Source organism: Archocentrus centrarchus, chromosome 4 (assembly GCF_007364275.1).
Source record: "Archocentrus centrarchus isolate MPI-CPG fArcCen1 chromosome 4, fArcCen1, whole genome shotgun sequence".
Taxonomy (NCBI): Eukaryota; Metazoa; Chordata; class Actinopteri; order Cichliformes; family Cichlidae; genus Archocentrus; species Archocentrus centrarchus.
In genome coordinates, this window is record NC_044349.1 from 24,240,417 (window position 1) to 24,301,269 (window position 60,853).

Genomic DNA, 60,853 nt, shown 5'->3' on the forward strand with positions numbered 1-60,853 from the left:
AAAATTCTGCTAAGTCATTTTTTGAGCTTTCTGCTAATGTTGTATTTAGACTGAATTTTCTCAGTACGTGTTTCATATGTTATTGTGAAATCTGTGTTGACATTCATATTTCCCAGAGGAAGAACCCTTCAGGCTTTTCTAATCTGACATTCTGGCACCTCAAGGATGAATGTTAAAATCCTTTTGGCGATTGTTTAATCTGTCTATTTATAGAGAATTAGTGGCCTGATCTTCAAAGACCCAACAACTCTGAACTGGTAGGGAACAACAGAACAAGGACAGACCCACTCAGAGCTGACATTGAGCAACACAACAAAGAAGCATCACATAACACTCTTTTGCCAAGTGGCTGATGGATCTAAGAGCAGAGCTCCCACAACACGAACCAGTCATTTAGCACAAACACAGTCATCCAAAAACAAGTCTAAATCATGAGGAGCTGATTGGTTGAACAACAGGCCCTCACCCACGCTGTCCAGCTCATGCAGGTTAGCTCTCTGGCATTACTGTATGTATTCTTTTGAGTAATTTATCTCAAATTCTTTCAAATAATTAATCTCAAATTCTCACTTCGTCGGTACACATATAGACTTGTGTTCATATGGTTCCAGATGTGAAAGTCAGAGTGCAACAGCTTTCAAATCTGTCTGATATCATGCTACTTAATTTTATATACTTAATTTGCACTTAATTTAATTTAAAAATTCTGGGATCTTAAAAGCTAAAACTTCTGCACATTCAAAACATATCACGCGTCTGTGTTTTGGGATGACTGTTAGGAATTTTGTATCTCTCAGCTGTGTTACTGAAGCTCACTGATTAGTTAGCAATCTAGCAACAAAAAACAAACAAACAAACAAACAAAAAAGAACTGCGGCTCACAACTTACACAACTTGATTTTTTGACTTTTAGAAAAAAAAAATGTTGGACCACCTCTATGTTTTCCTTCTGTCTCAGATTATCAACCTACCTGCACACACACAGTGACAGAGGAGAGGCTGTGGAGCTCATGACTCACTGCATGCGTGGCTATATATGTTGCTGAATAAAAAAAAAACAAAAACACTTGCCTATGTTGCAGGCTTTCCTCCCTAAGTAATATGTATTTTTTCTAAATAGGCTTTCTGCTTCTTTCATGTTTTTATTTGGGGCACAAATGCATATATTCAGCATCCACTGCATCTTTACAGATACCACTTTTAAAAAATGATTTTACTAAAAGATATGCTGCAATCTTCACATAGCATATACACCCACCCAAGTAAGGGATTTAAAGACCAGTCACATCACTGTTGGTTTTACTATGTTGGTTGGTAAATGATAATTAAGTACATTCATTTTTATGCACTTGTTAATATGTTTATAAAATTTTATGTGGTGCTTTTTTTTTTAACATTATTTGAAGGAACTACTATGCATTGGAAATGAAACTGGTATTTTTCATCTTTAAACAATATAATGTATGCCAAGGCTATAATGAGTACAACTGTTGAGTGTCATGGATATGCCACATTGCAATTTTATGGATTGTTTGTCTCTACAGGATGAACTGTAGAGACAAACGATTGCCCCGGCCAGGAAAATGCAAAGAGTGATGCATGCAGTCCTCTGAAAACTTTCTTTTTCCCATGACTGTACATGTGACCACTGTTTCTTTTGCAATTAGGCAATGTTTTTTTCTTCATTTGCGACCGTTTGATCCACCAGCAACTAAGAGAAATATCTGTTTGGTCACTATAAGCTCCCATTGTGCGACCAGATAATTAGAAGGAATTACTGTTCACTAGAGCTGACACCTAGATTGAAGTTCAGTTCATTAACTGAACTGATAATATTATACTAACACTGATAAAGGTCTGGGGACAATAAAACATATATAAATAAATAAAATGAGTGTGCCTGATCTAATATGCAGGAATATGCTGTAGATGTCATTTCTTACATCCTTGGTTTTATTTTTCCAAATAATGTGGTGTGAAGTAAAACTAATGAGAGAGTTCCACTACATCAAAACTCTCCTTGGGGACCTTATTTACTGTATATAAATGTAATAAATTGCTGTGCCTGAGTAGCACATTTTGGATCTCAGGAACATGACTGTGATTGTATGACTTTCATTGTAAATGAGCCCCTCACACCTGCACAGAGAAAGTAAGGGCAAACAGTCCTTTCAGTCTGACAAATGAGCATAAAGTCCTAGAGCTGATGTACAGCCATTTCAGCCTGCACAGAAGGCAGGTGCATTGCATTCATGTTTTATGTATAACATATTTATCAACACTTGCCCCCTCAATACTTGTGTACTGCAAAAACTGTCAAAAATATTCAGGCAGAAAAGCCCTTGGTACCCCTAGAGCAGACTTAATTTTACCACTGCCCTGGGGTATGAAGCATGTGGGAGTCAGGTGTGGTGATTATTACTCTGCTACAATTATGGCAAAGCTCTTCCAAGCGATATGGTATCCTCTACCTTGCCTCGATGTATTTACCAAAGCCTCACTAAGATGGAAGAGGGGAAAATGACATTCACGAAGGTCACTGTACTACATGTTACTGCAGCTCATAAGTTTGGACTTAAAAAATGCAATAAACAGTGAATGCATTTGTATGGAGAGTGACGCTACTGCATTCATGGCCCACACATGCAAAGAGATTTCAGCTTGGATGAAAGCAGCACAGGAAAAAGCCCCACTGTGTGCTTCGAAGACAGCAAAGCAGACTGTAGATGGGATAAAACCCAGCACGGCCTCCATTTTCACCTGGATGTGACACTCCTTGATTGCCTCAGGCTCAGATTTATGCTTAGCAAAGCAGCAGTGAAATGTAAAAGATGTGTGAGAATGCCTGAAGGAAGACTGCAAGACTTCCCATTATTTTCAGCATTGGAGCCCATTTGTAAAATGGGAATCCTACTGTAGCATTTCAATTAGGAATGACTATAATGGGATAGCTGCAGTCCAGTCAGAAACCTGTAAATATACAGTCTCTCTGCATCTTCTTAGTTCAGATCCACGCCATTATGTTGTCAAGATTCGAACTGAACTGAATTGAAAGAGTTGCTGTTTTCTTTTACAGATGTTTTTCATTTACATTTATCTTTGAATAATGGGTTGAAAAAAAGAACAAAAATAATTTTGTGTTAACATCATATCAATTCCCCAACACAGAGATGTTCTTTTCAGAGATGTAAAACATCATCTTGTGGCATTAGACCTAAAAAAAAATGAAAGAGCATGAGCTTCATTGTGCACTCAGCATGGACTGAAAAACCACAGTTTCCTTGAATGCTTTGCTGTAGTTTCAGCCACCTGGCACATCATTGCTCTCTCCTCAGTCTCACTGTAGAACAACACTGTAGCAGCTGTTGCTCAGTTAGTAGACTGGGTTGGTGGTTGGCTAGAGTTTATGATTTGATGTGCAGCTCATTTGTTTTCTCTTGAAACAAGACTCTGAACCCCAGACTGTCCCCCTTTGTTCCCACATGGAGACCTCTGTTGTCTGACGGCTGTCATTTTGGGACTACAGAACATAGAACCTGAACTGGATGGTTGAGGCCTACATGGATTCAGCAGTTATTTACCAGGACTATTGATAAACCATTGATAATAGATCATGGATAAAAGAAATGAGCTTCCTCCAAAGGGTGGCTGGCCTCTCCCTTAGAGGTGAGGAGTACAGTCATTCGGGAGAGGCTCAGAGTAGAGCAGCTGCTCCTCCACACTGAAAGGAGCCAGTTGAGGTGGTTCGGGCGTTTGACTAGGATTCCTCCTGGGCACCTCTTGGGTGAGGTGTTATGGGCATGTCCTACCAGGAAAAGGCCCCAGGGCAGACCCAGGACACGCTGGAGAGATTATATCTCTTGGCTGGTCTGGGAACATTTCGGTGTTCCCCCAGATAAGCTCGAGGGGGTGGCTGGGGAGAGGGAAGTCCGGGTTTCTCGGCTCATCCTGCTGTCCCCGTGACCTGGTTTTGGATAAATGGAAGAAAATGGATGGCCGGATGGATAGACAGATAGATGGAATAATACAAATTATACTATATTTTTATTGTTGATTTGGCCACTCCTACAGTTTTTGCTCTCCTTCTGATAGGTTCTCTCTCATATACACTGACATCTCTTTGGGTCTCAAATTCAGAATTACAATGAAAAGCTATGAAATACAAATTCAACACTTTGAATCAATTTAATGTGTCCCCATTTCAAAATGGGGAACTGTGTATAAAATGACTGTAATTCTTAAACAGTTAATGTACAACTGTTGTAAACCCTGCCTCAAATTAAAGCTGAAAATCTGCACTTCAGTCATATTATGTTGATTATTTGATTTAAAGTGGACTGTGAAGGTGTACAGAGGCACAACTACAAAAATGTTGTATTTGTCAAACAAACATAGAACTAGCTATATGTGCAGGTACAGCCTCATAAACAATTATCACTTGACTTTGCAGTTCTCTTCAGCTCTGTGGAGTTTTATTGTCTCTCAGCTCATTATTTTTGCTTTTATGGTCAGAAACATTTTTTGTTTTCATTAAATCTCGCGGCTAGTTTCAAGCAGCAGGCAATTGTCTGCAAAAGGATCTGAAGACTCCACTGCAAACTACCTGCTTACTGTTAAATGAGAGACACACTGAAAAACAGATCACTTGGAACTGGAGGAGAACAAAAACTTTTATTAATTTTAAAAGAGCTATTAAAATTAAAATCTTACCTAATTTTAATAGAGCAATTTAGATTAGCCAGGCAGAAATAGCCTACAATTTCCAATTAATTATGTTTCTGCTGGGTTTTTAAACTGGCAGCTGTTTACTACTTTATAAGATTTCCATTTTCCATACTCCATAAATATTGTAATTGAATATAGCTATTTCAATGTATTTCATTGAAAGCCTATATTTAACTGATGATCTAATAAATATTTCATTCTTCCCTCTTCAATTTCCAAACAATTCTCTGCCAAACGGAGTGTTGTGATTATGTACTTCCACTGAAAGCTGAGGTGGGCTGAATTTCTAAGCAGGTAGCTCCTCTTCCGTTTTCCTACATAGGACGTGAATGCAGCGCAAAACAGCCCGAGTACGAGAGAGAGAGAGAGAGAGAGAGAGCGCAGATGAACAGAAGCCGGGTCTTCTTTCAAACAAACACACACAGACACACCTCGCTCTATATCTCTCACTCACAAATGCCAGGACACTCATACGCATGCAATCCAATAACCACAGCTCCATCAGTCCGACCCGATTACCGCTACTGGTGGCAGTACCGCTCCGAGACATAAAGCTGGGTGCCCGCTGGGAGAGGAGCTCCTGCTGGCTCTTTAGCACAAAGGAGAGGTGAGGGGATATCCGGGGACTCCATTTGGGAGGCGCTAGATAATTCAATAGCATTGCTCTCAGGAGCAGAGACTGGTGAGGGAAGGTGAGTGAATGCACTTCGGTCCAGCTGCTGTTTTTGGTGCTGCTGCTGCTGCGGGAAGAGGAGGAGGAGAAGGAAGCCCAGTGACTGGAGAGGCTGGAGGACCAGCGCTGGTACACCATCCTGCACAGACTCAGCCAGAGTAGACAGCCGGCGGTGACCAGGACACCTCCAGGCTCACATGTGGAGGGAGTGTTGTGCAAGTTGTAGTCCTGGGTGAGCCAACTTCCCATCTTTTCTTGCAACCACGTATTCATCTCTGGTCTGTTGCTTAACACTTTTTCACACTTCACACATAGCGTTTATCCCTCTTCTTTTCTGCATGCCTCTTTCACCCCTTCTTCCAGTTTGCTACATTCAACTCTCACCTTAACGGACAACCTGATGAGCCTGAGGCTGAACCTGTAATCATCCAGACACTTTATCCCCTCAGCCACTTCTCACACTGTCATGGTGCAATCCTGGCTGATCGATTTGCTCTCTAACTCAGATGGACATCGGGTGTCATTATCTTACGCTTTTCTGTTGTCAACCTTGAGATGGTGTGCTTGTGCAAGCAAGCAAGCAGAGCCACTCTGTCTCTCTCTCTCTGTGTGTATGTGTGTGTGTGACATTGGTTACCATTTCTCAATTAGGTTTTGATCATCTAAACGCAGGAAGGGGGAGGCAGCCTTTGATCGATCCCTGCAGTCATCTCAGTGTGAGAAGCTTGGTGCCTGTCCTCCGCATGGCATATCTTAAAACCTCTGTCAGTGTTTGCTCAGCCCTCTCCCAGCTCTGTTTTTAACCCATAAGAGCCCATACCCATTTCTCCTTGAAGGAAAATTTATTCAGGATTTCCAAAAAAAACAAATTGTATTAAAAACTTATTTTAAGAAATTTTCCAGAACATGTGAAACTGTGACACCCGTGTCACACTGGGTTTTTATTGGTTGCCTCTGTTCGGTTCTTGGTGCAGCTTCTGGAAGCCGAATGATTATTTTAGGAAAACTCTGAATCTCTTTCCTCCTCTGTCCCGGCAATGCTTGCATACATACTGTAACTGGCTGCATTGTTGTTATAATTGCACAGATGTGTCTGTTTTTTAAGGCAGTACAGGAGGGGAGTGCGGTTGCCGTGAGTTTGATCATAGCCACAGCCTCCTCGCACTATTTTGGGGGGCATTTGTGCCTAATTTAGAAAATTGACAGAGGAGGATAATGAGATGCAACAAAGGTCCCTGGAAGTACTCGAGCCTAAGCCCGTTGGACTACCCTGTTTTTATACCGTGACATTTACATCGCTCAGCCACAGGCGCACATTTAGTGCATTGATTCATGTGGTCTGAGATTGGCTCTCTCAATGATTTTTACCAATGGTGTCACTGCATGCTTGCCCCAGTTAATTGGTCACCATTAAACCAATAAAGAGCAGTGTAGAGAGCCACAGAGTAATTTCACCATCATTCAAATGAAGATCATTTCAAACCACCATGTTGCCCACTTTTTGTGTGATGTGACTGAAAAATTGGGTTTGCTGTCTTGCAGTGAGGTGCAGTTGTTTTGTTTTGGGGGGTTTTTTTAATCACAGATTTGGGTTTTTTGTTCTGTCACTGGCTGGTTCGGACCTGGTGAAGTGTCCTTGAGCAAGCTAGCTTCAAACTGTTTGTGATTGCTGCCATGGCTGCTTTGTGTTTGTCACTGGGTTGGTACAGTAAGTGGCACATTGCAAAATGCTTAATCTGCTTAAGGTGCTATAGGTGCAGTCCCTTTAGCATTTTACATTTCTCTTAATCCCAGGTATTTTAAGGGATTTATATTGTACATTTCTTGCCTCCATGTGTCACCTTATAGATCTCTGCTGAGAGCAATTAAGTTTTAAAAAACAGTCAAGAAAAAAATAGCAACTAAAGTGAATGCAATTATGCAACTGGCAGCACAAAGGTACCCAAGGTACCACTTAGCCTTGTTACTTGACAGATTTATGTGTCAGTAATGAAATGTCTGCAAAGTCTCTCAGAGTGCATTATTGAAGCAGGCCTGTTATCCTTGTCCATTACTACACCTACACTTACCTTCTCATTTTGAAGCTTTCTGTTGCACATAAAGCTGTCATCCAAGTTCAATAGTGACATTGCCTCAGCTTAACACTGCCTCATTGTTTTCAACTCTGGAGTATTTATGAGGGTAATAAAGCAGAGATGCAGCCACTGTCAGAAAGATGAGGGCATCACTGCTCTTATGTACAGGGAGGAGAGTGCAGAGGGAGGAAAAGGGAGGCGGAGGCATGTGATGCAGGACTGAAAGGAGAGGGTGCTCTTGTGAGTGGCTGTCCGATACCTGCAGGCAGGCTGGCATGTCATCTGTCTGTGTTAAGATGTCCAGCTGGAATGATCGTCAGTCTGTGTTCACTGGCCGTCCTCCCACAGACTACTGTAATGTCATTACAGACATTCAGACGGGGCTGTAACCTTAACGCGGAGCTTAGAGAGCATGTGGGCGTTACGAGTCTTTTTAAAAATGCGATTTCTTCATTTCACATTTGCTGTGACAATAGTGCCTGGTTGACCTCGATACCTTAGAGCAGTAGTCCCTAACCTATTTTGCCAGATGTACTGCAGCAGCCCTGTCAAATCAGTTCAATCACATCCCTGAACTGATTTCAAATGGGATAATATTAAACTAAAAAGAAGGAATAGAGGAGGTTACTTTTTTCTTTTCATGTAGTTATTTTGTTAATATTTAGATTATTTTAGTTTTTCATTTGTTCAGCTTCCATTTTGCGTGGCACATTTATCTCTTACTATTGGCTAATTCTGTGCTCTGGCCGACCGTTAATCCTTTAGCCTTACTGATTTCAGCTGTTTGTTTTGGATGTTAAGCCAAATATTCCAGCTGCCTATCACCAATTTTAGCTATTTCAGTTTTGTGATATTTATGATATTGAACTAATAGCTTACAGTTTAGCTACTTTGAATTTTTTTCTTAGCCCATGGGCTGAAGCATACACGAGCTTACGCGATGGCAAGGTGTTCATTGTCTGTCCCTCCATGGTTTACAAGAATCGCTACTCCTCCTAGAGTACTTGTCAGATTTTAGTGAAACTTGCACACAACGATCAGCTATCGGAGCTTTAATTTGTGCTGAAGATCAAGGTCATACTGGTTGTTTAATGGGCAGTTTTCCATTTTCACAGAACTCGCTCCTCCTCCTAGAGTATTGGCCAGCTTGTAGTGAAACCACATTATATATGACTGCTTGCAAACCTCCTTGACTTCTTAGTGGATTTTAATGCTTATTAGTTTGTGCAGTACAGCCAACCAATGACAGCAAAACCTATAACTCTCATTCTGTACTTCACACATTATAATAACCTGTGAATTGTGATAGATCCTGAGCCTGATGAGCTACTACGTCAGTGACATTCTGGTTTAATTATTTATTCATTACTTATAGAGGGTAAGATTTCCTTTATTCATCCTTGTAGGGAAGCTAGTTCTCTTCATGTAATCCATCCTTAGTATTAGGAGCAGTGGCCAGGCACAGTGCAAAGCCCAGTTGTAAGCCAGTGCCTTGTTCAAGGGCACATGACAGGAGAATAAGTCCAGCGGGCTTTTTTGATGCTGGGGGAAACTGGAGCTCCTGGAGCTATGTGTTATACTATTCCACTGTTTATATATTCCATTCAGCTAACTATTTTAAGAATACTTGAGCAGCTTCACAGTCTTTACATAACCTTGGTTGCTGCAGGAATACACGTGTCCCCTGGTTGACAATTTCTGATCTCAATATATGACCTTATGAACGTGAAGTTATTTTAAAATGGCATTTAGTATAATTTAGTGAAATTAGACTCTTGCGTGCGTGTGTGTGTGTGTGTGTGTGTGTGTGTGTGTGTGTGTGTGTGTGTGTGTGTGTGTGTGTGTGTACCTTTTTCCAGGGCTTAATCAAGGCCAAATGTGAGAGTTTTTATTCTAAATTATGCTCCCTGACCTGCAGAAAATAGGCTGAGGCTTTTGACAAATTAGTAAAGCAGTGCAGGCATGAAGCACTGCAGTTTGTCATTGCAGGGCTGTTTTTTTTAATTTTTTTTATTTTTAGTGACTCTAATGGAGCCACCAGTAACTACAGAGCCTTTTGTTCTCTTTTTTTTGAAACCGATAGAATCAAAGCCAAAAAAACATTAAATCAACCCTGAACAATACAGATGCCATTTTTAAAATTTTTTTTTTTATTTTATAAAGATGCCATTTCTGTCACAGCCCACTCAGGAAATATGTGCCTACAATTTAAAACTACATTAGCTTACGCACTTTCTTTTTACTGCGCTGCCTATTTATAATGCCTCTAGCTTCTTTCTCTTGTTACCCACCAGCTCTATACCTGTACATTATCGGTGTATTTTGTAGAGACCATGCCTTAAGAAAACTTTCCCATTTAAGCTGATGATGGGTGATGTATGAGTTTACTTGACTGACTTTGAAGAACTGGAGCCACAACACAGAGAGGAAGCAAGGGGGTGAGAAAAATGGTGTTTGCACTTTGGATGCTGCATATTTTATGTTTTCCAAAGCCTCTGGGTGAAAGAATGTGGAATGAGATGGTCGTAGCATTACATAAATACTAAGAGGAGACAAAGGAGTCTCATGAATGTAGGAGCTTACACACTTCAGAGGAGTTCAGAGATCACACTTCCATCTTTTGCTTCGTGCATGAAGTCAGTTTGCCCGCCCCGGCACTCCTTAGGATGTGAATACTTTCGACTATGAATGCTTCATATCAGGGCAGCTTTATCTAGAAATGAAATCCTCTGTAAAACAACACAGACCATTTCTAAGTTTAAGACAGCAGAAAGATCAGCTGTTTAAACCTTTAACGTGTCTGAGCCGATACTTGAATGTGTGTGTCAGAAAGCAAAGTGTCTCCATCACTGAGTTGTGCTAAGGCGTAAAGAGTAGGTTTTCTAGAGAGCTTATAGACTTGTCAAGCTCTCTGCCTCATTTCATTTTATGTATTTCTGCTGGTGCTGGCAGCTTAAAGTGGTGCGACTGGATGGCCATAAAACAAAATTCCTCAGTATGGATTGACAATCATGGCTGAGATTGCTGGAGAAAATGGAGTCCAGGACTCCTGCTTGGTCTCTCTTCAAAGATATTGTCCTTGGTAGAATAAGAAATGAGTTAAACAGGAGTCTGAGGACTGCATATGGCAGTTTCTCATAAATAATCCCCTTAAATCAAGAAAAATCAGTCAGTACAATAAAAAAAAAAAAAAAAATACATTATATATTGCTAACAAGTTTTAAACGAATAAAACTAATAAGTGACCGAGATAATTGTTTATTCAGGTTTTAAATTAAATGTCTTTCTCCTACTGAAACAGCTCAAAACCTAAAATATGTGCTCACTGTTGTGCCATCTTTGGGCACTCTGGTTTAAAACCATCCTTTTAAATACCAGATATAGATCCTATATCTGTGCATTGAGTCACTTGTTATGAATTATCAAATGAACAGCATGCTAAAGGAAACAAATAACCAGAGTAAAAAGGATTTATACTATAATCCTGGTTACCTATCCTCTCTAACTCATCAGCCACCACCACAGCACTTAAACCATAATGAAGTTATTCTCAGTCATGGCATTGGAGCTGCATTTGATATAATTCAGTAACATGGGAGCTTACCTCTGTACTTCTAATACGGTAAACATTGATCACTGAAAGGCTCCCAGTTGTTTTCATCTCAGTGTAAAATCCTAAAACATTATTTGTCTCCTTTTTTTCAGGCAGTTTTGAGAAATGTTTTGCTTCTTCAAATGAAAAAGTACCCAGACTCTAAGAGATGTCAACTTTCTGAACGCAGCTTGTTTTAAAACTTGCCTTTTATCTATTCCGCCCATAACTCTCACACCATAAATTTACATTTAGCCCAAAATAGAGTCCATAATTTCAAAAGTATTTCAGAGTGTTTTTCTAAACGCATCAATGGAAAATCACTTTCACATAAAAATGTAAATTTACCTTTTCTACTTTGTATGAACTGAGTGATAGATTCCAGAAATATTATTACTTCATGCTTCGAGGGGCATCAGTCTTTCCAGCTCTGTTATTAAACCGCATTTGCAGCAGCTGAGCCGGGCAGTCATGGCTTACTGTATTTGGAACCACTGTGTCAAGCCAGCTGTGTCCTATGGGTTGACTCAGGTTACACACATCTTTCATACCACGGACCCTGCACATGAGATAGCTTCGTAGTCAGCTCTCTTCAATTATGTAAGTATGAGCAAGATTAGATCGACACGTGAGTGTTTGTGATTGCACAATTTTCCAGTTCTCCTGCCCAAATCCTCACATGCCTTTGTGACGTTTATAAAATTTAAAAAAATACCATGATTAGATTGAAATACCTAATTAAACTCCTCTAGCTTTATCTTCAAACACACCTGCACACACTAAATTATTTTTAAGGGCTTAATCAAAAGTACCTTTTTGCCTTTATAGTGTTCCCTCAGTCCAGGAACTACTGATGACTTTAGCTCTAATGAGACCTTTACATGTAGTGGGGCAGAGGCAATTAAAACTGGAGGAGTATTAAGCAAGGGATTAATTAATCAGTCTTCAAATGGGTCCTGATGATCGCCACAGTTAAGAGTGTGTTCAGTCCAGCTGATCTCTGAAACTCAGCTAGCTGTGGGGTGATGTTTATCTTTATTAATTTAAATAGTGGTGAGAATAGCATAAAAGTATAGTAGCATAGAATAATGGACATAAGCACAAGTCCTAAAGCAAAGACAAATTTTCAGAAAAATTTTTTTTGGACAGTATTTCAGTTATTTTACAAGAAAAGGCTGAATGTACTTCCTCTAAGTGCCATTTGGCAATCTCCTGTAGAAAACTGTTTAGTGGATCTGTTTTAATTTTACTCAGTGACCTCCTTGAATCAAAACAGGGCCAGACCATAAAAAATACTATGCAGGATATCTGCAGATTTGATAATATTTTTCCTATTTGATGAATTATATTTGGTATTTAGAATTATGTTTGAATTATATTTTACAGTGATGATATAATGTGTAGAGCCTTTTTAAAATTTTAATGTGGTCCCACGTTGCTGTTTCCAGCTGATGAGCCCATAGTGCATCATAGCCAATCATATTGTGAAGTCTTAGTAGTTAAACTGTTCCAGATGTGTATAAAAATTTGCCAAAATGAATTTGACTCAGTCGACATCTCATGTTTTTCATGGGAATTGTGAATCTGTTATGTCTAAATAATTATAGTCATGCAGTACTGATAGTTTTCTTCCTGCTACTTAAACATCTGGCTCTGGATCAGCTAATTTTGCCTTTCGATTAAGATCGGTCGTGCGGAATATGAATACTCCCGCGCATTACTTCCATGTCTGCTTTTGTCTGTGGAGCTCTTTTAGGTATTGTCTGTTTCTCTTACTCATCCTCATTAAGCAATTGTTCTTTGAACCCGCTAAACCTATTTTAAATATCCGACTGAACCGTCTGTATAAATGAAGATTAAACACTCACGCCTCTTTGCATCTTCATCTCACTCCACGACCTCCAATTCTCCTCTCTGTCTGCAGTACGGATCACACTGACAGAACTAAAGCCGACTTTTATCTCCTTTTCAGCCGTTGAACATAAATCAGATAATCAGTTGATCAAATCATTTTCCTGAAGTGGAGATCAGTGGAACAGGGAGATGTGATTGAACTGCTCAGTCAGGCTGCTCTTTCCTTTTATCCTTGCTTCAGTTGCCTTATGTGTTATTTTGTTTTATGTGTTACTTCTTTTTGCTAGCTTGCATGTGGTTGGTGGCTGTGGTTTGCTTCCTGCAGAGGCAGGAAATGGGAGAGTATGAACTGTAATTTAAACTTTGTATATGTGTGATTTCAAGTCAGTGAACTTCACTTTTGAAATTGAGTAATTGTTCATTCATGTGTTCCTCAGATGATCCCATTTCCCAAGGGGCGTAATCCGTCTTCAGACTTCCTTGTGTCTGTGTTTTTTTTTTGTGTTTTTTTTTTTTTATTAAAGAATGTGGAAGCAATGTATTGTATATTATTGCTCAGGACGTTTAAACAGCACATTCATAATTTTTTTCCAGTTTATAATAGATAAATAACTTCAGGATTATTGCTAATAAATAGATATGCATGCACTGAGTGTTTAATCTTCGCTCACCTCTTTTCACTTTATTTATACACCACTCTGCAAAGGATTCAATCATTAGTTATTATTTATCTCTGGCTCTCTTCCACAGTGTTTCTTTTGTCCTGTCACCCTTCCCTCACCCCCAAGCAGTTGCCACAGTTGGCCTCCCCTCCCTGAGCCTGGTTCTGTTGGAGGTTTTTACTCTTTAAAGGGAGTTTTTCCGTCCCACTGTCACCAAGTGCTTGCTCATAGGGGGTCGTCTGATTCTTGGGATTTTCTCTGTATTGTTGTTGGATCTTTACCTTCTAATACAAAGTAGAGGCAGCTTATTTTGTGATAATTGAATTGAATTGAAAATAACTTCATTCTGACACATCTAAATCACTGTATGTGACAGCAATTTGCAGTAACAAAAAAAAAACCCTCCAAACTGACATCTCAGTCAGTTCAAGTCATGTATCAACAATTTGGCTGAGTTGTTCCAACTTTACGGAATATTAGTGTGAATTTTTTTCCCCAGAGTATTACAACGTCACATGAATGTATTATGAGCTTATAGCCAAACTGCAGTTAACTTATTTTAACTGAGAGACTGGAAACAGGTTCATATGCCATGCCGGGCTCTATCCAAAGGTAGCATGATCCTCTTTCAATTCCAAGGTTTTACATATGAGAACATAATAAAAAATTTGCTCCTTAGTAAGTTTTTCAATTATTTAAATCCAACCTCAGAAAAACATGCCACAATTTTGGAGGAGGTTTGGTCCACTCTTCTTTACAACATTGCTTTAGTTCATTGAGGTTTGCAGGCATTTGTTTATGCACAACTCTGTTAAGATGCTGCCACAGTATTTCAGTCTGGTTGAGTTGGTTGGTTCTTTTCTGTTTCAGCCATTCTGTTGTAGAGTTGCTGAGGTGCATGACCTAATTGCATGGCCCAAGTATAGCCAAGTTTTAGCTGTTGAACAGAAGGTCTCATACTTGACTCTAGAATACTTTGGTATACAGAGGAGCTCATGGTTGACTCAATGACTGCAAGATACCCAAATCATCACCTCTCCACCACCGGGCTTGACAGCTGGAATGAGGTTTTTCTGCCGCAATGCTGGGTTTAGTTTTCACCAAATGTGGTGCTCTGCATTATGGACAAACATCTCTATTTTCATCTCTTCTGTCCAAAGGACATTGTCTCAGAGATCACCGGATTTGTTCAAATGCAACTTTGCAAACCTAAGCCATCCTCAGCCGTTCACGTTATTTTTAGAGAACATGGAGAGGCTTTCTTCTGGCAGCCCATCCCAACAAGCCATACTTGTTCAGTCTTTCATTTTCGTACCATCGAGAACTTTACAATTGAACATCCTAATGAGGCCTGTAGAGTCTTACATGCAGCTCTTGGATTTTTTTTTTTTTGTCTGAGCATTGTACCTTGGGGTGAATTTGCTGGGACTCCCACTCCTGGGAAGATTGTCAACTGTCTTGATTGTTCTGTGAAGAATTTTTCTCTTGAAGATGATAAATTTCAGACACACCTTAATGCTTCGGATCTGAATAGTTTTATAGAAGTGCTACTTGCTGATGATCAGTTAATCAAGTGCATTTGATTAGCAGCACCTGGCTGCTACTTACCTTCTTAATTCCTATGGAAGCAGTAGGGTGTATTTGGTTTCCCCCACTACCTCTTCATTTTCTTTTGGGTTTTGTTAAATAAATAATGACTTGGGTGTAATATCTTATCTGAGGTTGTATTTACATAATTTTAAGACCTGCCAAGGACCACAAAAATTATGTTGATATGTGTAAAACCTTAGAAAAGAAGATGGTGTACTCGTACTTTTGTAACAGTAAACTGGACAAAGCGAAGCTAGTGGTTTCCCCGTTTTCAGTCTTTATGTTAAGGTAACCTGATGCTGCCTCCAGCTATAAACTGTATTTATTATAAAATTCAGTTTTGTACCCACATTAAGAAAACCTTTAAGCAGTTTTTTTTTTTCTGTTGAAATTTGGATTATATTTAGAAAGTGGCTTTAAGGCCATGTGACAGTGTAATGCATAATTATGGAGATGTTACTTTGAGTTGGTTTCTTTTTTCAAATGACCATTTAGTTTAACGAGAAACAGAAGTATTACCACTTTATAAAAATACTGAACTTGACAGCTTTTTGTAATGATGAGAATTAAAGGTGATGGGTTAACGATTTTTATTATAGCACACCTTGTTAATATTAGTCCACTCTAAATAGTGGCTGTACTAGAGAACCATAAATTATATAATGCCATGCTAATAAAGGAAATTTAATGGATACTTTCTGTTTGTGCATGTGCTGTGTGAAAAGCGGGTCTGTTTCTTCATGAAGCCGCAGAGAGAGAGGGACAGTATATTTATAGGCAAAAGCTTTTTTTTCCAGCCTGTCATTTGAAAGGATGTCAAAGCTTGGAAGAAAATCTCTCCCTTGTTTTCTTGCTGCATGATTTGAACTAATAAATCTGCAGCTGTAAATGTCCATGTATAACCATGACAGATGGGTCTGATGAGATTGCGCTTAACAGACTCTTTTCTTCTCTCGCCTCCTTCCTCTCATCTTCCTCCCTTCCTCTGTGGGAGTGTACAGATTTGGTTTGCCTGTCAGAAGTGTTTGATCAGAAGTAGTCTGCTGAGAATCTTTGCTTTGAACTGAATCACAGCTGTGGCAAGTTTCTTTTCTGTTGTTTAGGTCAATACCTTATAGAGGCTATACTCTGCTCATAGAATAGCTGGATCATGGTGGGTACATTTTATATGTGGAGGTGGACTGCATGCTGCTTCTTAGAATTATAAGGTTATGTTTGTCAGTACAGATCACAATCTGTAGATCTGCGTGGCTATAAATATCTATACATACGACTGTGCCTCTGCCTCTGTACACAAACTCGTCGTTGCTCATGCTCTGTCACATTTTCCCAGTTTGACAGGTGTGCGTTCTGATATGTGCTGTTTGCCACGCTTTTACGCAAAAAGGACAAGCCGGTTCTGGACATCAGGGGAATGTTATAAATTTATTATGTGAGCCAGACGAGCCGCAGAGAGACAGCGTTGCTCCTGTACTCGTCTCCATGAGCCTGTCACTAGTTTGGGTTGATTTATTCATCTTTTTTTTTTTTTTCTTAGAAAAACATTGATCACAGACTCTCGCCTGCATGACAACACACTGTCAGAGCCTTTTTCACCTTTTTTCAAAGCAACCCTGCCTGCTTCCTTTTTTCCTCTATCACCCTATTGTATACATCCATACTGTAGCTTTCTTTGAAAGAACTTTCTTTTTACCCACCGTCTGCATCTCGCTTTTGTCCCACAATCAAATCCCTCATCAGAACACTTTCAATTTATCTCTTGACTGTCTCAGTGTGAGGAAGGCGGCATCTGCATGCCAGAGTAAACAGTTTCAAAAGAGCATGTGAATAATTTGTATGTCAGACTGTAGCTGTGGTTCTGCCTGTTTGCATGGATGAGGTTTTATCTTTTTTTTTTTTTTCCTTCTTTTTTTGGTGCGGCACAGTGTGTGCCTCTTACTCTATCCAGCATGCTGTTTCATCCTGGTACATCCGGTGCTGAGTTCCTGTGTGATGCCAGAACAGATCTATGTTTAATGTGCAGGCAGGACCCAATTACTTGGTGCCCATAGCTATACCTAGAGACTTTAAAGAGGCCCCTTTTCATGGCAGATAAAAGGCCATGATGTCGTAATCTGCCTCAGACTTGGTGAAATGGCGTGGCATAGTGAGCCTCTTTAAGGACACTCATCGCTCATCCCTCACAGTTGTGCTGTGGACAGTTGTTTGTTTGCTTTGGGGTAAATTCCCCCCCGAAGAGTTATTTGAGGTTCCTTTTTTTGGTAACGCTTATATTTCACAGACTTAAAATTGGAGATGACTGACTCAAGCCTGAACACCCCTTCACTTTGGTGCCTCTTCATCCCTCTTTTCCTTGAGGCCTTTAGGGAGAGCAGCTGAGTCACTCTCTCCTCCCTCTCTTCATCCTCAATCTGCTATTGCTCCTCCTTCCTCCACCTTCCTTCTGTTTTCTCTCACTAAGCCTTCATCACAGGAGCTGACAACCTGTGTCACTTGCCGAGGTTCACTGTTAACTCCCTCGAGAGACTCAGGTGAAACCCTGTATGTGTGGTTTTTTTTCCCCCCCAGAAATTTTAGCGGAACTTATGTGCGTACATTTACGATTTCACTGTCAGATTGCGCGTTCTCAATTAGGCGCTCCTGTTAGTGAGAGTTGTTCCATGGACAACAACAGCAGCACAGTCAGTGATAGAAGCTCTTTTGAGTTTAGATTTACGACAAAGAGATAAGAGACTGTGGCTGTCAACCAACCAACCAATCACACACACACACACACACACACACACACACACACACACACACACACACACGGTTGTAGTCCACATTCCTCTGAAGTGCCTCACTTTTGACAAATCCATTTCTAAGGCTCTCTTGCTTCTGTAGCTCTGTCAGGATGTATAATCCCTCATCACCTTCCCTAAACCATTTCACATCTCTGCTTTCTTTTTTATCTGTCATCGAGTTAAAAAAAAAAAGTACCTCTTTTATTTCTATTTATAATTTCATCTTGCATACTCTGCTGCTTTCTTGTGCTGAATGGCTCTCTTTCCTCTTCCTCTTATTTCTCCTCATTTTGTTGACTCCTTTGTTTGTTCTTTCTTTGGTCAGCACCTTCATGCGTGCTTCTCTTTTCTGCCACTTGACTTCTTGCCTCCTTTTATCAAGAAGCTTGTTGCCGCATTAGTTAATCTCTCAGAAGACGTGGCACAGATACAGAATCCTTTGCTTCTTCTACTTCAGCTCAAAGCTGTACAGAGTCGTTTTCCAGACTAAACATTCCCTCCTAGTGAACAAAAATCAAATAAAGGGACAAGTGAATGAATTTGCGATTTAACAAATTAATGATTATCGCTGCAAATTTTGTGCAGCCGCGTGTGTTAGTGAAGCTTGAAGATTAATCAGCAGTTGGATGACGTGAGACTGCGCCACACAGATTCAGTGCCAGCATCGATGCTCAAGATCCTTATAAATGCTTCAGAATTCTTACTGCAATTAACACTCTCAGATAATTACACCAAAATCCCAGTCCACGCTATTCTCAAATTATTAGGCTCAGCACAGCAGGAAGGAAGACGTGCCACTTACTCACAGCTACAAGCAGCACACAGTAATTTAATTCACTGGTCTTTTCATTCATGTGAAGACTGGAACTTGTGGGCAAAATAAAGAGTCTCAACTAAAGTATTTTTATTTATCAAAGTCAAAAACAGAATTTAACCAAGGCTGCTTTTGACTGTCAGCCATCCCCAGTTTAGTGCTTGCCATCGCTGTCTTGGCTGAAGTGAGATTAAAGCTGAGTGGAGGAGAGATGGGAAGTGGACCGGGCAGCATGGCAGTTCCCATCGGCACAGGATTAGAGGGTTGGACTGTGAAGTAGGCCATACAAACAGGCTCAGCCGAAATATGGACAACAGACCATAACATAGACAGAGCTGGATTGCCCAGTGCATTTCATCAGCATGTCATTATGCTGTAATCCCGTGCAGGCCAGCAACTATGTCCGCTGCATGTGTGTCAGACAGGGATAATTACTGGTCAGGAACACTTGTGGATATATTTCTGCTGTATTTTCACCTTAATGTAGAATCACACTGATGTTAGATGCGCCCTATTTTACCAGAAAGTGCATTCTGGTGCAAGATGGTTTTGCTCCTGCCAAATATCTAAATGAAAAGTGATTTATTCTAGTGTTAGCATTTAAGGAAACAAAACACTGACAGATAACAGCTGTGGCGACGTCGCTAGTCTTCATGTATTTTTCTTTTTTAAAACAAGGTTGGCTGTCAACGCTGTTTCTGCAGCACAGGTTTGTCTAGTATTCATTATTCAAAGTAAGAGAAGAGTGAGATTTGAGTCGACATACGGCTGTGGAATAAGCAGCATAGAAAATCTTTACAGAAAGAGATGCTAATTCCAACTCGCGGTTGCTTTTTATACCCTCTCAGCTCGTCCAGATTTAATGGTCGATTCTGTATATTTAGATGATCTTCCTCAATGCAGTGTGACACAATGGCAATACTGAAAATATCTAAATTGGCAGCAAAAGAAACTGAGATTGTGAATACTTAATTTGAAGCAGATGTTAGTTTTGAGTTGAATGCTGATGACCTTTACTGACCTACCCTGAGCTTGTGCAGAGTTCAGAAACAGTCTCTATGTCTTTAGTTTTTCAAACAACTTCTTAGACTTTTGCTCCATTACTCCCAAATAATATTTTAATCTTGCTTTTACCAAATATTTTCTTAAATAAATAACATTTTAGGAAACAAGCTCAATGCCACTCTCATATCTGTATGATAAATAAAACAATAACAGCAGCAGCTTCCTAGCTTGGCTTTGCACAAATACTCTAAACATGAGAAAAACAAATGGCCTTGCTATAACCAATAAAAACAAAATGTAAAAGAAGATAAAACTGAACTTTAACAGTCATGAGTTTTCAGAGGGGTTCTTACATTAAACATGAAGCAAAGGCCAGCAGCTGGTTAGCGTAGCCAAGCATACGGACCAGGAAAAACAAAAACAAAAAAAAAAAACTCTATTTTTTAAAAGCAACAGCAAGAATCCAGGACTTCAATATCACAATCACATTGTCATTATTCCACATTTGCATGATAAACAAAAAAAGATATAGGCAGATATTGTTTTGCTTTGTGCTCACAGCTGTTTGAAATCTAGTAGTAGGGATGGGCAATATAGCCAAAAAATTATATAACATTCAATTCAGTTCAATTTTATTTATATAGCACCAAATCAAAACAAACAGTCGCCTCAAAGCCCTTTATATTGTAAGGTAAAGACCCTATAATAATTACAGAGAAAACCCAACAGTCAAAATGACCCCCTTTGAGCAAGCACTTAGTGAGGGTGTGAAGGAAAAACTCCCTTTTAACAGGAAGAATCCTCTGGCAGAACCAGGTTCAGGGAGGGGCAGTCATCCACTGTGACGGGTGGGCCTGAGGGGAGAGAGACAGGACGAATAACACATTGTGGAAGAGAGCCAGAGATTAATAATAACTAATGATTAAATGCAGAGTGGGGTATAAACAGAGTAAAAAGAGGTCAATGAAAAGAAACACTCACACATCATGGGAACCCCCCAGCAGTCCAACACTGTTTTTCGCAATGTTACACACAATTCAGTATTAACTTTAGTGACCTCCGGGGTAACCAGGTGTCATTACTGCTGACGTGAATTATGATCTTACCAAATTTACGTTTAGCCTTTGGCCAGCAGTTTCAATAATTAAAGGAAATTTGGGACAATGATATTTAAGACAATATAGAAAAAAAAATACTAAACAACTTTATATCAGTGATTGTAGCTTACTTGCAGAAGTGTTCAGTGCAAACAAAATGAGTTAATATAATTACACAATTCCTAATTACCTCCACCACCTGTCATTCTGTCTGTAAACAGCTCGAAAAGTTTTCAGCCAATAAAACTTTGTAGGGGTGTAGAGTGGGGTCATGTTAACAATCCATAAAAATTTGCTTACATCCACCAAGGTCTTCAAGGTCAATTTAAAGGTACAGTCAGTTTTTGAAGTTATTTAATAGAAAAAAGGATACTGTACTCATAAATATAGAGCAGTGTGTAATTATGCCTTTCAACAAATTGATTCGTTCTCATAAGTATTAAAAATACATAGGAGTGGGCGCCAGTCTGTGGAAACCGCCATGTTCCTCCACAATATTTGAATACAGCAGCTGGGAAGAACATCTACCTTCTGACTAATTGTGTCTTTCGTGTGTGGCTAGAGACTGGCCACAAAAGGCAGCGGAGAAGAGAAGTCATTTGAGAAGGAGTCCCCTTCACCGAAGGAGTGACAACGCCGCTAGCATCTTAAAGCCTCGTCTCCTGAACTGAAGTCAGGTCTCTAACACACGAAAACATGCATAGACACGCTTATTTGTTCCTGATATTGTCACAATTACTGTCAGCAGATTAGACATGCGACCCTCCCATTTCTAGACAGCTGACAAGCGCCCACTAAACAACAACAGCTGGTTTTGCACTGATAAACAGCTTGATCACATTCTCACATTGTTTGAGCATTTATTCACTAAACGTCAGAGTCCAGCAAAGTTACATCCACTTCAGAGACAGCCAACAGAGACTAACAATAGCTAACAGTGACAGTTTAGCATTTCCTTATCACATCACCTCAGTACCGCTGTCATCGGTCGGAAGTGAGCTTCACTGACTCATTGACCCTTTCACAAAGTTTTACAGCCTCTTGCCGAGTAAATAAAGTTGGACCTTCTCACAACTGAATAAAAACAGTGGCAAACTTCCATATATAGGGAAAAACTTTGGCATGGATCTGGACCTGGTCCAAACAGTGGCTGAAACATACTGGGTGGCCATGACCGGTATGGGGTACAGTCTAAATTTAATGTTTTGGGTGACTCTTTGGTGAATGAAACATGTTTGTCCTACAGCAGCCATGGTAGCTATTGATCAGCGAGGTAATAACTACATTAAATGCCTTGTAACTCTTCAGGAGCCACACAGCAATGTCACATAATGAAATTGAAATACAAAAATATTTTCTACCTGGAATGTTGTGTTTTGAGTTGAGCTTTAACCAGTAGCTAAACACTCACTGTTATCATCACATAACCGCATCGGTAATTTCCATCCACCGTTTGCGCTGTCATGTGGAGTGCAACTTGTGAGTGTTCAAGCGATGCTGGGTTGAGTCATTTATTTACTTTTGGGTTGCACATCACCAGCTGCTTGGATTTCCTCCTGGCCTGCCTTCATAGCCTGGTTGCACTCCACGGTGTGTTTTTGTTGTTTGAACCTTTAGTGGGAATACATACATATTTTGCAAAGCAGTGTACTTTGTTGGGGGTTGTTTTTAGGTACTAAATTGTCATTGGAGGTTGACACCCTGCTCTTGCTCTCAGACATGTTTGGGCTTGTCTTGTTGTGTGGACTGGTGAGCATAAATACATATTTTTACATCATGTAAAAATATATAACAGTATTATTATGAATGCTATGATATGGCTCAGCCGTATGCTGCATCTCACCTTCTTCCTTCTCTTCGTCACTTTCACTGTTTCCTCCTCAGCATCAGGACAGTCTGGTGTCACAACTTTAGGCCAGTCTGTTGGAGGACCAGCCAACATGTCTGACAACCAAAGTCACCTCCACAGTGTACAGTGTCACTACACAAACTGCGTATGTTTGAAGATGAGGGCACGTTTTGAGCATTCAAGGTGAAGCCTCAACACCCTCTGAATATACCCACTTAAGGGGTCTTGATGTGTGAATTTGTTTCAGCTTTCTTAATCTCTATTTTAGTCAAGCAATGCTTAGTATCTGGGGTCCACAAGCTGTCTGTCTGTCATCAGTCTGTCAACATCAGTCATGTTGAATTGCTGTTGCCGTATTCTGAAAATGTCAGCATCAAGCTGCTGTAAGGATTTATGCATCTGCGTCCCATGAGCGAATTAAATCCTCAGCTCCAGTTATACTCGTGCGTCAGATATCTAATTTAAAATAAGATGAATGAATCAGTTTATTTCAAAGAGTTTATCATAGAAGCAGCCCTGGGAAAAGTGACATTTTTTGACATTATTGAAATAAACTCATTTTACCCTGCCGGCTTTACAAGGATAAAAGTGATGAAGCAACTATGACTTATGTTTTTACGATAACAAGGGATTAAATCATGGGTAAAAAAAAAAAAAAAAAAGAAGAAGAAAGAAACTGAAAATGGTTTTCTGAGAATAAAATACTCCCACAGAGAATCTGAGTCTCATGTACCCTTATCATGCCTTTTGGATCGCTGCATTGAATAACAATCAAGAAAAAAAATTGTGGTTAAATATAGTTTATCTATAAAATATATATATTTTTCTTCAAAGTTGGAGGAAACTTAAACAGTCAAAGAAGAGTGACTATTGAACCTACTAACCACAAGTACGCAATATCCGCTTAAATGGTTGTGTTTTAAGATTGCTTTCAGTCTCCTAAAGAGGTCTAAAAAATGTTGCCTTTCTCTCGGTCTCTACATGTAGTGTAGCAGTTTGACTCCTTTGTGGTCGGGTGGATAAAAGCTTAAATGCTCCAATTGGTGCCTCTGTGAGTGATGCTTGGGTGCTGTTTAATTAGGCTTTTGACAGTTCATCTTAGACTGGCAGGAGTTCAGTCAGCTGCTCTCCCCCTGAATGTTGCGGATGGATGGCTGTAGGAGCTAACACAATGTGACTTGCAGCTATCTACTCCGTCTGTCTTTCTGCTTGTAACAAGTTCTTCCCTCACCTGTGACGCTCAGCAACACAATGGCTGATCTGCCTGATTCCAGCAGTGCCTTTCAGAGTCATCTCTGTTGGTTCTTCTTGGTTTATTACACATACAGAGCAATCTTCACTTCTCTGCTGATGAGTGATGAATTATGAATAGATGTGAATCCAGCTGCACTGCTGGCCAGGTCTGAGGATTACTTTCAATTTGCACACTGCTCCCCTTGGCTGCCTCCCACTGCTAGGCAGACTTCTTTTTCAAGGGACCTCCAGGGCAGTATTAGATTGCCATCTGAAACTCTAACCCAATCACATAAAAAGTTTAAGAAATTAATCTCCATTGCAGATGCAATTAATTCACTAGTGGATTAAATGGGAGAAAAAAGTTTTCTTGCTTTTAGTCTAAAAGAAAGAAAACACTCATAAAACAGCCATGATATATCCTGATTTAATGTTGCTGCTGAAATGTGTGGTACTTTATGCCTTGCATAACATTGCAGATGGAAAATGTCAAATTAGTTTGCTGAAGTGGCTAAAGTTAGCATTGCTCGCACCAGCAGCCACCTCTGCTTTGCTGAGTAATATCCAGGCCTTCTATGTTAACATCTTGCTACAGGCAAGTAGTTATATGCCAGTTTACACTGACACAGTTTGCATACTTTAAATTACCTAGCTCAATGTCCTGCAGAACTAGACTAGAATGGTCCTCTCAGTTCTACAACCCTGGCTAGCAGCAGGCTAGCAGCTTCCTGCTTAGAATCTATATTTATGTAATATGAATATTCAGCTGCTGACTAGCAAGGGCAGGACTGTTTAAACATCTAGTTGATTTGCCACGCACATGCTCTATGGATGCTATATATAGTCATACAATATGCTCTTTATTTTCTACACCAGCGGCATTACTGCTTACATGTAGATATTTCAGACTTTCCATCTGGAGGGAAGAGGAAGCTGCAGTGCATGTGTGACCCCTTTCAGATACTTCGTGACTCCTGATGATGCTTGTAATTGGCACACTTGATGAGCAGGCAAAAGGCAGTGAAAGGGAAGTTGAGAGGACAGGGATCCTTTTAATGAATCCAATGAGAAGGACATGGAGAGCCTGCAGGCTTCAAGAAGGATTAAAGCAGGCTCCAGCAGTTTTTTTTTTCCCTTATGATGCTTCCAGAAGTCTCTCAAAGCAGAGGGGAATAAGAAAAGTGTTAGAGTCAGAATATAGATGGTTTACATCTTTCACAGTGATGCGCAGCACTGTAGAGATCCCTCGCTTTGCCACAACTTGATTTTTAGGTGCTCTCTATTCAGCGTTTATGTTGTAAACAGGATTCTTGTAAAGGTCAGTGTCCCCTACACACTAGCCTTTTAAGATGCAACTCACACAGATTCCTCTGCAGATTGAGGACAGTGGGTGCATGTGTGAATATGCATGCATGTCTGTTTTTGTATCTCTGTGCATTCAACCATTTTTATGACTAAATTGGAACACATAAATTTCTGCATGTGTGTATGTGAAGTGCAAAGAACCGCAAGCATGTGATGTGTGATGCCAGCCTAAAATGCCCCATCTCTGCCTCTCTTCTCTGAATATGGCAGGAAGTGTGAGAGCGACCAAAAGCTGAGCCAACTGGCAAGGAAAGAGCCTGGATTGAAGTGATGGCTGGTGACACTGCAGACAGGCCAGCCAGTCAGAAAATAGATGCCAGCAGAGACACAGATCACACTCACCTCCACCTTTTAATAACTTCTGCCCCTCGTCTTTATGTCCTCTAAGTAAAAAACAAAAACAAAAACAGGCAATATAGATTAAACAGCTTTAGTTTTGCATTTGTGGGACAAATGACCTCAAATTAAGAGTAACAGGTACAGTCTGCTGCCAACAAAGTAGGTAATAATTTGAGCTTCAGAATATTAATCTTATTAACTTTTGACCTAAGGTTGCAGATGAAAACATATTTCCTGAGGGACTGGAGTCTTCATCATGATTTATTACTTCTTATTTACTTTTTATGGTATGAGTGGGCTGAAATTACACAGGATTTGTTTATTTCGTTGTGTGAAAGAGACCAGATGATGAACTGTCACTGTTTGCACAAGTTTACAGCCAGAAATATGCTTTGTGTGAATTAATTGGTAAAAAGGGGAAAAAAAAAACCTCATCAGAAATATACAGTGTTATATTGGCCCAGGTTCTCTATTTCACCAGTATAATGGAAACAGAAGAGAATGTTATTCAGTAATGGGTTGCATGTGTCATGCATACTGAACAATCAAACTGGGGAAAACAACAACCAGCTATTTATTCTGAAGCTATAGAGAGACACAAAGTAGTGGAAGCTTCCAAGTCATTACGTTTAGCATTGATCAGGGAGCTTTCAAGGACATGAATCTCATAGTTAAATGGCCCATGACACCTTCAAACTGGTTTCTTATTGCATCAACCTATTAGTAATTGTCAGACACAATCAGGGCAACTAAATATAATAAGCAACTAAATAGCAAATTCTATATATTTTATTTTATTAATGTAAAAACAGCCCCAAAAGATCTGGACAAGGACAAATGAACATTTTTGTTCTCCTCACTGAGCACAAACTGTTAGTTTTCCCAGTTCCCCCAATTATGTCTTCTCTTTTCTGGTGGTCTGTCACTTCTCATCCCTGCTGAAGTCGTGTAACTAGCCTGAGAAGCTGCTCGAGGAGGGAGACTGCTGGTTGACTGACACACTCTGATCACGAGGGCTTAAAGAGAGGATGGCCATTTAATAGGCTAGCTGCCAGTGGCAGTCTGCCCACATGGAAAGCAGGCTGAAAAGACAGACGGGTGACCGACTAATGTCGTTCTACTGTGACACCCATGTTGCCGTGTCCATAAGTGGAAAAAAGTAGAGCCACAAGTATTCCAGATGCCTCCATTATTTTTTTTTTACTTGTGTGCCATAATCACGTCTGTCGATTAATAGCGTGATCTTGACCCAACTAAAGTGACTGCTAGCTTATAATGGTAACAAATTTGCTCTTTTACAAGAAACCGTAGGAGGCTTAAAATACATTGGGAGGTTTATTTGTAGATTTTTGAGCAAGTATTTGCTTGCTGAGAGCTAGCAGAAAAGACTGCTATCACATCTCATGTGTCCATTAAATATGAAGTTGGAGTCTGAAGTTAAATAAAGCATGTTTAGCATGTTTGGAGTGTGTAGTGTGTGTGTGTGTGTAGTGTGTTTTGCAGTTATGGACAAGGCAGATGCTAGCTAAAAAGTACTTGTACAAAAAATGCCTGAGGCCTCGTCACAGAATGCTAGACTAGCTGTTTATCCTCTCAAGCATATTCAAGTGTGTGTGAGAGTTTGCCCATCCAGTCTACATGTACAGTGCCTTGCAAAAGTATTTGGCCCCCTTGAACTTTTCAACCTTTTGCCACATTTCAGGCTTCAAACATAAAGATATAAAATTTTAATTTTTTGTGAAGAATCAACAACAAGTGGGACACAATTGTGAAGTGGAATGAAATTTATTGGATGTGTCAAACTTTTTTAACAAATAAAAAACTGAAAAGTGGGGCGTGCAATATTATTCGGCCCCTTTACTTTCAGTGCAGCAAACTCACTCCAGAAGTTCAGTGAGGATCTCTGAATGATCCAATGTTGTCCCAAATGACTGATGATGATAAATAGAATCCACCTGTTTGTAATCAAGTCTCCGTATAACTGCACCTGCTCTGTGATAGTCTCAGGGTTCTGTCCAAAGAGCAGAGAGCATCATGAAGACCAAGGAACATACCAGGCAGGTCCGAGATACTGTTGTGGAGAAGTTCAAAGCCGGATTTGGATACAAAAAGATTTCCCAAGCAGCTCAAGGAGCACTGTGCAAGCAATCATACTGAAATGGAAGGAGTATCAGACCACTGCAAATCCACCAAGACCCAGCTGTCCCTCTAAACTTTCATCTCAAACAAGGAGAAGACTGATCAGAGATGCAGCCAAGAGGCCCATGATCACTCTGGATGAACTGCAGAGATCTACAGCTGAGGTGGGAGAGTCTGTCCATAAGACAACAATCAGTCGTACACTGCACAAATCTGGCCTTTATGGAAGAGTGGCAAGAAGAAAGCCATTTCTCAAAGATATCCATAAAAAGTCTCGTTTAAAGTTTGCCACAAGCCACCTGGGAGACGCACCAAACATGTGGAAGAAGGTGCTCTGGTCAGATGAAACCAAAATCCAACTGTTTGGCCACAATGCAAAACGATATGTTTGGCGTAAAAGCAACACAGCTCATCACCCTGAACACACCATCCCCACTGTCAAACATGGTGGTGGCAGCATCATGGTTTGGGCCTGCTTTTCATCAGCAGGGACAGGGAAGATGGTCAAAATTGATGGGAAGATGGATGGGGCCAAATACAGGACCATTCTGGAAGAGACCTGAGACTGGGACGGAGATTTATCTTCCAACAAGACAATGATCCAAAACATAAAGCCAAATCTACAATGGAATGGTTCACAAAGAAACATATCCAGGTGTTGGAATGGCCAAGTCAAAGTCCAGACCTGAATCCAATCGAGAATCTGTGGAAAGAGCTGAAGACTGCTGTTCACAAACGCTCTCCATCCAACCTCACTGAGCTCGAGCTGTTTTGCAAGGAAGAATGGGCAAGAATTTCAGTCTCTCGATGTGCAAAACTGATAGAGACATACCCCAAGCGACTTGCAGCTGTAATTGGAGCAAAAGGTGGCGCTACAAAGTATTAACGCAAGGGGGCTGAATAATATTGCACGCCCCACTTTTCAGTTTTTTATTTGTTAAAAAAGTTTGACACATCCAATAAATTTCATTCCACTTCACGATTGTGTCCCACTTGTTGTTGATTCTTCACAAAAAATTAAAATTTTATATCTTTATGTTTGAAGCCTGAAATGTGGCAAAAGGTTGAAAAGTTCAAGGGGGCCGAATACTTTTGCAAAGCACTGTAATGGTAAAATGGACTAGTTCTTATATAGCGCTTTCTACAATAGCTAAGCACTCAAAGCGTTTTATACAACACATTTGCATTTACCCATTCATACAAGCACTTTCTTCTACAGCCAAGTGTTTTCTAGCTAACATTCACACACATTCATACTTCGACAGTTACATCGGAGAGTATCTTGCCCAAGGATACTTTTGCATGCAGACTGGAGCAGCCAGGAATCAAACCACCAACCTTCCGATTAGTAGATAACCTGCTCTACCTCCTGATCCACAGCCACCCCTAACATGTGCTTTATGGACCTGGAAAAGGCATTCGACCACGTCCCTTGGGGCATCCCGTGTGGGGTACTCCGGGAGTATGGTGTGTCTGGCCTGTTATTATGAGCCATTCAGTTCCTGTATAACTGCAGTGAGAGATTGGTCCACATTGTCGGTAATAAGTTGGGCTTTCTGGTGGGTGCTGGACTCTAGGGCTGCCCTTTGTCACTGATTTTGTTCATGATTTTTATCAAAAGAATTTCACGAGAATTATCTCTTCTAAGTATGAGGCCATGGTCCTCAGCTGGAAACTATCTACATCCCCACCCTCACCTATGATCATGAAGTCTGGGTAGTGACCCAAAGAACGAAATCGCAGATACAAGCATCAGATAAGAGTTTCCTCCAAAGGGTGGCTGGCCTCTCCCTTAGAGATAAGGTGAGGAGTGCAGCCATCCGGGAGGGGCTCAGAGTAGAGCCACTGCTCCTCCAGTCAAGGTGGTTCGGGCATTTGACAAGGATGCCTCCTGGATGCCTCTTGGGTGAGGTGTTCCAGGTATGTCATACCGGGAGGAGGCCCCAGGGCAGACCCAGGACACACTGGGGAGATTATATCTCTCGGCTGCCCTGGGAACCCCTTGGTGGTCCCCCAGATAAGCTGGAGGATGTGGCTGGGGAGAGGGAGGTCTGGGTTTCTCTGCTTAGGCTGCTGCAAACCAGTGGACGAAAATGGATGGATAGTTATTGTTTTTTTTTTTTTTAATTGTTTTTTTTTTCATTTTATATCAGTTAACTAAAATGTTTTTCTACCTACAGTAGTTTTATTTCAAGTTTAATCTTCATTTGGCTGCTACTTTTAGGGGTTGCCACAGTGGATCATCTGCCTACATCTCACCATTTATATAGCGCCAAATCACAAAAAACTTTGTATTGTAGGTAAAGACCCTACAATAATACAGAGAAAACCTAACAGTCAAAATGACCCCCTAGCATCTTCTGATGTCACACCGACCTTCTGGATATCCTCCTCCACTACATCCATGAAACTTCTCTGAGGTCTTTCTCTTTTCCTCCTGTCTGGCAGCCTTTGTCCAGTATATTCACTATCCCACCTCTGCATATGTCCAAACCATCTCAGCCTTGCCTCTCAATCTGAGCTGTCCCTAGTTTTAATAAACTACAATAATCTTTTTTTTATCACTGCTTACTTGTTTCTGTTGTACTTTTTAGTACATTTAGTATGTTATAGACAAAAACTAAAGTGTTAAAATGGCAAGTTGCAGGTTTATAGTGAGTCATTGGATCTTATGGCTATTTTGTGCATAAGGGGGCTTTACAGAGGCTGGAAATTATATGTTTAAGATGTGGACTCCGTTTCTCCGTGTTTTCTCTTTAGCCTAAGCTTAGCTATTCATTTCTTTGCCCCATCTTCATATTTGCTATTCAAATATAAGGAACTGACAATGAGATAACATTTGTTTGAAAGTTTTGATTTTGACTTTTGAAATAAACTAAATTTATAAAATGATTCATCGTTGAATAAGCAGTAAAATAATGTAATTAAATAAGAAGTTTTCCTAATTAATTATGGTAATTGACTTTTTAATCATTATTAGTGTTTTCCCTGTGGGCTTTCAAGCCTCATGAGGCCATAAAATAAACAAGCAGAGAATAAATAGATAAACAAGTCTGCCAGCCCTATAATAGGCCTAAACTAATGAAGCACAGTAATAAATTGCTGTTACAGAACTTTGCTAATGAAAGTGTGTCAGGTTATGTGTTGATACGATAACAGTGTTGATTGTTCAATAAGCCTCAACCAGCTTCATGCAGTGTCTGTACGTGACCATGGGAAGACATGTCCCCCTGCATTATAGTGATGGCCCGTGGCCTCTTAGAGATTGGCATCGAATTTAATGTTCTTTGGAGCCACAGATCCCTTTGTGTTAAATCAAACTGACTGTGCTTGGAGGGCTCAGATTGTGTGGGAGTATTTGTGTAGGGACCCCAATATTTGTTTTAACCTTCAGCTGTGAACATGCTTCAGTACAAACTGATAAAAAAAGAAAACAAGTCAGAGCTTGTCACGATAGTGTGTTTGTAAGGCATCATAGCATTACCTGGTCTCTTGTGCAAACTGAAGAAAATCATGGAATCAAATCTCCTTCAATGCAGTATGAGATCTAATAAAATTAGACAATGATCATAGTAATGATTCATCAAAGTTAAGTTGTAATCAAACACACTGAAAAGATGCACTGCAATCTAATCCACTGTGAAAAATGTACTATCCTCTGCAAAGAATCTGTCTGTTTAGTGACAGTGATTGTTCTAAGGATACTTAAAATCTGAATTAAAATTTTCTAAGGCATTACTGTAACAGATCTCATTAAGTCTTTCTCAAGATGATGCAAAATTATATATATATTGGAGATCCTTTTTTGGTGATGGCACCAAAATCCTCATAGCTATCGGCTTCAAAGCCCCAAAACCTCACGTTCTTACTGAATAATACGCATATTCCATTCATTTTCATTAAATTCTAAGAAAGATACTTCCTGTGCAGATTTTTGAACCATGTTTTCTGCATAAAACTGTACCAAGGAAAAATCTTTTACTACTCGTGATACTTAATATAGAGAACACTCATATCACATGATGTTTGATTAATTACCAGGATTAATTACCTCATTATTCATGCTAATAATAACAGAGAGATTTTGCTGCTCAGTTCACTTCTGTTCAATGCCACAGCTTCTTTTTGTCCTTTTTTTGTTTAATGTATTATTTCTCCTTAGACAGGGGAAATAAAACATGCTGTCATGTGTTTACTCAGAGGCAGAGGTTGATATTTTAAGATTTTTTTTTTTTAGAAATTGTTTGAAGTTAAGATATATCATTAAAATTTAAAACTAGTTTTATGGCAGCTCAACTGTAAAATCAGTAACCAACCGATGCAGGTTCCAGCAGAGTTTAATATATTTGTTATGTCTTTGGATATGTTGCTATTTTAGCTCCAGGTAAGGTCAAAGTTTCCATGTCAGTGGGTCATGACCATGCAGCATAACGTCATCAATTATTTAGCTTCTAGTTGTAGAAGACTTTACATCCATAAGCCCTGAAACAGGTCTCTCTTATTAAAGATTCATGGCACACATTCTTAATCACCCCTTTGTGTCCTTTGGTTTCACTGTTCATGCTTTGCATAGAACAGAAATGAAATTTAAGAATCTCCCTAGAATCCATTATAATAATGAGAATCCCATTTGGCACCTTTAAACTAGTGTTTCATATCAGTCTGCATGCGATGCTGTGGTGTAATGGAAATTTCTGACATAACTGCAGCAGCTTTACAATGAAGAGCCCGAGGTTAAAATCGCTTTAAATAACTGGATTGTTTGTGCATGATGTCTCTCAAGCCATCCTCTTTTGGCTCGTCCGGTCACCTCAGTGTCCACAGAATACTTGTGTGGTCAAACATGACGAGGCATTTATTCATAATTTATTCATAAACACTAATTCTTCTTCCTAAATTTCTAACTACGCATAGAACAAATTCTCCATGGCAGCACCCCTTTTTTCCTTCTTCATCCTTGCTTGCGTTGGGTAGCACGACCCTGCCGGTAACAATGATCCATCACTGTACTGCAAGGTGGGAGTTAGAGGGACATTAGAGGGAACAAACAACTCGGTCACATTTATCCCTGAGCTTGTTCTTGCTCTCCGAGTGTGTGTGAGTTTGTGTTTATTTGTGTGTTCCCTGGAACTTGCACTGCCATGGACTTCAGGGTTTCCCTGCACAGATTGATGGACACTGACGAAGGCTTCCCTCAGTGTAAATGACTAATATGTTTTCTCTGGAGGACACTTTCAACACATACCACACACATACACACAAACAGAGTTCTGCTTATATAAACCGTAATGAGTGGGCACAGTGAAAATCAGTGAGTGCAGCCATTTGAGGAGCTTTCGTGGATGTTTTGCCTCGGCCTGTGTATCTTTCTGGAGAGTGCCTGGTTACACCTACACACTCCAACACGCTTCCTGCTCATTTGTCAGCTGTGTCCTACACCTGCAGTTAAGTCTGGCAGTCTCATCCTCTGCTCCGCTTGAACTGGTTCTGATTCGGGGTCTTGCTATAGACAACTCAAACACACAAAAACTCTTATTTTGATACAACAAGAAGGACAGCGTTTGCATAATGCCAATTAGCTTGTTGCTAGTTTTCAAGCTTTAATAGCTTCTGTGTATAGAGAGACTTGGGAGGAGGTGAGACTGGGGTAGATGTAGTCCCTGAAATAAATTATGTAGTGGCTTTTACAAGAAGAGGTGGTGGTGGTGGTGGGGGGAGATTGAGAAGTGGCAGAACATCTCACCGAGCCCCCTGCTGCTGGAGCCTCAGCCCACTCCGGTGTCTAATTATGGCACTGTTGCTATCTAACCTGCATTTGTTTTGTTTTTTTAGCTAAAAGCCATACATCTCCTGCTACATCCCTCCCTCACTGGGTATCTGCAGTATTTCCGATGATAAGTGGGCTGGAGTCAAAGAGCACATGAATTCCGGGTCACCTGCTCTGCCATCTGTACTTTAGAGACTCAGACCTCAGGCCCACGCTCCACTTCAGCTGTAGAGAGGGGACACCCAGCAAATCAGAGGGAGCGGGGGTGGGGGTGTATTAACCATAGCTATACTCTGTGCACTAAAAGAAATCTGCATTGCATTTTGAATTTTTGAAGCACAAAAATCACAAAACAGCAAAATCTTTTAACCAAAAGCTAAATAGATAAGATTAATAATAGCTAATGGATTTGACGCTGTAGGCTACAATATAGTGTTTTAAGCAAGTGCTAACTTTAGAATGCTAAAATTTAGACAAAGTGCTGACATGTTGCTATTTTGCAGTTCAAGCTTATTAGCATCCTAATATTTGTTTGAAGTTTTAGAGAAAAAAATCCACTCATACAACAATCTCATGGTGGTGCTAGAGGAAAAGTCAGTACATCACTAAAGTCTTACAGACACAGCTCATTAATGTCTGTACAAAATGTTCCAAAAGATGCACCCAAAAAAGATGACATACACCAGCTGGATGTCAGACATAAGTCCATTCTGAAATGTTACCATAAAAGCACTGATTAAATGTGAATTAAATACAAAACTTACTTAACCTGAGAACATAGGAATGCCCTCTTGCATGTAAGTAAATTTCAAAATGTAGGGCTGGAAACCCCAAAGCCATTCAGCACATTTGCTTGCATCAGCAGCCCTAACAGTTGTTTACTGTGTGACATCTTGAAGACACCAATAACAGCTTCACTACCAAAGTCTCTTTAATGAAATTTTAATAACATCACATCCCCAGCCGTTTTTTTGTCTGCTTAAAGCTGATACCGTGCCATTAAACAGACATGTCCTGAATACTGTAATGTGCTTGTTACGAGGCTGTGGTTAATTCATGTGTGCGTTATTATTCTGAAAAAAAGATGTTACTGCGCTCTGAGTTCTCCCCTGAAATTTTAATATTGCATGGTGCTCTTAAGTGTTAGAGATGATAACTAGTTTCTAGAACTATTTCTTATTTGAAGCTTTGAGTCCTCCATTATTATTTAGACAGTTAAAAGAAGTTGTTCTTTTTGCAAAAATGTTGCATTTTTGCAGAGCAGCACAGGGTTAAGCCATCGTCTGATTTTATTTATTTTTTTTACTTGCCTTCTGTATATTTCACTTTCATGGCAGCACAGTATGACTGTATTTTTGTTGTACCCAGAGGAGGACTCATGCTTTTCATCTCCACAGGGACACAAACGCATGTGTTGGTCTTGCATAAGCAAACCGCTGTGATTTTTTTCAGGTAATTTTAGAGCATCACAAATAACAGATCAGTAGCTCACTTTTCTTTGAGAGCACCTCTCAGAAAAAGACATACTAGTTAAATTCAGATAAGAAGACGCTGTGTTTGCCTTTTGAACGATACATAGTTTGACGTGTCAAAGTGGGAAAGACAGGTATGAATAAGACAATGAATAATACCATCGTAGTGGTGCTTGTAGTGTCTTGTTAAGTCCTTTGGTTTAGTCATGTTCAAAATGTAACACAGTTTACATTCTGTTGTTAGCTGAGATGTCCAAAAATACAAAGCCGGTGTTGCTAACAGCATAACACTCTCAGGGAAAAAAAGACAACAAAAAAAACAAAAATAGATGCTTCAAATTAATTCATCCCCCATGCGCATAAACACCGAGGCACCTCCAGAGTAGAGCATTACTCCAGGCAGGGAAGTTGTTTGTAATAGCATGTGCTAAATGTTGCCTGGCAACAAAAATAGTAAAACAAAGAAAACTGACCACTTGTCAATGCTATGAATGTGCACACATATTGTACTAATGTGTGAATGTGACAGCGATCGGCGTTGACACTAAGTAACAGGAAACGGGACCTAAATGCACCAACGCCCAGCAGGTAAAGGCGGGAGGGCGGTCAGAGCATTTTACAGGTATGAGACAGAAAGAATGGCTTATACACATCATCATCTTATACATCAGAAACTAGGCAATATGATTTTACTTGACATACTTAAAAATAGCTACTGTATCAATATTTACTGAAGAGCTAATGAGGAGCATCTCTGCAATCAGGACTTCAGCTGAGGTCAGCCCACAGAGGTGGGAAACCTACTGAAGGTGTCTTGTGGACAGGTACATTTAAGCTTGCTATGAAAATAGGAGCTAGGGAAGGACACGCGTTTTTACACCGGAAAGGAGGGGTGGAGGGAGATGGTGCAGGCGTTGCCATGACAACATTAAACACCTACAGTATTGTCCTTTGGAAGCTTTGCAGTTCATATCAGAGCTGCATATTGATTCTGTCTGCGAGGCATAGCTGATGTAGCTCAGCTTGTTGAACATCTTCTGACTTCACATATGAGTGTTTTCATAACTGAACTTTGCTGAAGAGCACACTAAGCTGACAGCCTGCTTACGTTAAACGCTTCACTTATTTTAATAACTGTAGTTAAAACCAGGACACACTTACGTTAGTGCTACTCTTCACAAGTTTTTTTTTTTTTCTTCATCCACTGCTCTGTCCTCTTCACTGTTGTCACTATTAATGACTTACCACCAGTACGATACCGATCAAGTTTTACAACTTGGCTTAATATGAAATCTTTTAATTTTAAGCTTTTAAAACTTCAGGGTCAAATGAAATATGAGCGAGGAGGAAAAGTGGCTGTCAGTCACACCGCTGTCAGGAGAAGCCACTGTTTCTGATTACTGCTATTAAAAGGAACCTTTGGGATACTAGAAAAGTAATCTGTGAGAGTAAGTTTTCATTAATAAAAATAAACATTTACATGTAGCCTACTGTACATTTGCATGTGAGTGTACTAAATTTATCTCATTAGTTAATACTGGTAGGATCTCCACCACTACACAGCACAGCCAGGACCGAACTTCTCTTTAGCTGCAAAACAGACCATTGCAGTTTTGGAGCTGTAGCGCTGGCATCATCCTCCTCAATGTGGAGCTGTACAGGTGATTCATCAACTTATAAAATCAGAGCTCCTTAGCAGCTGACAGACATTTGTTATCACCCAGCAGAAACTAATGCTGATAGTGCCACAGTGTAAAGTCCATGCTCTCTGCCATTAAGCTAGCTGACCTGAATGACGCACCCATAGGAGTGGATACCTTTTGCACCTTACAGCTGTGTGCCACAGAGTCACAGGGAGACGGAAGCACTGCAAATGTGTTGGATTTTTATGTTACTACAACATAAGGAACTGTGGCAACATATTTAACAGTAACAGATTGTTTTAAAAAAGTAGCAAAAGTTGATTACTTGAACACTTGAATTGCAGAACTAACAGTAATCATTACAAAGAAAAAGTAATGTAAATGTTACCCCAGCACTGGACAGTCACGGGTTATTTTTGACTCCAGCTCGCTACCAGGTAACAGTAATCTCTTACAGCACAGTTCTGTGCTCATCTGCTTGCTGCCTGTGTAGGAGGGCAGGGATACAGTTATACAGTAGGACACTGCCCTATCCACCTGCTGTTGACCTGTGGTGCATTCTTTGGCTGGGGCCTCTGGGCATATTAGTAAGTGACTGTTACCAGATATAGGTTTGCAAAACGTGGCTACGTGACTTTGAAATTGGAGATATTTTAAAAGTGGAGGACTGAGGGTAATGGGACTCTAGGGAGGAAGTTAATACTCTGGTGGTGAATACTGGAAGAAATTTGGGTTTTTTTGTTTTTTTTTTACTTTTGCAGAAGAAGTCGAATTGTTACTATTTTGGCTGCACAAACCTGGGTCACAGCCAAAACGTGTCAGGCCAACTAAACACATGGTCGGCATACATAAAGTCTTTGAAATAATGCAGACAAGTGTGATGATTCGATTTTAAAGTCTTTTGTCTGAGGTATTTTTTCTTCTTATTTGACTTATTACTGTATGTCATGGTTTAATGTGACAGCGAATTCACACTGTATATCACAAAATTGGAAACTAGACATACAATACATAATACATTCTGATTTAGGATTTTTTTTAAAAAGCATAATTTCCCTTCTTGTCAGGATGGAAAGAAAATAAACAGGAATTTAAATGAGCTTTCAGTGAGTGATTGCCAACTTACAAAGTCATAATCTCAGATCAGGTTTATAGTCTAATGTTAGACCATCGAATGAAGTAAACTAATTTGCATTATTTTAGCAATGCTCTATTCTAAAATTGCATTGTTTATATCTGTGCCTTGGGAACATCTGCTTTGTCAGGCGATCCAGTCTCTTAATTCTTGGCCATTTTCTTGCTACTAAACCATCTGCTACGATTTGTTTTTCACACAGTCTGAGACACAATTTTAAACACTACCCATGGGTGCAGAGAGAGTTCTTGCTCCGGTGTCTGCCGAGCCTTGTTAGATCACAGTGAATGACATAAAATTTCTGGGTTGACTGCAAAAGGCTATGTGTCAGACTGTTGCATGTGGGTGAGAGTGTGTGGGGTGTTTTAGTGTATCGCTTTCTCTCACAGCGTCTTTGATGATGGTTCTCAAAAAAATCTGTCATTAAGTGAATTCTAAGAGCGTTGTGCTCATTTTAGCCTCATTTGACCCTTCTGTACACATTTTCAGATCGTTAAATATGTTTAGTGGTAGGTTTGGTAATAGGAAAGATGGTCTGTGAGCCAGGATGAATTGTAAATTGGAACTTTGTAAGAGATGGCACTGAGAATATGCAGGTTTATGTGGGGGGAAATGAGATGTCGTTATTCATGGTTCTCTTAACACACTGTCATTCAGATAATACAATAAGATGGAATATGGTTTCTGGAGTTATATTCCTTCCTACTAGTTAGTCTTTCACAATGGGTTTATAGAGGATTACCAATCTGCTGTCAAAGCATCAGCAGATAGAGACATCAGGTGGGAGAGGAATTGCGTGTGTGTGTGTGTGTGTGTGTGTGTGTGTGTGTGTGTGTGCACATGTGTGTGTGTGTGTTATGTGAAACCACTGGCAGATCAGATGAGACAAGTTCCTCTCATGATAAGCCTCATGCCTCAGAGACTCATGCAGATGATGGAATGGGACTGTGTTATACTGAAGCACCCAGTCGTAGCCTTCTGCTACGGTGCGAGGCTGTGTCGGGCTTTTACTCAAAGACTCTGGGGTGAATGCACTGTGCTATGTGTCTATTGATTATTCAATGTCGCTTTGATATTTTTTGTCAGTTTCTATGCTACTATTTTCTCCTACAGAGCATTAAGTCTATTTGTTAGCATTCTGTTTCATAATATACACTGTACGTGTGTCATTTCGGTGTGATTGCAGTGGTATTTGCTGTTAAAGACTTCTGAGAGCTCACAATCACTTTAGTCTTTCATGCATTTTAAGATAGATTCTCCATTTCCCTGTTTTCATTTACAATGCATGAGTTGCAGAGAGATCAGCTAGAGAGGAATATACTCTAACCACCATATATTAAATTGACTCGTGGCTATTAGGGTTTTTGTGCCATGGCAAGTGATTATAAAACCAGTAAGCTTACAATGCACAGTCGGCCATTGTAAGCCAAACTGTTTCAGCTCAATGCAGAATCAGTCCTTTGAGGATTATCTTGGAGCTCTGGCTTTAATTTCACTGCTGTGTCGGGTCAATTAGAGTTTGTAATTGTAATTCCACTCATTTAGAGTGTTTGATCGCTGCTGTTTAAAGGGAGTTGACGTTAATGAATTTGTCTCACTGTCTGTCTTTTTTTCTCCCCTCCCTTTCTGTTCCCTCATCTGCTCTTGCCTTATTGTTTATTTCTTCCATCTCTTTCTGTCCCTCCTTGTCATTTCTCAGGTGTCCGGCCCAGTGATTCGACCCCAGACAAGAGACGAAGGAAGAGGAAGAAAGGACGGTCATGGGGGTGAGCCTGGGCCAGGATGTAGGCTGGCTACTGCCTTTCCTTTTCTTGCTACTAATGATCACAGTGTCACCTGCCCAAAGCCAAGGATGTCCCCAGCGTTGTGAGTGCATTGCCAAGCTCAAGACTGTGTCTTGTTATGGCAAACGCCTGTCTGCACTGCCAGATGGAATCCCACTGGACACCAAGATCCTTGACGTAAGTGGGAATAAACTTCGTTGGGTAGAACATGGAGACCTGCTTCCATATTCACGTCTTGAAAAGCTGGACCTAAGTGAGAACATGATCAGTGTCCTGGAACCAAATGCTTTTTCTAGCCTTCAGAACCTTAAGTCCCTTTCACTGAGGGGTAACCAACTGAAGTTGGTCCCTATGGGGGCATTCTCACGTCTCTCCAACCTAACTTCATTGGACCTTAGTGGAAATAAGATTGTAATTCTTTTGGACTTTACTTTCCAAGACTTAAAAAATTTAAAGAACTTGGAAGTTGGAGACAATGATTTAGTTTATATCTCTAACAAGGCCTTTCTCGGTTTAGTGGGACTGAGGGAGCTGACAATTGAGAGGTGTAACCTGACTTCGGTGTCCAGCCAGTCTTTGTCTTACCTGCATAACCTGGTGACTCTGCGGCTCCGCTACCTCAGTATCCCTGCCTTAGAGGACCAGAACTTCCGGAAGCTGGGAAACTTGAGGGGCCTCGAGATCGATCACTGGCCCTTTCTGGAGTACATCTCTCCTCACAGCCTGCAGGGTCTGAACTTGTCTTGGCTGTCTATCACGCACACCAACATCACCTCTGTGCCCACCTCTGCCCTGCGTAGTTTGGCTCACCTCACCAGCCTCAACCTATCTTACAACCCTATCACTGTGTTGGAGTCCTGGGCACTGCGAGATCTAGTCAGGCTGAAGCACCTTCATCTTGTCAATACTAACCTGGTAGTAGTGCAGCCATATGCTCTTGGTGGTCTAAGGCAAATCCGCCTTCTTAACCTTTCCTCTAACAGCCTGGTGACCCTAGAGGAGGGAGCCTTTCAGTCTGTCAACACTCTGGAGACACTACGTTTGGATGGAAATCCTCTGGCCTGTGACTGCCGTTTACTCTGGATCCTTCAGCGCAGGAAGACCCTGAATTTTGATGGTGCTTCCCCAGTGTGTATGACACCTGTTGAAGTGCAAGGACGTGCTCTCAATGCTTTCTCTGATTCAGCTCTCTTTGACCACTTTACTTGTCAGAAGCCCAAAATCCGAAACAGGAAACTGCAGCAGATATCTGCCCGTGAAGGGCAGGTGGTGTCATTTATTTGCAGAGCAGAAGGTGAGCCAACACCAGTGATATTCTGGATTTCTCCTCAGCGCCGCCGCATCACCACAAAGAGCAGCGGCCGCCTGACTGTGTTACCAGAAGGCACATTAGAAATACGCTATGCCCAGGTAACAGATAGTGGAACATACATTTGCATAGCCAGCAATGCTGGTGGAAATGATACATATTTTGCCACACTTACAGTGAGCGGGCTGCCACTAGATGCAGCCCTTATGGCCAACCGCACCTACTATGCTGGGGATCTTAATGACACAAATCTGAATGATACTAGAGTCTTCTTGAAGTTTACTCTGGACCTCAAGACGATCCTCATATCTACAGCTATGGGCTGTATCATGTTTTTGGGAGTCGTCCTTTTCTGTTTCATTCTGCTATTTGTGTGGAGTCGAGGGAGAGGACAGCACAAAAACAATTTCTCAGTAGAATATTCTTTTAGAAAAGTGGATGGACCTGCAGCTAGTGGAGGACAAGGTGGAGCGCGGAAGTTCAACATGAAAATGATTTGATTGTTTGGAACGCTTGCTTTTTAGTATTCTTTTCTCAGTGCTGTTTATAAGCAGACAAAGAGGAACAGTAAAGATTTTAAACTGGACTGCTGTGCTCGAAGAACGTCAACATCAAATCAGTAGGACAGTTTATTATTTTTTAAAACTTTTGTTATGAATAAAAGGCAATCTGTGAGACTTTGACATATTTCTATAGCTCTTTATTGTGTATTCACGTTATTGTGCAGAGGAAATCTGTATCATCATAAATGTGTTTAAACCTTGAATAGATGTTAAAAGACCAAGCAGCAGAATCACTCAGTCCCGCCGGTCTTCAACCTCAACAAAGCTTTGGCCAGCTCCATTCGTACTGCCTACAAGGAACTCTGTCCTCTTGATCTTAAAAGGACTCCACCTCTCTCCCCCATCTGCACTGTCTCCAAACTGATGAATACATAATAACAGGGTGGTGCTCAGTGAATGCCAAGGACTTGCCAATATGTATTTTAGTAGTTCCAGCTATATACTGCATATTTAGACTTATTTACAGTCATGAGTTGAGAGCAATATAGTGGCTCTGCTTGAAAACATTTTGCTGATGGTTGGGTTTGCACAGAATATATTACACCTAGAGACTACGCTCTGCAACACTGCCAATTTGACTGCAAAGCACCATGTAATGTCACTAATAGTCCAAAGGCATGGTAAAGAAACGTTACAGTGCATACTGCTAGAAGTTATTTAAAGACGTTTTAAACAAAAAATTACATTCTATGGATTTTAAGCTACAGTGGGACCCAATGCACAGTTGTGTGGTGACAAATCAGTACATGCCAGTACACATTTGCTAGTTAGATTCCCCCATTGTTGTTCTGTAAAGAGTTTTACCCTCCTAACCTGAAAACATGTATATAAGAGTAAATGCATGTACAGAGTTGGCTTCTTACTTTGAATAACTTGTACTATTTGTAAAGTAAACACTCATAGGGGTGCATAAAATGTATTATATATTTTGTAATGACTGACCTTGAAGTTCTTGTGGTTGTTTATAGTACTGTTGATTCATTAATAAGGTTTTAATGTTACACTGTTATTAAACTGTTGAAGTCCCTTTTTGAAATGACTCATTGCTAGTTGAGTTATAAGCAGTTTTTTTTTTTTTTTTAAGTTTCACTGAAACATGCAACCCACTCCCTGAGCTCATGCAAGAAATCGTGAAGGGCATTTGCATTAAGTTTCACTCCATTTACCTATTTGTAGCTATACAAATGACTACAGAAAGGCTTGGCTTGCCGGTGGGTGAAGAAGCTCTCAGGTCTAATTGGGACCTAGTTATGTTTGAGGCATCCAGTGAAAATGATAAGGTGATTAATAAAAAACTTTGCACAGATCAAAATGACTGAGCCAAACTCATTTAAGGAAGGCTTAATGAGTATAACAACAAATAGCTGCATGCAAACTTTGACCATCACTGGTGATTAGATACTTATAAACACAGATGTGATTCTGAAGGCTTTGATGTGATTTGACATTTGATCTGATAAGACGTCACCCTCTTATACTATTCTGCCCTCAAGGTCTATCTCTTGATTTGTGGGTTTAGGGGTTGGGAACAATATCATCAGTCCACAAACCATTCCTTTCTGTTTAGCTTCAGCTGCTGATTACAACAATGTTATCCTGCTGCCCTCTGTTGGCTAGAATGAGCACTGTATTTTTCACTATTTCTAGAGTTAAAAACAGGGTTTTGCCACTGTGTTAATTTACTATTAAACAATTTATCCAGTTTCCCAAAATGCAAATGTGGAATTCAGCAATGGCTGACCTAAATCAGTGCTGGAAATGAAAATGAATTTATTTTTGCTCATACAGCAAACCCTGCCTCTTAAAACAAATTACAAAAACTGGAAATAGAACAGAGTCTCATGTTACCCCATTTAGTGTTAACCCACTTATACACTGCACAGCAAATTTTACAGACAAAGTCTTTAATATTGAATTTTGACTACCTTCCTGGACTGATTTCACATCAGTTAAGGTTCTGGTTTGTATTTTTCCAACATGTAAACACTTCAGTTTCAGTTGTAATTTTCTTTTCCTTTCCTAGATTCTTCCTGTAAATATGGAAATCATTGTGTTTGGAAATTGTGCTCAGCTGTTTTGTACTGCACTGTTTTATAAATAATGAAGCACACTGTTTATAAAGCATGTGATATTATCTGCTATGACGATGTCTTGTCCCCTATCCCGTTTTTATAGTAGGTAGCCAGTTTATCAGTCTATATGGTGGCAGTCTCAGAAGTATATTGATCACTGAGTCTACAATAGACCTGTGACACCTCCACTGTGAAATTTGTTTTGCAAATTTTGTGTTTTTATTTGCTTGTGTTTTTTTTTAATGATTTAATTTAACAAGAAAGTTACATCAGAAAGATGTGCTAGTTACACTGCAAATAAAGATATAGTGCTTAGCAGAAAGGATTCTTGTCCTGACGTGCTTAAGTTAGTGAAATAATCATGATATACTGTTTGAGGAGGTTATTGCTGTTCATTTTCTATGCATTCATCAAAAGCTACAAAAATAAATTAAATTTTGTGAGTAGATAAAATCAGATCTGCATTCACACTTTGATGTTTGTCTGTTGTGGGCTTTCAATATTCTGTTTAATCATGTAGTTATGATGACTTAATCTGTGTAACCAGTGTAATATGAAACAAAACTAACCCCCATTAGTGTTCGCTGGGTAAGTGAATTCATTTTGTACTACTGTGAATGGCATCTGGTCATGTAAAAGACAATTAAAAACCATTATGTGCTCCTGGAGCACCTCAAAATTGAACAGGCAACAGGAAGAAGCTCAACACCCAGTATATAGCTTCATCCGAATTAAGATCCCCATCCATTTTCTTCTGCTTATCCAGTTCAGGGTCATGGAGGGGGGTGAGAAGCAGGGTACATCCTACATGTATGCATGTTTTTGGACTGTAGGAGGAAGCCAGAATATCCGGGGAGAACCCATGCAAGCATGGGGGAGAACACATAAACTCCACCCAGAAAGACCCCAGCCTGGATTTGAACCCAGAGCCTTCTTACTATGAGGCCACAGTGTTAACCACTGCCATTTTAAAATCCCGCTGCATTAAGAGTACTTTTTAGTTATTTAGTTGGGTTACTTTCTCATCCAACTGTTATATGGGAAATTTTTAACCTTAAATTTGATTTCAACGCATGTATGTTCAAGATTTGTCACGTCATTAATACTGTAGTTTGGTAGCCACGAGGGTTTCAGTACGTAGCCTGTACAGAAGTCACACAGAAACCCAAAGTCTGCAGTCCGCGTGTCCTGAAACTTTCAGTGATGTAAAAGACTTTTGTTATTACTCATGGGTTTGTATTATTTTCTAAGCAATTATTGTGTCTAGAAATATGTCTGGAGTTGATCTCTAAAATATATCTATATCTTTTGTTTTGTGTGAAGGTGAGCAAAAAGGTCGTGAGATCCCGCATTTGCACAACAACACGTCAGGTTTAGTGCCCCTTGGCACAGATGACATCAAGGTGAGCATTACCGTTCAAAAGGTTTTCCCATAAACATCAGTATTAATCAGAATCAACCCATGTTTGTTAAAGCAGTAACTCCTCGTGCCTTGTGCTCACACCAGACAAACCACTCAAACCACCACAACAATGCTGATTGAAAACTGAGAAACTTTCCTTCTCAGAAGACAAGCGTATTTATGTAGTTTACCACTCAATGCATATCAGACATTGTCCTCCTCACTGTGGGGGGGTAATTCACACTTTAACAATTTTTTGGTGTTTACCAGTGCAACACTCGCCCATTTGTCAAGAATATGGTGAAGAATGACTCATCTGAACAGACAAGTTGTTTTTTTCATACCTCTGAAAACCCAATGTGAGAGTGAATGGCTTTTACACCTCTGATGACTCTGTCATGAGTCACTCTTTATGTTCTTGTCACTGTGATACAAAATCTTCATCATCAGGACCTGCTCAGCATTTTTATACCAGGAATGAGAATACCTTTACCTCTTATTTGTATCACAGACTACACATGTGTGGAAGCGTTTGCATTTGTAATGACTGTCCCATCATTCCCTCAGGTCTTACTAGTGATGTCTCACCTATATAAATCTTTTACTCAGAGGGGAAATAGGGGAAATCTGGAAACAAAACAAAACAAAAAAACGTGACTGTTAACAAGAATTTAGTTATTTAATAAACGTGCTTTCCTTGTCTTGAAATTGGCATTGAGTCACATTAGTTGCTAATGTAGGTACTGCATATATTGTAAGATATAGCGCAAAAGAAAGGCCATATTATTAATTTTCCTTTCATTCTTCAAGATGTGCTGCAATTTAATCAATAGCATTCTGCGAGCAGATAAAAATGGGTTTACATGACACCATGTTCTACAATTTATGGTCAAAATAGGATTTAACAAAACATTGTTGATATTGAATTTTAAATAGCTAAATCTCCTTTCAATATTAATTATTGTGACTGTCTTTTATTTTGTTTTTATTTGAAAGTAGTATACCTGAAACTTTTCCCGCCTTTGCTAAGTATCAACTGTGGCCATCTACAGAGATTTGGGCGTCTCTGAAGGGACATAACACATGTATCAGATGTGGCATCACCTATGTGTTAGATGCCAACATCAGTGTGAAATTACATCAGTACCCAGTTTGGTCTACTTTGAATTCATACCATTTATTAATTTGCTTGGAATAGACAGCAGTGGTAAAAGGTACAATATGTTGAAACCCGGCCCTGAAGTGTCTTCTTCATTTGGGTGAGAGAGGAAATGATGTCAGGATGCACTTTAACACAGACGTACCCAGCTTCTGCTTCAACAAGGTTATTTCCAGCCATACCATGGGAACAAGTATAAAGCAGCTGAAATGATGTAACACAGTGGGTGTATGTGTGTGTGGGGGGTCGTAATCACACATTTTTTTCTTACCATGTTGTTGAGATGCGGTGGTCTAAATGGGAATGCAGTGGTTAGCAGTTGTTAAACATACAATTCACCTGCAAAAACTGCACCACTTTTCATTTGCTTTGCAGATCTGATGATAAGCTGCTTAAAAAGCACACCTACGCTATGCACTTGTTAATTTATACTTTTTAAATATGTATTTGCATTCATCATCCAATTCCTGTGGCCCAAGAAACATTTTAAAGGCTCCATTTCACAGTTTAAAAAAAGATCAAAATGACTTGGATGTCAGGTAATTCATTATTTAAATGTGAATCATTAGTTTCAACCAAGAATGTTCAGTAATGACTGTAGATGTGCCGCCACTGTAGCTGATAGTGAGGTTGCAAAAAGTGAAAGTGATGTTAACAAAGTGTAAGAGCAGGTAAACTGACCCTAGTTGCGTGCTTCACAACAACGAAACAGGAACATTCAAAACCTTTATATAAAACTTTATGTATGTTCTAAGGAAAAGTTTCAAAGTTTTGATGGATTAGTGACGATTGCTGAGCTAGCATTATCACCAAGGGCTGAAGAAGAAAAATGTGCAAATCAACACTTTTAGTTAGCGTTTGCAATGTGTCATTTCAGAGTGGTGGTTTGTGTTGGTAATTGTCATTTTTGTACTGGTTTAGATTTGAACCAGTAAGAGATGACATTTCTCGTCACTTGTATTTGTCAGTGTTGATGATTTAGTTTGCTATGATGACTAGAACAAAAAGGCCACGCTGAAGTTCAAATTGATGAGAAATCTTCCCTTAGTCTTGTTCTCAGTTATATCATAGCATTACATGCAGTAGCTAAAGTAAATATACATTAGCACACTCTTTCCTTATCACACCTGCAGGCTGTACAAAGAGGTACCAAGGGACACTGTTGGCTGCAAGCTGAAAACCGTAGCTCTAATATGAATAATAAAAAAATAAAACAATAGAGCAAATGAAAAAATATACAACCCTGAGATGTAAGTAAAAGAAGAATGCAATGATGCTGCATTTAATTCAAAAATACTACTAAAAAAAACAGACAAAATATGTGTAACATGTTTCCCAAAAGTTGGAACTTGGGCACCAAAAGAGTGGAAAAATAATAATAATAATAATAAAAAATCCACTAGAACGTCTCACTACTAACTGAGTTAACTGACCACAGGTCACCAAATGATTTGATTATAAAAATGTCAGAGACTGAGTTTCTGAGAAGTGAAAGGTTTCCCCATGCTGTAAAAGGCTGTGGGCACTAGTTCAACAATGTAAGAAAAGGTCTTCTTGACATAAAACTGAAGAATGTATCATCTATGATGCATAAATGACTTTGAAACTCTAGAGAAAGCACTGAAGACAAGAGTCAAGGCCAAAAACCATTAAAGAAAGAGGCTTGCAACTGTGTTGCATCACGGGGCATGACATGACAGTGCGTTAAAAAGAGGTTTACAGACATACTTCTACACAGGTTTGGGAACATGTCCAATCCCACCCCCCCCTCCAAAAAAAACAAACAATATTCAGTTAATACAGCTTGTAACCGCATCCATAAATGCAGATTAAACTCTATCATGCAAATAATAAATAAAATAAAATAAAATCACTGAAGGGGTTAGGTTGATTGGAAACTCTAAATTGTCCATAGGTGTGAATGTGAGTGCGGATGTTGTCTGTTTCTCTGTGTTAGCCCTGTGACAGGCTGGCAACCTGTACAGGGTGTACCCTGCCTCTCGCCCTATGTCAGCTGGGATAGGCTCCAGCCTAAAACATCCTGGTAGATGGCTGCGTTGACCTTGGACCTCAGAAAACACAGTGGACCAACACCAGCAGATGACATGGCACCCCAAACCATCACTGACTGTGGAAACATTACACAGAACCTCAAGCAACGTGGATTCTGTGCCTCTCCTCTCTTCCTTCAGACTCTGGGACCTTGATTTCCAAAGAAAATGCAAAATTTACTTTGATCAGAGAACATAACTTTGGAGCACTCAGCAGCAGTCCAGTCCTTTTTGTCTTTAGCCCAGGCGAGACGCTTCTGACGCTGTCTCTTGTTCAAGAGAGGTTTGACACAAGGAACGTCTTGCATACGTCTGTGCGTGGTGGTTCTTGAAGCACCAGCTGCAGTCCACTCTTTGTGAGTCTCCCCCACATATTTGAATGGGTTTTTTTCCCAGTCCTCTTCAGGGTGCGGTTATCCCTATTGCTTGTACACTTTTTTCTACCACATCTTTTCCTTCCCTTCACCTCTCTATTAATGTGCTTGGACACAGAGCTCTGTGAACAGCCAGCCTCTTTAGCAATGACCTTTTGTGTCTTGCCCTCCTTGTGCAAGGTGTCAATGGTCATCTTTTGGACAACTGTAGCCTACAGAACTAGAGTGAGAGACCATTTAAAGGCCTTTAAATGGTCTCTTGAGTTAATTAGCTGATTCAAGTGTGGCACCAGGTGTCTTCCATATTGAACCTTTTCACAATATTCTAATTTTCTGAGATACTGAATTTGGGGTTTTCATTAGTTGTCAGTTATAATCATCAAAATTAATAAACATTTGAAATATATCAGTCTGTGTGCACTGAATGAATATAATATACAAGTTTCACTTTTTGAATGGAATTACTGAAATAAATCAACTTTTTCATGATGTTCTAATTTTATGACTAATATCTAATATCTTATTATTGCTAGATACCTCTCAGCAATAATGGTACTTATCCAGATGCGCAAGATGCCAATTCCACAGAGACCCCCACATCATCATAGACACAGGCTTTTCAACTGAGTGCTGATAACAAGCCGGATGGTCCCTCTCCTCTTTAGTTTTATTTTAAATGAGTGCTGGCTTAGAGAACATGGCAGTATTTCTGAATCATAATTACATGATTTCTTCTTTGCATGCTAGCGCTTTAACCTGCATTTGTGGATGGCACAGTGAACTGTGTTTACAGACAATGATTTATGGACATGTTCCTGATCACATGCAGTGATTTCCATAGCGGAACCATGCCGAAAGATTGCATCCATTGCTGATTTTTGGCCTTGTCCCTAGTGCTGTAGTACTCGAGATCGGTCTTGGTCTCGAGACCGCTTTTTGATGGTCTCGGTCTTGTCACGGACTCGGACCTTGCGGACTCGGGATTTTATTTCAAGACCAGTCAAGACCACAGCTCTGGAAATATCACTAAATTGCCAGAATACTGTATAATTTATTTGTTAACATCTTTGCTTTTATTGGATGTAAAACGTACTGATTCAAATCCAACAAAGTTTGCGCTCCTCTGCCTCTCAAAGGAGCGCACCTCGCAGACTCCGCCCCGGCTAGGTCGTTGCTATTATCGCTGCTTAGCCTGTATCATTTCACCGCAGTTTGCAATCTACCACAGAGCAGGGACAGTTTCATTCACAATGTGTACATTTGATTTCACTATGGTCATACATGTGCTGCATAAATCGAAATAACAACCGGCATGAACACGAAGAGAAGTAAGAGGGAAAATGAAGATCAAAGGAAAATTTCAGGCTTCCGATTCAACAAAAAAATCCCAGCATGAAAGGTAAATACCAACCTTCATGTATTTTGATACACAAACTAAAAATTTAATGCAAGTTTTAGGGCTGCAACGATTCTTGGAGTAACGCAATTCGATTATTAAAAATCCTCGACACAAATTTGTTGCTTTGATGTTTCGTTTCAACTCTGCAGCTCAGACAAAAACGACCCTTTAACACGAGTGGATCCTGAGATGTTTTTCCACGCCCCCACTTCTCTGTGGTGTGAGTGCGCGTGTTTGAATGTGCGCGCGTTGTGCACAAGATGTCAGCTGTTATTTTTTCTTTACGTCAGCTGTAACCACCAGAACAGACGAATAACCACAGTGTACTGGGGAAAGGGGGGCTGCCATTAGCACTAGCAATCGTTCGGTGCCCCCCCCTCCACCCCCTTCAGTACAGAGGGGATCCGTCAAAATGTTTTTTATCAACCACCTGATCAGCAACATGAAGCAAAGAGAACTTTGTAGCTGCTCCATCCACCCTGTTTGTTTCACACAGAGAAACATCTGCAGTACGGAAGTTAAAATATGCTGATGAATTGTTAAAATGAAAAATTATTTCTTATCCAATTACTTGATTAACTGATGGAGTAATCAATTGAATACTTGATTATAAAATAATTGATAGTTGCAGCCCTACTTGTATTAAGCCATAGTCAAACATTAGTTTTCAGCACTATAAGAGCTATAAGAGCCTTCAAGAATAAAATAACTACAGTTCCCAGCAAGATGATGTCACTTCCTATTGTTGCATTAAAAACGTGATAGTTTATGCTTACAACATGGTGGCTGATATTCAAATGTAGGAAATGCTTTTAGCAGCTGAGGAATCTGGATTATGTTTTTGTTGTGTATGTTTTTTTATGTTATTTCTGCAAACACAGTGGAAGGAAACGGCACTGTGGGACACATTAAATGCTTGATATATAAATGTAACTTTTCTGTATTATATGCAAAAATGATCATTCTATCGATCTAATAAGGCCTGATTTAGAGTTCTGCATTGGTCCTTTATGTATAACTGAAAATCCTCTCTGAACCAAACCTGACATGCACCTCCAGAAATGTAACTACATGTCCAAAAATCTGATTACTGCTTTCCAGTTACATCTTAGGCCCCATCACTCAATTAACAAGTGGGAGCGGCATTTAGCGGTTAGCATTAGGTTACTAATTAGCATTAGCATTGGGGTGAGAAATATTTCTTGGTAGAACCCTGAAGTTACCATGGCCACCACCAATGGTAATGGCAGAAAAGTAAGTTGTTTCTCCGCCATTAGTACATTGAGCTAGTGGTGGGCAGACCGATCCTAATATCAATAATATGGATACCAACGTTGGTATTGGTATTGATCAATATCAGTGTAATGAGATCGATCGCTGTGGTTTCATCAAAGATGGGAGCTGACTGTCTAAGTGTTGCTCCTGTCACAGCACAGAGCAGGCACACTTTGCTCCTCCCCTCCCCACAGTGTTTTGTTATACTGTCATGTGACACATAACATATTTTATTTGGGAAAAAAAAAAAAGGATTTTGCTATGAAACATTTAAAGCAAATTTAAATTTAAATTTGTAGAAAATTAGTGAATGAAGGGACATTTTTTATTAAATTTTTTTATTATACTTTCTGAACAATCTACCTGGAAAAAAAGTTTGCATTTGTTCTTGAGTGATGATTTTGTACACTTCGTTCATGAAAAATAAATCCAGACATCAATGTGTGGGGAAAATTGTTTTGTTAATATTCTATTGTTTCAGAGCAATAACTTTTATTTTGATAAAGTATTTTCTACTTACATATAAACTTTGCCCAATTCTATCCTGGGTTTTAACTAATTAATGATCCAAAGGAAAAAAATCTCAAACCAGTTAAACTTCATGAAAATTCTTTATAATTATTAAGTATCGGTATCAGTATCAGTGATAATGGCCCTGTGTTTACTTGGCATAGGATCAATACCAAATCTTGAAGTATCGCACACAACTACATTGAGCAGCATACACGAGGAGTGATTGACAGTGCTAAGACCCTCCTCCTGGCTCTGATTGGTTGTTTTTGACTAGGAGCGGTTCAGGGAGGAGGTGGAGGAGCTCCATTTTTTTCGCAGATTATCGGTCTCATACTGTTGTGACATGGTGACAGTTTTAACAAATTTGTAAAAAACAGATTATTTATAAACGTTACAAACTGTAGCTTTAATCTGTATAAGATTAAAGGCTTTAGTTCTTACTGTCGATGAGTGTTTGCCATTTTTTCAGTTTTACACATTTAGCTATGTGGTTTTGAAAAAGCATCCATTTTTACAAAGATTGTTGGTTTAAAAACAGCATAACTTTATGCATTGTTTATGAAAGGCAGAGTACAGTTAAGACTATTGTGATGAACTATGAATAATTGTTTTACATTCTGTGATAAATGATGGAAGTCACCCAGGAGTATTAAATGAAAATGGTTATATTTATTTGAGGTGTGAGTGTTTAATATCAGGATGATTTTATGGGAATGTGGATCTTTCAGATCAATTTGAGAAGTGATTTTGATCATGTTTCACATTTTATTGTGTCATGTAGCGTCAGGCACTGGTCTTGGTCTTGTCTCAGTCTCGCCCTCCCTCGGTCTTGGTCTCGACTGGTCTTGGACCCTAAAAGTCTTGGTCTTGTCTCGGTCTCGAGTTAGGTGGTCTTGACTACAACACTACTTGTCCCTTGCACACAGAGATTTCTCCAGGCCCTCTGAATCTCTTGATGATAATGAGATCTTCACAGTCTTTGCAATTTTATATTGAGGAATGTTATTCTGTTCTATAATTTGTAGACACAGTTATTTTCATATTGGTGAACTTCTGCCCATCTTTACTTCTGAGAAACTCTTTAAGATCTTTTGTTACCCCTTCCCAACTTTTTTTCGGATGTGTTGCTACCATCAAATTAAAAATTAACTATGAAATAGTAAAATGCCTCAATTTTAACATTTTATATGTTTTCCATGTTGTATTGTGAATAAAATATAAGTTTATGAGATTTGCAAATCATTGCGTTCTGTTTTGTTGTCGTTGTTGTTTCACATTTTACAGTGTTCTAACTTGTCTGAAATTGGTGTTGTATATAATTTCCCAGACTAAACATTTTTTAAACTATTTGTAGTTAAGATATGAAGTTGAAATGACGACTGCTGATCCAGCACATTTTTGCTTTTTTGTGTTATATTTAATTTGCTGCTTTTCTTTTCTTTTTTTTTTCTTTTTTTTAAAATTGTAATATAACATTTTCACAGATAAGAAAACAAGAACCATTTTTCTCTAAAGCAGGTAGAAGAACAGTTTCTGGCAATGTTGTCACGGATTACAAGAATAGGACCTAAATGCCAGACTCAAAACTAAGGAGAATAAACCAAAACAAACAAGCCTTTATTAACACTGGATGCAGTGAGCACACAAATTCAAAATAGAATAGAGCAATTAATGAGTCACACTTAACATGCTGCTTAACTGTGCAGCATCCTGCATTATGAACATTGCACACTCCAAACAGACAACAAAGGGAAAAAACGTAAAATAAGTTGGTGTTAAGTCCATAAAAAAACGCATTACTGCACACGATGTTTATGCATCATTAAAATATGAGAAAAATAACACTTAGAAAATGAATAAATTGCGACTTAATTGTGTGGCGCATTGTGCTGCGCATTATGAACGATGCTCGTTGTTGTACAATTTATCACATGCATCTCAATAAAAGTTAAAATCTACAATGACAATAAAACAATACAACACAAACATCCATTTCCTTCCGCTTATCCGGGGCCGGGTCGCGGGGCCGCAGCTTGAGCAGTGAAGCGCAGACCTCCCTCTCCCCCAGCCGCCTCCTCCAGCTTAACCCTGATTCAGACTTCGGCGCTGAGTCTTTGTAGAGCTACGACGTAACCTACGTTAAGCGGCCGATGTTGTTACGTTTATGCCTGTACAGGTGCATTACCTGTGGTTGTGTCCCGGTGTTTTACATATGGTGCCGACCAACAGAAACATAAAATCCTGGTACTCCCCCCCCCCCCCCCCCCCCCCCCCCCCCCCCCCGGGTCCTACTCTTTGCTGTAGTCGTTTTTTTCCAAGGTGCAAACACATTTGTCCCTCTAGTTTTTTCGCTTCTTTGTACAAAGTAGTTTGAAGTAGTTTGAAATGCGCAGTAAGGAACTGACGGTGTTTCCGGGAGGTGTGCTTCAGGTTAGACCGAATAAAAATATCAGGCCAAGATTAAGACAGTCAGGGCTGCAGCTCTATCTGGTGGCAGATGGTTGCGTAACATTTAGGACAACCATTTATGCCACTGGGCATTAATTAACATCTTTACAATTAGGCTAACGACTAGTACGTCCTTAGTAGAAAATCCTGTAGGAGTACAGTACTCCCAGATGTCTGTGATCACACTAAGTGTCCAGATTGAAAAATTTTCTAGGCCTTTGAAGAGCTGTGTTGGACCACAAATTGATATGTAAGTACTACAGAGAGGATAAATAATTATGATTCGTTTATTGCTCATTATTTCACAGCAAATAGCCACTAGGTCTCTATACAAAGCACATGCTCTGCTTGAGCTGACTGAGTGAGACTGTGATTGAGGTTACAACTTGGACTTTGGCTGCATTTGCGGTGACACATATGATGCTAAATGTTGCTGTACTGTAACTAGCTTGCTTTCAGTAGAACTGACAAATGTCAACAATATATCTCAGTCAACGTTTCACCAAATATAAACTCAGGTCACCCCCACTCACCTCCTGCTCTTGAAATTTGACTTGCTGGCTCTGCACCCCGGACTCTTGTGCAGCGTTGCTGAAATAAAACAAAATCATTTAGAAAAAAACAATCCCCTCCATGACCCTTAGGTCTGCCAAGTGCTGCCAAGTCCGTTTATTATAAGCGACTTTGGGGTCGTTTTTTTCTAAAGTCGCGTGCAAATCTCGTGAGTTGCGGGTTACGGTTTTTTGGGCTTGTTTTTAAACGTGAAGTTGCTTATTTGGGCTTGACTTTCTTTCCGAGTGAAACTCATTGATTATCTCCCAGCTCCCCATAATAAAGCAAAAGAGGAGTGGTAGGTAGTTTGTCCCTTTCAATCCCCCGTTTCCTGTTATCGCTCCAGCACAAGTTGACCGGCTGGCCACACAAAAAAAACACTGATAACAGCCCAGAGTGAGGAGGCAGCGTAAGAATGAGCTCCAGTAAGTGGGGAAAATATAGAAAAAAAATATAATAAAGAGTGGGAGAAAGAGAGCACACTTAAAAAAAAAATCCGAGCTCAGATGGGAGACAGTGCCGCAAAAAGTGGCTATGCACTATATGCAATGCATAGGGGCGCCTCACAAGAGGAGGGCGTCAAAATGATGCGACGAAATTATTTCTCTAGTCGGCATTTTCTGTATTTAACAGCTGTGCATATGATATGATCAATAACAGTGATATGGCGCTGATTAGGCACCCCTGTGCTCCTACAACCCCCCCCGCGCGACTCCTGTCCCCCCCCCCCCCCCCCCCCCCCCCCACACACACACACACACACACACAAGAAAAACTCTTCAATGTGGCTAAGAAACATAGGTTTCACTACTCCAAAACACAATGAGACAAAACAAAGAAACAAGCTATACTGCTATAGAGCTATATGGTTTAAAAGCGCCTCAGTTTTACACAATGTGGTGGGTTGCCAGTTGGGCTTTTTTTTGGGCTTGTTTTGATTGAGTTGGTTGCTTGTTTCTATCACGAAATCTGGCAACACTGGCCCTATGTCATGCACTTTTTGAGAAATTTTTGGTGAGAGCAGGTTTATAACCGGTTTTGTTTATTCTAATATCCATAAATGTTTAAAGACCACACGACCAATTTGGCAACTCTAAAACCTTCTGTAAGTGTATCTCTCTGAAATAGCAGTTTTGCTTAGCCAGTAGTAAATAGCTTCTTGCTAGTCATCTGTCAGTATTCTTAAAGAGAAACAATGGCTAATGTGCTACAGCTAATAGCTTAGGTGGAATAAACCAAGAATAACAATTACTTTACTTTTGGTTATTTCTGCCGAAAACAAAATTAAGTAAACCGACTTTAAGAGACAATTAGGACAGTACCTTGAAAAAACATATATGTAATTATATATATTTATATATATGTTCCCCACTCGCCCTGTGGACAGTCTTTTTGTCCTCAAAGAGGCCTCAGAGGCCTGGGAGCTTGAGGGTCCTGTGCTGTATCTTAGCTGTTCTTCTTGATGTTGCCATCACTTGCTATTGCTACATCTATCACTTCAGCTTTCTTCCTCTTCTTGTCCACCGCTACTATGTCTGCTTGGTTAGCCATTACCAGTTTGTCTGTCTGTATCTGGAAGTCCCACAGAATCAGTCATTTTCTACCATCCGTGGGGACGTATCCCATTTGACCTCGGGACTTCCAGGTCATACTTGGCACAGATGTTCCTGTATATTATGCCAGCCACTTGGTTATGGTGTTCCATGTATGCCCTGCCTGCTAGCATCTTGCACCCTGCTGTTATGGGCTGGATTGTCTCAGGGGCATCTCTGCACAGCCTGCACCTTCTATCGATCTTGTGCTCAGAGCTTGTTCCTGTGCTGCCATGATTAGTGCCTCTGTGCTGTCTATCAGCCCAGCTTTGTCCAGCCATTGGTAGGATTTTTCAGTACCAGCCACCTCTGCTATCTACCAGTGGTACATTCCATTCCTGTTCTTTCTCAAGTTTCTGCTGCCAGAGGTATTCACTAAGCACATCATCATTTGTGGCCATCTTCCTGATCTACTCATGGATCTTTGTTGTTTCATCTAGGATAGGGGGTCTGGCACTCACTAGTCCTCGGTCTCCATCCTTCCACTTAACGTACAGTCTCAGGGTGCTGGATTTAGGGTGAAACCCTCCATGCATGGTAAGGAGCTTTCTTGTCTTGATGTCAGTGGCTTCTGTCTCCTCCTTTGGGCAGATTATTATCACAGCACGGTATCTGACAACTGGCAGGGTGTAGGTGTTGATTGACTGGATCTTTTTCTTCCCATTCAGCTGACTCTTCAGGACTTGCCTCACTCTCTGGAAGTAAGGCTACTTGTAGCTGTCCTCAATTTCTGCAAAAATCCCCTCAGTTCTGGCCTTCCCTCTCTTTGATACCATCTGACTACACTTCTCCAGTCTGAATGACATTCCAACGACATTGCTGTAAGATCCTAGTAATGCCCTGATTCCTCACCCTTGTTAACCTTGTTAATCCGGGCAACATCCGAGCTGGTATGGTTTCAGGTATTGCAGGTTTAGCCTGGGGGCCCTTACTGGATTAATATTGTCAACTACATTGTCCAACTGGTTTTGATTGGGAATATATATTCCCAGTCAAAACCAGTTGGACACTTTTGACTGGTGCTGTATAGATAAATAGATCTATTTATATATATATATATAGTTTCAGTTTTCTGAAATTTTCTATTTCCATTTTACTGTTGCTTATCTGCTGTTGCTTTATAATTTATTTTCAGTAGTCATAATGACAGCAGCTGGTATAATATTGCATTACTGCCTATAATCAAAACGCTCACTCGGTCGTCAGCTGCTGTCTTTCTTTCTTTGAGTTTGTCTTTGAGCCATTAGGACTGGCTGCGTGCCTGGCCAGCAGCAACGTTGCCATCAGCACTATCAGGCATTGAGCCAGCAACCTGCTGCAGCCTGGGCTGCTTGCTGCTGACTCAAAAATACACTGAAACAGAGGCCAAAACCAAAAAAAGGCTCACACCTACTGTTTTAGTAACTCTATGCAATAGTTTTGTTTTTGATCTCTGAGATTAGACTGTTTACTTGCAAAGCCCAAAACCCTTAAGCACGGCCACAGAGGCATGTAGAGGCTTTGTGTGTGTAGGACGCAGGTTCTCTTCGGACAGTGGGATGATAACACTATTTTCATTATTTTCTTGGTTTTCTTGGTTTGTGGACAGCCAAGGGTTTTAACCTTTGTGAGTACTGTGTCAAAGAATAAACTGACGACGTTGTTCAAAATGCTGTTATTCATTTGTTTTAATCAATGTTATGTTAATCACTATTAAAAACAATTTCATGGTTTCCAAGTAATAATGGAAGCATAAAAACAAATTGTGGCCACAGTTATGGAACAAAATGCACACATGGCAAAACCAGCAAAACAAATCATCATCATACTTCACTCTTTCCATTTGGAGGCAGATTGTAGCTTACAGTTTCCAAAGGCAACACGTGATATAGTTGATTATGCACTTTGATTGTCAGCTGCCTCAACACCAGTGAAACAAACTGACATTGGACGCACATCTCATGCAGTCACAGTTTTGCATAAAATTATCAGTTCTCTAAGGTGAGAATGGTGAGCATAGATGAATGAGTGCCGTTTCTTTGTCCATGACTCACATGTGACTATCACCCCCAATTGTGTGTGTACTTTGTCTCGTGTGTGCTTTCTTGGGAAAATACACAGAAGGACATACAGGTACTTTCTCAGAAGATGAATGGGTTTCAGGGATCCGTTTTTGTGGTGCAGCATTGTGTGTTGTGAGCTCAACATGAATGGACTGTATTTTAAAAATATGTACTCACTACTTTACTATGTTATTTGTGTCCCTGTAACGGGAATGGTCAGCAACTTAGAAATGACTGTTGATAAGCAAAAATTTTAGAGAGCGAAGGTTTGTATGCTGCATACACTTGAAAAGTATTCATTTTGAGACGAGTGTGTACCTTGAACTGTTAGTTTCCAGAAATACAATTACATTGCCAGCAGGAATGCATGACAGTAGTGAAAAAGATATTAAAAATATGTTTCTTGGTTAACCAAACTGTACAGCAGATGAATTTTTCTATATTTCACAGTCAGTCAGACACATATTGTCTTTGTGGAGAATGGGTTTCTCCTCTTTTGGTGGTTATTTTATGAGGTGGAACTGGGCACGACATGGACAGCACTCCTGGAACCTGCTGCTCCTCCTCTTCATCTGAGAGGACTCTCGTTGGTATGGGCTTCAGTAGGGGTGACTGGGTTGGCAGGAGATTTCGAGGAAGGACAAGGGGAGTAAGGAGGCCAGAGCCACTAGTAGCTGATCTGTTGAAAACTGAATAGCCTCTCATGGTATGGAGGGCATATGCAGGAATCAAAACAGGGTTTGAAGGTTGGTGATTGGTCATAAGAGAAGATTCTCTACCACCCCAGTAGTAGTTTCTCTGTAGGGAATGTTGATGGGTACTAGCGGCACTTAAAGGCTGGGTGCTGCTGTTGAAATGGCATTGCAGTTGGTTACTTTGGTGGCCTGTGTAGGCTGCAGGGTGAACCAAGCCAAAGTGAAGCTTGATGGCCATTAATTCAGCACTGAGCCTGGCATTTTCTTCTTTCAGAGCCATAAGATGAGTCTCCAGCACATAGTCATTCATCCTTCTCTTCTCCCGTGACCGCTTGGCTGCCTCGTTATTCTTGCGACGTTTCTCCCAGTAGAGGGCATCCTTCTTTTCTTCAGGTATGAATTCCCTCTTGCGACGGGGTCCTTTGCGTACCAGATCATTTTCCACATGTGAAACATGGTTTTCTTGGCCCCCATGAAAAGCCAGTGATAGGGGCTCCATGGTAAATGAAAACTGAGTCACAGCAGAGACCTGAAATCAAGGGGACCAGAAGAGAACAGTTAGTGGAGCTGCAGTGATTAGCTGATTAAGTAATGGATTAATTAGCAGGAAACTAATCTGCAGTTTGTTTATTATTGAATTGTTATGTTGTTTAAAAAGAACACAAAACCACAAATATTTTGTGGTTACAGTTTGTTTAATGTAAAAATATATCTATAGTTATTATACATAATTATAAATTGAATATGTCTTACATTTGGATTCTAGGTCAAATAAAACAAGACATTTATAGCCACTTTGTCACTTTGGGCTCTGGTAAGAGAAAATAGCTTCTCCATAGATTTCTATTATTGTTAAGGCAAGCTGATTAATCACATGGTTGAGAAACTAGATTGCGCGATGATGAAAATCATAAGCTGGTGCAGTGCTAGTTTTTAATCTTGTAATGTTTTGAATAATGCAGGTGCATAACTGTTGTGTATTTGCAACTTTATGTAACTGAATTCATCCTGAATGCCACTTTAAACATATAAATGGCTACAGTTTATTTTATAGGAAATAGAGGGCTTTTATTAGTGACATAAATATATAGTGACATAAATGCATAGCCCCATACTGTATGTGTCTGTAAAACCTGTCCAGCTATGTCAGGTCATTATTATGCAATTTTTTTTCCCTCTCCAAAAATATGTAGAGGCTATTATGGTTCAGGGTTTTATTACACTCTGTCTATCACCTCCAGACCCACAACCCCCCCTTCCTGACCTAGGCTAACCACCTACCTGTCTAGAACAAGTGAAAGAAAAATATGATTGGAAAAACTGCATAGACATGCAAGTTTGTGGGCTCATGTGTTTGCTCAATATTCCATAGTGAGTCACTGTGCTTTATCTGCATTGTGTCTGATTGTGAGCCAAGTAAGGAGAGTTTACATATGTGATTTTACAGATTAGTCTTGTCAAAACCATATAAATATACTCGTTAAGCTTTTCTCTTTATGCAAAATAAAGAAATACATCTGTGAAACCAAAAAAAAAAAAAACTTCTTGACGGAAATGGACTTTGAACAGGTTTTATATGACCCTTCATCAGATGCTGTTATACTGAGCAGCTTTTAGTTCAGTTGAGGTAATTTGGGTTTGTCATATGCAAATTATGTATAGGTATCTTTAGTTAACTTCAAGCCAAACTGCGTTATGTTTCTCACTTTGTCTACCCCATCTTCCTCTTTGATGGCCTTGTCTTCCTAGTTACTGCTTCCCCTCTCCAACTCTTTTCAGCTATGTGCAGCTAAGTACTTTCTTAGCTGCAC

At 40.0% G+C, this 60,853-nt stretch overlaps 2 protein-coding genes across 4 annotated transcripts; one reads left to right on the top strand and one right to left on the bottom strand.

Moving 5' to 3' along the window:
* Positions 1–5,140: 5,140 nt before the first annotated feature.
* On the top strand, positions 5,141–43,974 carry lingo3a (leucine rich repeat and Ig domain containing 3a). 3 transcript variants are annotated; one of them, XR_004019902.1, is made up of 3 exons: positions 5,141–5,630; positions 39,512–42,748; positions 42,930–43,974. XR_004019902.1 is itself a non-coding variant. In XM_030728214.1 (2 exons), the coding sequence occupies exon 2, from the start codon at positions 39,573–39,575 to the stop codon at positions 41,403–41,405; it is 1,833 nt and encodes a 610-aa protein (XP_030584074.1). In that variant the 5' UTR covers positions 5,141–5,630; positions 39,512–39,572; the 3' UTR covers positions 41,406–43,974. The 3 variants fall into 3 exon arrangements, 2 of the variants coding, with proteins under 2 accessions (XP_030584074.1, XP_030584075.1); XM_030728214.1 differs by having other exon boundaries at positions 39,512–43,974; XM_030728215.1 differs by lacking the exon at positions 5,141–5,630 and adding an exon at positions 21,480–21,547 and having other exon boundaries at positions 39,512–43,974.
* Positions 43,975–58,797: 14,823 nt separating this feature from the next.
* Positions 58,798–59,541, bottom strand: LOC115778881 (nuclear factor interleukin-3-regulated protein-like). The gene has a single exon (XM_030727246.1). The coding sequence runs from the start codon at positions 59,539–59,541 to the stop codon at positions 58,798–58,800; it is 744 nt and encodes a 247-aa protein (XP_030583106.1).
* Between the last annotated feature and the right edge of the window lie 1,312 nt (positions 59,542–60,853).

Bases quoted from the DNA above. Each gene is read 5' to 3' on its own strand.
- LOC115778881 (XM_030727246.1), bottom strand. From the start codon at position 59,541: ATGGAGCCCCTATCACTGGCTTTTCATGGGGGCCAAGAAAACCATGTT.
- lingo3a (XM_030728214.1), top strand. From the start codon at position 39,573: ATGGGGGTGAGCCTGGGCCAGGATGTAGGCTGGCTACTGCCTTTCCTT.